This window comes from Calonectris borealis, chromosome 6 (assembly GCF_964195595.1).
Source record: "Calonectris borealis chromosome 6, bCalBor7.hap1.2, whole genome shotgun sequence".
In the NCBI taxonomy this organism is placed as follows: domain Eukaryota; kingdom Metazoa; phylum Chordata; class Aves; order Procellariiformes; family Procellariidae; genus Calonectris; species Calonectris borealis.
The window spans coordinates 14,404,652-14,470,465 of record NC_134317.1 but is presented as its reverse complement, the minus strand read 5'-3'; the positions used below and the strand labels follow the sequence as shown (position 1 = coordinate 14,470,465).

Here is a 65,814-nt window from a genome sequence, read left to right as displayed (position 1 = left end):
GATGGTATAAATTAACTAATGGGGGTCAGGTCTGTGTGCAAAGAGGAAACTTGCTAAAGGCAGATAGGGTGCACGAAGGGAAAAGGGAGTTGTACGGCTCGTAGGCAGTTGCAAGCAGCTTCCTGACACTATTTACTTGGTGAAACATTTTGTTTCCTTCAGAGCAGTGTTTGACTTTGCTTTCACCATCACCAGTGTAAGTCAAATGTCTTTATTGGTATTGGGTCTGTTTTACATTGCCCAACATTGACAGTCTGATACTGAAGTGACCGTTCCCAGTTAACCTGTAATTATCTAAATCCACGTAGTGGTATGGTCCACCCCCACCCCAACTAGACTACTGTCAAATGTATGCTTTAAATAAAAAAGATCTAGTCTGACTACCAAGAAAGACTGTGCCATTTTACTTCATGAATAGCAAAAATAGTCTGTAACAACATACGTATATGGAAAACGCTGTTGTCAATGAATAGTTGGGAATGGAACGAGCCAGTTTACTCTGTGATGCATTGATTTGTAGCCTGTTTTGCTCAAGGCCATCTTCATCTGTTCTTTTCAGCCTCATCTGATTTTGGTATTTGCCATATATACTTTGTCCAAACACAATTAGGTTTGTTGTGTGTTTGGCCCATCAGTGTTTGGAATTGTCATGATTTATAGAATCACACCCAGTGGCATGGTTCAAAGGATCGGCATTTATTACAGAAAATCCCTGCATGCTGTGAACTCACATGCTTCAACACTGCTTGAGTTCCAACTTAGTCCCACTGATCAATCATGGATTTTTGCATATCTGGAGCTTTATGTAGGAACGAGGGACATCTAGTGGCTCAAGAGAATATAGCAAATGAAGGTGTTCTGCTTAAAAAGGTACATTGCTGTGCAAGGTAGACAATTCAGTGAAAATTAGACTAAATTAAAGACTTTCTCAATGGTTGAAATGCAATTTGAATATATGAAATGACTTTAGCTAAGAGTCGAATAATCTGTAATGAATTTTATTTTTGTGTTTCTATCTTCTTGTGAAAAGGTGAGCTGACTTTGAAACGTACACAGGTTAAAATGTATTTGTTACCTATTTTCAGGAGGACATAACATCCTCTTTCATTAGGAGAAGCTGGGGTACAGGATAAACGGACAAGGAACAGGGACAAATCACACAACACAACCCTATACATTTTTTCTCCCCCCAATGAACACATTTATTTTATGCATGGTAATTCAGGATGTGATTAATTAGACCAGGTGATACCTGATAACTTACAATGACTAAGAATAACTGTGAAGAACAGTTAAATGGAGAACTTTCCTATCTCTGCAATGTGTTTCCTATTTTAATACTTAAATAATGAGTTTCTTTAACAAGTAACCCACTCTGAGTCATGTTTTCCTCTCTCTCCTTTGTTCTTATCTTAACCAATAACTACATGGCATCCCAATAGCTTTTATTACAAAAGATGAGATGTGCATTGTAGAAGCAAAAATATCTGCATTGAATTGTAAGCTGGTTTTGTATTGTGAGCCTGTGTTTGTATCAGGTTTGCCATTCTGTCTTTTTCTAGTCCATATAGAAAGTCCAGGTGGACTATGTCAGTCTATTATGCTGCTCAGACCAGGCACAGTGCTTGAATTCTCCTGAAATAACTAAAATTGAGACACCAACATCAGGCAGTCAAGGGCTGTCATCTCTGAATGTCCCTCACTCCTACCCTAACCCCACAAAACAACTAATTCAATTTATGCAGATGGAGCTGGAGTATTTTGGCTGGAGCATATGACTAAAGGAGGCAGCCTATATATAAAGAGGGAGAATTCTCTGCAAATGAGAGCAAATCATTGCCAAATATGAAGACAAATAATCTGGAGAGAGCAACAGGAGGCATTCTGTCTCACCTGAGATGCTGATAAAACCTGGAAGCCACAGGAGTGAGATCTGACTGAGAAAAGACAAACCACTTGTTAGTTTGCAAAGATGTGTAACTCAGGAGGTTTTTTTAAGGGTAAGAAGTGATGATAAAGAAAATCCTTTGCTAAACAAGTGGATTTTGTCTTCCTTTTTCCCTCTGAACAGGCTAAACTAGAAGCTTGTAGGCCTTGGTGAAACTAAGAAAACCATGAATAAGCAAGCAAAGGGTTCTCCCATTTTCACACACCAGTTCCAGGTCCATATCCTATGCTAAGGTTCAGAGAGGGATTCTCAGCCTATGTATGTGCCATTAAAATGATACAGGAACAGTTATTTAAACACTGCTCAGATTGCATGAGGAGCTTGGGACACAGAGATTGGGTCCAATGGTTCAGGCTGATGTTGTGGGGGGTTGAATTTACAGTTTATCGTTTCATCAAGGTACACTGGAAGCAGGGACTTTATTAATGTCCTACGATTAATGAGTAGTGAACATACTGAGTATATGATAGTCCCTGAATCATTAAGACTAATGAAAGTATTTCTTTAGAGAGCAGTGTTAGCAGCCTTTATTTATGTGATAGAGTTTGCAGCTTTTAAACTCCCGAAGTTTTAGGTGCACTACCAGGCACAAAGTTTTATTGCTGAGGTCCCATTTATCTCCAGATGTGTTTCAACAAGAGTTCATTGTAGAGAGAAGATGCAATGAAGAGAGCTTCCAAAGGATTTTTCTCTTTGGACGTCTTGTGAAGGCTATATTTAGGCTGTGAACACAGATGTACCAAAACTCTATTGCTGACAACATTCAAACTGCATTTACCAGTATTAGGGAAAAATGAACTGAATTTGTTTTAGCTGGCAAATAATCAAGTCTCTCCATTTCAGACACTTCTGGGAAAGAATGGCAAAGCCAAGGTACACCTGACCATATGAAGTACCCTGATGCAAGCGTGGTCAACTACTGGAATGAAGAAAAAGAAGCGGGCTGGCATTTTAACGAATGTTTATTGAATGAGAAGGTAATGACTTCTAAAATCTCTACTTACCTTTGCTACTACAAGGTTCTGGTTACCAGATTAGCACTTTACTGATTAATAGGGCAGTGCAAAATGAATCTAAAGTTACATGAGCTTTAGACTGAATAATTTCCCTTGTGAAAAGATCTTGGAAAAATTAGCAGTCCTGTACTAACACAAGATTAGGTGAAAAGAGCGTGTGTTGGGGAAAGGTTGGAGTATGCCTTGCACAGATCGTGAGCAGAAAGGGTAAATGGGAGAGCTGAGACTCAGCACCTGACATCCTTCAAGCGTAAGGTCTGTTACAATGCTGGAAATCAGCCTAGGACTCCTCTGCTCTTACTTCTGTTGATGTTGGAGTGCCAACAGCAAAAAAGCTATGACTACTCAACCCAGGCTTCCACTCCCGCTGCCCTAATGCTTTGCCCCTGGCCTTATGCAGGGATGGGTACATACTTACTAACTAGTACAGGCAGACACAAATTTCCATTGACTAATCTTCCTCTGGCAAGGTGAGTCATCATATAGTAAAGGTTGTTTCTGCTTGTTCTCTGTTGAGATTATAATCCGGTCAGAGCTCCAAAAAAGGCCAGGCCAGTAGCTTCAACACCTACGACCATAGGAAGGAAAGGGAAACTTGGAGAGATGTCTGTAGCTACAAGTTTTCTGCAGTGAAAGATCTTCCTTGGAAATCACTTTAAAAGAAGCTGCCAAGGATCCTGGTAAGAACATAGCCTTTTCTGTCCATGTTTCTCCATCTGTCAAAACAAGGCATAATCCTTCCTTACTTCACCACAGTATTGTGAGGACTCATCAGTTAATGTGTTTACATCACTAAATGTGATTTCCTATTCTAAATCACCTAGACTTTAGTTCTTAGGAACACAAACTCATCTCACCCTTCTTAAAGATCTTTTCCCTCTTTTCACACACATCCATATTCCTCCTTGCTTTCTGCTACTGCAATATGCAATTGCTGCTAGTGTTGCTCTTGGACACCTGAGAGCAATTTTAACAGTCACACTGAATTTTCCTGAGCAATTAAATAATCAGCAAAGGAAAAGAATTCTTCTCCAATTTCTGTTTTTCCTTTTTATTAGTGTTGGGAAATGATTTATACCTCATAGTCACTACTAAAATTTCTCATCACTGCTCCAACTCCTTGGTATTGTCATGAGGAACAATCTTTGTATATATTTATAAAGCATCTTTTAGTCCAGAGATCTCTGAGAGAATTAATTGTGATCGAAACTGAAGTTATCTATAAACAAACTCCAGTATAAATATCATGTATTGTCTGTTCGTACGCTTCAGGACCTGTACCTCTTTCCACAAAAAGGCAACATTCTCTGGAACAGAACAGTAGCAGACCAAAATATCTGCACTGTCTTAAATGTGAAGTGTACTATCCAACTGAAATTGCACAGGGTACCTAAGAAAGCAAAATGATCTGCAAGCTCCTGTAATCAACTTCATGCCAGAACTGGCAAGATATTTTTAGCTATGGCACACTGTTGAAGATTTATTTACGGCTGTAAGAGGTACCCAAATCTGGACGTAGTGACCATTTTAGTCATGGTCCTGCTGCCTTCTCATCATCCAAGTTATCCTCCCACACACAACCTTGCCTGACCTGTGAAACAGCCCCTTCTTTTCTTCCTCCCTGACACGATCCCTTTTACTCCTGCTCACCACTGTCCCTCCTACTGCCTTCTATAAAACTAAAATCTTGAATTTTCCTCATTTCCCGATATTATAGTTCCCTCCCACCTCTTTTCTAAGCTCCAAACTACTTCCCCAGAGAGGTTTACTACTAGATGCTCTATGTTAACGTGGGGAAACATCCCAACCTTATATATACACAGAGGAATGTGAGTTACACTTTGTATGGACTTCACAGTCAGGTGGTCAAACTCTTAAACAGGATGCCCAGTGAGACTGGAATGTCCATCCTTGGAGATATTCACACCTGGACCACGCAAGGCACTAAGCAACCTGACCTAACTTTGAAGATAGCCCTGTTTTGAGTGGGTAAAGGACAAGATGATCTCCAGTGATTCCTTCTAATTAAAATTATTTCATGATTCCATAATTCTAACTAAATCTTGAGGGAAAATAGGAAGAGGAAGCACACACAAGAATCTAAGAGAAAGATGGTCTTCTGGCAGGAACAAAAAGGAATACAACAAAACAAACCAGAGCTGTGCACAATTAGTCTGCTTTTCATCTTGCTTGCACTGAAGTAATTCAGGATGAAGTCAGATGGATGTTAAAATCAGTAGAGAACCAAGAAGAGAATCAACACCAACATGCCTGTGGTTAGTCTAGGCTTGCTTCATTTGTCTGGACTCAAGTCTTGGTTACTAATGTGTGTGTTGTCTTCAGAATATCTTCAGTCGGAATATTCCAAAGTAGCATCTGTTTTATTTCCTGCAGATTGAGATTAGGAGCACGATGCAGGCAGTACCCCCTCCTCAGAGCTTGAGCTGAACAATGACCCAGGTGCTGCAGCCAGATGTGTGCTGTGGAGTAACCCTGTGGGGGGCCGGAGAGGAGTAGGAACAGACCAGAGGTACCCCTGCGCCCTTCATTGCAAGCAGCAGTTCCAGCTCCCTCCTCCCCTGAACATTTACGAATATAGTTTGCATTCCAGTGTGTGAAGACACGAAATGTCCAAATCAAACCCGGAGCTGTGACAAGTCTATGCTGTTGTGGGACATCTTCTCAAATCCCGGTGATCACCTATATAGGTTTTGTAGTACTACTAAAAATCAAGGCAAAAGCAGAGAAACAGAAATGTAAATGTAAACTCCATCCCGGTTTTTGAGAAGGGACTTCCCAAATTCTACAAAAGTGAATGTATTAGTGATCCTAATTCACACTCCTCAACCTCACAAACAATTTATGTTTGCCCAATTTGAGATGTCACTACCCTTTACTACACAGAACGACTAAAGATGATTGATCCTTGATTCAGAAGTACAAGTAGTTAAAAAATCCCTAGAATCTTATGAAGAAAATGGCTCTGTGTTCCAGTTTATTTTACTACTACTATTGGTTTATTTAGGAGACACATCATCACTGGATAAACAAGCATTGATAATACCAGCATCTGCTTAATAAATATTATATTATAAAGTATTGTTCTTCCACTATCCTCTTAAATAGAACAAGTTCCTGAAATTGAAAGTCCAGTAACAAAGGGCACAAATAGAACAAGAAATTTGGCAGCAAAATATTTCTGCTTAAACAATAGAGCTGCAAGAGCAACACCCTGTTGTACAGCTCAGTAGAAGGGTACTGACAAATACTGAAACATAAAATGCCCAATTACTAAATTGCTTTAATATGATAAAGTTCCCCAAAATCCAAGCTATTAAACCAAAAGCCAATACAGGAGCTTGAAAATTAGAGTAAACTGCAATATATCGCTCACGGGTGGCCTTAATGCTGAATCTGGGACGAATTACATTAAAAAAATCACAGGAAATTTTCAACACAAAAAAGAAATTTGAAAGGCAAGCACAATGACTGCCATAATGGAGAATTTAGCAATTCCAAACACAACATAAAAATGCTGTGTGCTTGAAGGCTGTGCTAAATTTTCCTTTAAGAGTGTTTTACGGGATTATAGCAGAAACGAAAATATCCTGACAATTTGAGAGAAAAATGAGTGACGACTTAGACCAATTGATAAAGCTGGAAGGAACAGACAAGCTTCCAGGCATGCAGGTGCCTCTTTGGATCTGAAATAGAAACAGCAAACTTCAAAGCTAAATCCAGGTTAAGAATGATTGTGCTGAGTTAGGACATCTGCTTTGCTTCAAATGTTTATTAATTTATTTTTTAAAGGCTGTAAATGATGACCTGGGAAATAAATTTATAATAATATAGCCCTGTAAATGGATTATTATTTCTAAAGCAGGCTTGCAATTAGAAAGGGATCTAAGCAGTAAAACTTACCACAGCAAATCTGCACAAAATCACATTGACTTTCCATGAGATTTACAAGCCTGTTTGCTTACATTGCTTTAGAAAATATTAATTGGATTCCTAATTCACTTAGATGCTTCAGAAGATTTTACTTTCGCTGAAAAAGGCAATAAACAAGTCAGGGCACTGCCAAAGAGTGGATACACGTGGGTCCTTGTTGCTTACGCAAACTCAACTGCGGCTGCAGAGCTAGCTATGCTGGGGACTGGTGTATTTGCCTGAACAGACCTGGTAACAAGCTCAAAGCTTAAGATCTGACACAAGCACAGACAACAGACCACGCCAGGCAACACTAAGCAATGCTCTGAGGTGGCTCGGCTGTTATACACCTCTTAGGCTAGTCCTAGTAATGATGTAAATATTGCTTTCTAAGTTTGTCATTTGTATTTATTGAAACTTTTCACTGGAGAGGGTAGGGAAGGTGAAGCAGAGAAGTAATTTTCTGTTATTGGCCATTCATGAATTTTTAAGCTGTTACTTTTTCAATCATCTACAACAGTTTCCTTGTTTTTAGAACGAGTGCATGATATCATATCCTGAGCCCTTCCCTTTTCTTGCAGCTTTCTGAGGCACTAGGAGGAGTCCAGCTACAGTCATCGTGTGAATTGGGCTGTAATACTGTAGTGGAGCTGCTTCTGCCATCGTCCGCCTGCTTGCCTTATTCATACTCCTTAAGAAATTGCTGGTCTAGGACGAACGACCCTTTAAGCACAGTGAGTATCAGCTAAGAAAGCAAACAATCTATCTAGCTTGTAAAGTTGCATCGGAGAAAGATCACTTCTGTATGTATTTACATGTGTGTGCAGCTAGGGACACAAATACAAGCGAAAGGAGAACTCGCTGTCATTTTCCATCACTTAAGTGAGAAGAGAAAGGAGATTCCTGGCCCAGCTGGAGTGAGAAAAGGGATAGCAGCAATGCGGGAGGCTTTCAGGGTGCAGAGACTGGATTAAAGATGTGGGCTAGAGGTAGGAAAGGGCCAAGGTAGATGTACTCTGCAAGGGAGCATACCCGTTCCCTGTGGACAGACAGGAAAAAACAGCTGCTAAAATGTATACCCAAGCAGCTTGTGTGAGCACACCGCATTGTATTAACGCTGGATGACAAGCACCTCGTGTTTATTCTTAATCTTGCTTGACTTAATGAATGCAGTAGTACTAGTTAGTAATAAGCAAAATAAAAGGAGAATAAAAGAGCTAGTTTTCTGCACTAATCTCCACTCATCCTTAAAGCATACAGGCCAAGTAAACAGTGAGTCATTGATTCTTTTTAGTACTACATAACCCGTGTTGTTGTTGTTGTTACTTCTGCACTTCTCCATCTTGGTCTTTAGCTCTGAAACGCAGAGCTAAAGGCCTGCTGTTCCTGGTGGAGGGCCTAAGGTTTTGTCTAGATGTCTCTGCAATGCTAATTTAGTAGAAACTTGCTAAATATATCAGTAATATGTTTATAGTTATATTTATAGTGTATGAATAACTTAGTATGATCCAGAATTTGCAGTGTAAAAAATGTCACAATGAAAGTAAATAATCAGCTTGCATTTATATCTACCAAATGATATCATCGAAGTTATTTATTAACCTAGAAAATTGCTTTTAAAAGGATAGAAAATCTGAATTTTCCTGTGCACATTGCCCTGGTAGAGTACCAAACACCAACTTCATTCCAAAGTTGTAAAATAGTTATGACCATGTTTTACATAAAGGCCTCACTCTGTTTTGAATGGAATCAACAGAAAGCAGTAGTGACATTTTTGTGAATATTTAAGATAAGAATAACTGGCTTCAGAAAAGTGCAAATAAGTTGTGTCCTTTCCCCAAACAGTCTTTGGTGACACAGGCAACTGTACAGGAAACATAACCTTTGAGTATGTCATTGATCACAGTACTTTATCCTTTTTTTCTTTGCTCACTGTGGTTTTGATCAGCTCATTCATAGGGTCACAGCAACACATTAGTAAAAATCTTTGGGTTTTGTTGTTTGCCAAACTGCATGGTGAGGTAAACACTCTAAAAGTTGCTGGACCCTCTTCTGTTGCTGACGTAGTTAATTTTATGACAGAACAAACCTGCCATTTTCTACAACATAGTTATGATAGGAGTAGAAGGATGCTAAAGACATGCTCATGTGCTGCTCGGTCTAGCCTCAGTAGCGTCGAGATTGCTGTACTAAAGGCGACCATTAGTCCACCTATTCCGGGGTTCTGCCTCCGACAGAGACCTGTACTAGGTGCTTCTGATACGGTTGTAAGTCAGTCCAGAGTGATCAGCTGTCAAATAGGCTTCCAGGAGATTTTTTTAAATGCCTATCAGCTACTAGTTGACTTGTACTGTGCAACATGAGGATTTTTTAACTCTTTCATTTCATAAAATATCACAGTGGATATTCACATTTCCATATAAATGTTTGTTTCTTGAATTCACTAAGATCTTCGTTCCAACCATGTCGTGTGGCAATGTGTTCAGTAAAAAATGTGGGTTTTTAAAGAAACATTATTATTTCCTTTCTTCAGATTTAAATCTGCTGCCTTTCACTTCCATTAGACGTAAATTTGCTTATACATCATAGGAGAGAAAAACTCAGCTTCATCTTTTAATTGTGCACTCTACTGAAGAACAACAATGTATTTTTATTCTTAGTTATAGTTTGGTCTGTCTAGTTTGTGGCTATGCTTTTTTTCAATTTATAAATTCTTTTCAAGGCCTTCACCCACAGTTTTTCCTGTAGTTAATTATTTTGTTGTCATGCTTAAAAAATTCAAAGATGAAAGAGACATGAGTTTCCTTTTTAGAAACCACCCAGCTCTGCTCTTGTATCCTGTTTATATATGTCTTTAACAATAAATTTTCCACCACCTTACATCCAAGAAATGTTAGGTGTGCAGCAAATGTTTAATTAATTAATCTCACAAAGAACTTGTGAGGTAGGTTCCCTCATTTTACAGGTGAGGCAGAGAGTGAGACAGTTAAATTAAGTGACTTGCTTAACATCACACAGTGAGTCAGTGCTAACGCTGAAAATAGAGTTTATGTCTTCTGGTTCCTTGCCCTGTATTTTAATCATCAAACCAGACTTAACTCTGAAGTTGAATGAACTCCTTAAATGATTAAAATAATTGTTCTCAATTTCATGTTGGAGTATTATGTTTTAATCACCTAAGCAGCTGAAATACTTGCAAAAGTTTCCCTTGCTTAGGATTTTTTTAGTCTGTCTTGTTCAGATATTGCTTCAGATATCAGCTGAATATGTTTTGTTTACAGTAATCCTGAACTCTAAAAATACACTCAAGCATATCTCTGCAAAAAAAAATAAGGAACATACTTAAAACTCACAGCAATCTCTTTGCTGTTGTCATGGTTTAACCCCAGCCAGCATATATAATACACAGATATCATTCCCTTAGTCTATGAACCACCCTTGTAAGATGTCCATAAAATGTTCACAAATGTCCACAGAATGTCCACTGAGTTCATTTAGTCCATGACTTTGGGCTCCATCTGTTATGGTGGTCACTCAGGACAGAAGAGGTGGTGTGTTGCGTGGAGTTACTGGGCACCAAAGCCAGCACAGGTTGGGTCGCTGCTGCACTTGCACCGCTTCTTGTAAGGCTTGTCCTCCACTGGTTCAGGTGGTTCCTGATATAGTAATTCCTATAACATGCAACTCAAATCCTGGGTAACAATTTAAAGATATTTCTGTTGCAATCTCCACCCCTGGTTCCTTTGGACCAGACCACAGGGTTTAACATTGCAATGAACTCCTCCCCTTGCCCCTGCTCCGGCTTGGACTTATCCATAGACAGAGTCCCTTAGGGGTGTACCTGCTCCAAGTGGAGCCTTATCTATAAGCCACAGTCTCTTCAGAAGTAAACCGGCTCCAACATGGCCTTACCCATGGCTGCAGTTCCTCCAGGGGTGTACCTGCTCTGTCACGGGCTTATCCATGGCCACACGCTTTGAGGTGCTCCAGCATAACTTCATGCACAGCCAGTGATGCTTCAAGGTGTACCTGCTGCAGCATGGACTTATCCACAGCCACAGATGCTTCTAGATGTACCTACTCCAGCATTGACTTACCCTTGGGCCACAATCCCTTCAGAGGTACACCTGCTGCGGCACAGACATAACCACAGCCACAGACGCTTTGAGATGTACCTGCTCTGGTGTGGACTTATTCATGGCCACAGACACTTCAGGATGTCCTGCTCCCACATGGACTCATCCACAGGTCACAGTCCCTTCCACTCGAGTTCACACTGGAGTTCCAGCCTGTCCAGTTCAGCAGCACAGAAACAGCAGCGTTGCCCTGGCCATCTCCCAGCCCAGGTGCATGGCCATTGCTGTTATCAAAATGTTCCCAGGCACAGCACAGTAAGGTTTAAGCAGTACAGCAAGCAGCGAAAGCAAAAAGCAGCCACTAACGAGCACTAGACTCTAATATACAGTAAGGAAAGCAAGCCCCATGGCAAGCACAGGAGCCTGCCAATTAATAGCTAAACAGCAATAACAGCTATAAATTCAATCATCTAGCACATTCCAATCAAACCTGTTGTTATCTGGAACCCTTTGAGCCCCACATTGGACGCCAAAAAAGACTGTCGTGGATTAACCCCAGCCGGCAACTAAGCCACTTGCTCACTCCCCTTGCTCACTGGGATGGGGGAGAGAATCAGAAGAGTAAAAGTGAGAAAACCCATGGGTTGAAATAAAGACAGTTTAATAGGTAAAGCAAAAGCCGCGCACGCAAGCAAAGCGAAACAAGGAATTCATTCACCACTCCCATCGGCAGGCAGGTGTTCAGCATCTCCAGGAAAGCAGGGCTCCATCACGCGTAACGGTTACTTGGGAAGACAAACACCATCACCCCAAACGTCCCCCCCTTCCTCCTTCTTCCCCCAGCTTTATATGCTGAGCATGACGTCATATGGTATGGAATATCCCTTTGGTCAGTTGGGGTCAGCTGTCCCGGCTGTGTCCCCTCCCAACTCCTTGTGCGCCCCCAGCCTGCTCGCTGGACCTTGGCAGTGCAGAAAAGGCCTTGGCTCTGTGTGAGCCCTGCTCAGCGGTAACTAAAACATCCCTGTGTTATCAACGCTGTTTTCAGCACAAATCCAAAACACAGCCCCATACCAGCTACTGTGAAGAAAATTAACTCTGTCCCAGCCAAAACCAGCACAGCTGTCAATGTAGCAATGCTTTTCTTCATACTCCCAACAGCAGTTCCACTTAATAATAGCCATAGCTTTAATTAATGGAGCACAGTTATTGCCCCACAGAAAGCAAAAGATAGACTGCTGGTTACACTGTCATGACTAGATGAAAATGTAGCCTGAAGCACAAAAGAGCAATTGCATCTTGAGAAATATCTGCTTAGAAGTGCAGTTCTGAACTATATGCTATGTCATCTCTGAATAGACTGGTACATAAAGAGGTGCAATCTCTGAAAACGTGTTTAAATGAATAGTAGCTGTGTTCAGGCTAATGGTATGCTCCAGCAGTTTTATAGCTTTATTGAATACAGTCCACATATTTGTTTATGCTGATAGGACATATATAAATTTTTCCAATCTTCACTATCTTACCTGTTTGATAGTGTTCTTCAGTATAGAAAAGAATAAATGGCCCAGAAAATATATATACGTAGGCATAAGACAGAAGGAGGCTCAGGAGAGGGAATGAAGAAATAATATTACTGTGGCTTGCTCCCTATTAAACCTGGGTATAGACACAGTTGTCTGTTTACACAGCCTTATACGATGCATTGTATCATATAGTATTTTTAGTGTGTGTGAGAAAAGCAGCATAAGGCTGTGGTCAGCTCCAAGATTTTTATAAAGACTTTTATATAATGAATAGGGCATTGCTGTGTAAGCAGCCTTCCAACTTAATTGCAATTTAACAACAAAATACCTTAAAAATTCAACTGCTTCATTGCTGAATGCAAATAAAGCTCCTAGGTGGTAAAATCAGTCAGTAAGCATTGGCATGCTGTATTTGTGGAAACAATTCAAAAGTAATTTAACATGTTGTAAAGAAGAAGAGAATCACATTTTGCCTACTGAATTGGGGGCTAGACAGAAGGTTCCAGGTAACAAGCCAAGGAAAGATATTCCAAGAAGGCCATTCTGTTTCCTCTCTGGGGCCAATACTTCTAATTTACCATGTTGTTTTCCTTTTGGGTTTATCTTCTCTTTAAAGTATTAACTATGAGCATATTTTACACTCTGCCACTAGGGCTCTGTTATCAGTGATCAACTGCCCAATATTGGTCCGAGTACTGCTCCAACTTCGCTATCAGTTTCTGTTAGAGTCTAAGGTGTTTTTCTCACAGACTTCAGAAAATGGCTTGATGCTGAGCGATGAGCAGTTTGCAAGACAGCACTGTGTCTGCGCCCATCTATCAGGACTTAGAGATGCTGCCTTTCAAAGGGGTTTTTGAAAACCAGGCAGGAGTTGCCCAGTACAAAGTGGACAAAAACGACACTTCTGTGACTTTCATAGACTTTGAAACCAAACCCAAGAGAGCAGTGCAAATAATTGAAAATATTTCTGTGGCTCTTCATTCATGTCTCCTTTTATCCATAGTTCCTATTATTAACCCATCAAATGTAATGGTAATAATGTTTGAGAAGCTGAAAATTTTAATCAAACATTAGATAATATTTGTGAAAAACAGGGTTTGAAATTATAATGTGCCTAGGTGTTCTCTTCCAGATTGGGAATAGAAAGAAGACTTCATGATCTGTATGTCTGATCAAAATTAACCAAACCAGTAGAAACAAAATACATGCACATATAGTTCATGGGCAGAGAATCCTTTTCGGCAACATTCAGCTAATAGGTATGAAGAATGAGTCAGCTTGAGAAAATCAGAAATTATTTGGGATAATCTGAACGAGAATGGAGGATGCATAATACAGTATTGCATTTGAGAAGAGCTCTGACAAAATATAGGCCTTGAATTTTGGAGGTAGAGTGAGTTATACTTGCTTCATCTATTACTGAGGAGAATAGAAAACAAGCCAGCCTTTATGATTAAGTAGGCATCATGCTATTTTACATAATTAACCTCATTTAAGATCCTACTTTCAGCAAAAACCTCAATGTGTCCTGCCTACCTTCGTAATCTATTACTAGTCACTGCTCTTCAATAGGTCTATCGCAGCCTTGTTGTGTTGATTCAGCACAGAAAGAAAATGTTTTAGGAATGTCAGTTCTTCAAGCAGTGGGGATTATAGGCATGGTAACAGTACACGTTTGTGAAAGGTATAGGCTGTCTGCCTTCATTCCCCATACAACAGTGAGAGGGAAACAGAGGTACAGCCATAGTGGTACTCTGAAGAGTTAATATAATGAATATATTATTATGTAGATTTGATTCACAGAACTGAGAAAGCATTTGTGATAATATGATGCTTATACGTTAGAGCCAGAAAATTAAACAGAGAAGAAAGTGAAAAGAAATGCATAATGAGGGAGTTGGCCAGTTTAGTCCCATTATGCAAGCACAGTGAGAGGTACTAAGGTAAGGAATGCCACAAGTAACAAAAAAATCCAGTATCAGTTATCTTAAATTATATTAATTATAAAAGGTGAAGTTAGCAATGCAGGCAAAGTACGTTTTTTCCAACATTCCTTATTATGTGTTAATCGTGGCACTGTAAAGATCCAAAAATCTTGGATCATGCAACTTGCAAAATACCACTAGAATGTTTCTTGCTAGAACTAGGTACAGCGAGGCAAGTACAAGCTGAAACTGTAAATATGGGGAAGGACTTCTCTGTTCAATAAAACAAGGAGTTTCTGCTGAAACTAGTTTTGCTTGAGGAACTAATTCGTGGTTCCAAGTGTCTTTCAGTGCTGACAGCTGAAGAAGGTAGCTCTGGGCCAGATTGTAATGTTCGCTCCTTGCTCTAATGGGCGGATGTGTTTAATTAACCTTTGTTTCTGCAGAAGCAGACATTCTGGCAAGCTGCAGGAATGCTAAAGGAGGGAAATCTAAACAGCAGTGAACCTAGGCACGTTCTATATATCTAGTACTAGGTAAAGAATGTTAATGTAGACAAATACTGTTTCCTAGGAGATAGGTTTGTACAAGCAACTTCTGTAAAAGAAACTACATGGTTCCCCCTGTAGCACCATTAATTTCACAAGACCCAGCTATGGTTCCATGCCCTTGGGACTCTTGTCTCTCATGCCTGGTTAAAGACTTGGCACAATTCTTCAACCAGGGGTCACAAAAGCACGTATTCAAGGTGGAAATATTCTGCTTAGTATCTCTTCCTAAGAGCTAAACCTGACAGCCTTGCTGCCTGTTCCATGTCCAGCAGTGACTTCTCCAGATACCATAGCTTGGACAGACCCTTCCCAGAGCTTCCTGTAAAGTGCAGATCTTCAGGTTTATAACTAATTCTTCGGAAGGCATATGGCAAGTCTAATGCAACGCAGATATCCTTTGCATGAAGTTGCTGAAGGCATTGTTTTACGTTTGAAAAACTAAAGCACTGTAGATTACAATTCATACAAATACAGCAAACTCCCTGGCCACAATGTCCCTTGGCCCTAATCTTTCTAAAAAAAATCACCAACTTTGCATGAGTGTTTTGAAAGCATGCAAATTAGAGCTTATCTTCTCTGACCTTCATCAGCTCCACTGCCACAATAACAGCATTGTTTCCTATCTCCTCCCCTTAGTAAGCAGCACCCTCCATTCCTCCCACTTCCCTTCCGGCCCAAACCTTTCCATCTGAGAGACTTTTTAAAGCTCTGCTTTGTCATCTAGTTTTGCTGCTACTGTGATCTAAATATCAACCTCCTTCAGCACTGGTTGTCTCAGTCTCAGTCAGCCAAGACCCTGTTTTTACTCAAAAGGTGCCTTTTAAACTTGAGTGATGGACATTCCTTCTACTCTCATAGTCTTACAAACAAAATGTATTCCCAACTCACAGAAACATTTAGGTTACAGCATTTTTCTTACTAAAACTACACTGTAGCAACACAGTATCAATCACAATCATAAACAGTATTTTTCCCACCTCAGGACTGTGATGCAGAACTCTTCCCTTCATAATACTGTACAACCATCTCCACATTGCCACAGTATGTGGGAACTAGAGTTAAGGCTGCAGTTAAGTTACTAAATTCCTAATCCCATGCTTTGTCCACTGGGTTTCTGTTCCAGAATGGAGAGTAACCAAGGAAATGAGGTAACCAAGGAAAAATAAAACTGGCTATAGTTTCAGGATTATAAATTAAATGTAATTCTTCAGCTTGTTCATACTGGTCTCTGATTCTAGTAAGGACTGGTGACTCTAAAAGGCATAAGCTGTGTGTTAAGTTCTTGGGTGATGACAATTTCCTTTATAATGTTCCCCAGTGTCTGAGATTATAGAGACAGGATTGTGTAGGCCTGCTACGAGCAGAGAGTGTCCTATTGCAAAGAGAAGGTTTGCACAAGGACTGAGAATAGAATAAGAGTCTATGTCCAGATATAGACGGTGATTTCCAAAAGCTCTTAGCATTGGCCAAACTCACAGTGCAGTCAGTGGACGTAGTCAGACTGACACAGATTACTTTTGAAAATTCTTCACCAGCATGGTTCAACATGCAGCCCACTGGACAGATCTGATCTGCAGGATCTTCTGAACTACTTTTTCTATGGAAATTCCAAGGAGCAAGCTGTGGCCTCATCCCAAAGAGAAGGAACGGAGGGAGGATGCTTCTTGCCCATGCTTCTGAGAGGTGGACGAGAACAGCACCCTGATACAGATGAGTTGTTGCTGTGCTTCTGTCTGAATGAGCTGCTATCGATTGTCAATGGCCTGTACTTAAACTGGGATCTGACTCATGCAGCCTCTGGGGCTTGACTATCCTATTAGTACACTTAATGTTGCTGTAGGTATCACTCACTGAGAAGGAATGTATGACAATACATTTCTTTATATTTGTATTCTTTGTATTGTATATGTGTCTCTCTTCTTTGGCCATCTGCATGTGATGCATGACTCAATTTCCCTGCACAACTGCAGGAATTATGATTTTCTTGTAATTATGGAAATAATTTTGGTAAGTGTGAATTCTGTATGCATACAAGGATACAGGATCTATGGGTTAATCTTGCAGGCTTTTATTCAAGTGAATACATTCAGCAGGTTCTGGGTTCTATCTTCCTCCAGTACAGGAAGCATAGTGCTGATGGGGACTGAAAAGAAGTTGCTATCCTCGGAGTCGATAGCAAGGCTTTTTTGCTAGTGCTAACAGGCACCATTCTGAGCTAATACGAAGATTAAAAGCCAATGGAAATAATTACAATATCAGCTTAATTTCAACATAATCTAAGTATGAATTACCAAAACTGAGCACTCACACTTAAATACAAGTTGAAACAATTACTTTAGCTTCAGGGGGACTCTTTAAGTAATTGAGATGGATATAAATCTCAGCTGAAAATTCTGCTTGAGGAAAAGTGCTACTGGATGTGTCCATAGCTTGGTTTCAGCACATGCAGCCAGTTACAGTACGGGGAAAGCTACATGAACTTTCAGTCAAGGGGTACCTCTCCTGATTTTGATAGATGGCAGTTAATTACATTTTTCCTCTTTGGAAGAAATATACATGTCTTTCTTTTGTTAGCATGTCTGATAATGGCAGGGGATTTTTCTGAGGGTAGTCTTGGAACAAAACTGCAGCTCCAGGCACTCTGTAAGAAGCCAAATACAAGGGAAGGGTGGAGTGAAGTTGCTATTTGATAATAGGAATAGTCTACAAGAAAGTTTCCTTATCTCCTTCAGTACTTGTTTTTCAAAAAGTAACTGTGATGAAAAGGCAGGAGCTATTCTTCTCTGCTGTAAATTCTTTTCTGATAAGTCTTTTGGAAGAAATCACGATGCTATCTTCATTCAAATCCTTCCTGAGATGCATTTCTTCCATAAAGTGTTTCTATGCTAATCCACTAGGCGTTGCTATTTACATCTTTAAAAGAAACAAAATACTTAACCTGGACTGATTGTAGATTATGAATTACTAAGTGCATGCATGTCCCATAGAAAACCGTAGTCCATGGAAAGAATCTATTGCCTCCTGGCAGTAGTTCTTTATATTGTGTTTTTATTTCCTATTGTTGATTGTAATCTCTACAGGGAAGGGGCGTTTGTCTTTATGCACCTTTAAGGCATCATGTATGTCTGTAACTTTATGCAAATTAGTGAAGATCAAGAAGGAAACAAGAAGTAATTTTACAATACAAATTAGCTTTGCCTTGAATAGCAGTCAAATTCTACTCTGTCATCCCAATGTAAATCCAAGTTTGGTGCTGAAGTCACTGGAACAGAATGTGGTCATAGCTCTTGATACAAAGACGACTGAAGGGGAGAGGCGGCCAGTAATGCTGCATCTAATAGATTCATTCCCATTATCTTAGACTATGCAAACATTAAATAACCCTAGTTTTCTCTTCAGGACATGCTGACCCTATGCTGCCTTGTGCTATAGGCTGCTAATATAACTCAGAAACGCACATCTGCTATTTAACAATGTATAAAACAGCGGTTCCAAAACCAGGCACTATCATAACTGGTGAGGTCACAACAGTTTCAAACAAGGTCACAAGCTACATGAAATTCAATTTGATCACATATTTATGCTAGTATTTGGGGCTGCATTAAATTCTTGCTCTACAATAACAATTTTTTGCAGTGAAAAATTTGGGGAACTGCTGTGTTTTACTCTGTGAAAGTCTGGGTGGGGAGACTATTTCCTCTGAGTCATCTGTGGGAAAAGTCCATTATTGCAGGGGTGAAACATGCGAACATGACAGCTAGAATTGAAAAAATCCCTACAACTGTGAACATATTCAAATCTGTTGATACAGCATATTTCAAGCCCAAAGGTGTCAACACCATTGCTTTCCAAAATTGTAATTAATCTGTATGTCCAAAATATTAAGTTGCCATAATAATTATAACGAAGTCAATTATAGATCAGTCCTTCATAACCAAAATACACTCACCACTAGGTGAAACATGGCAGTTACTTATGCATGATATACAACAGATGAGAAGAAAGAAGTAAGATTATTACATCCATCAGAAATGACTGGACCCCCTTTTTTTAGCAGTGTATGCACATCTGTGCTGTAATCTGGCAAGGAAGCCCTGCCAGTAAAGGCACGGGATGTTGTAGAGGCAGCAAGCTGGGAGCCGGGAAGGAAGGCAGTATTTCCTGATACTCATTGGCAAGCTCAGAGGAAGAAGAGCATCCTGCCTAGTCATGCTAAATCAGCTAGAGAGTCCCTATTAACACAGCAAATCCCTTACCCATCCTTGTTTAAGCAGAAGGATATTCAGATTTGGTTAGGAAAGAGAAGCCATGATTTTGTGCATAGGTGTGCAAAGCACCCATTGAACTTCACTCTCCTGTACTGTGACTTCCTAATTTGCTCAAGGGAGCTGTAAAATTAAGAACCTGAGGACTTACCTGTCTTTGTTTTGTCTCCCTTTATCAAGCACACTTGGTCAGCTTTCACCTTTTTATGCTATGCCTCAACTTAAATATTTATGCCATGTCCCATTAAAATTCTCAGCTGAGAACTTTCATCCTTTCAGCTGCACAACTACTGCATACCATTTGTTAATTTGTGAATTTCAAATATATTTAGCGTGACTAAATAGCAGAGTTTGAAAAACAATGGCTTGTCTTTATACACAGACCTGCCATCTCCCCTAAGCCAAGGCAATTCGATTCTGACCTGGAAAGGGACATCAGAGTTCAGTCTCTCGTGCCCTAGTAGTCCTTCGCTTCTTGTCTAGAAGTTGCCAGTTCCACAGGCAGTTTTTGTAATATTAATATTTTCAAGAACCAACCAGTGTTAACCACAAATAGCAGCTTAAATGACAGATTTAAAGCTGTCATCGTCATGGGGTGACTCCACACACAAGTTATTATCAGCAACATTAAATTGCAAAAACACTTGTAAAACCTTTGTTAAATAATATAAATTGAAATTGGTATATGCTCAAACCAATGTAAATAACAAGTCACACAGACCAGAGTACATAAAAATAAACAGAAAAAAAACCAACAAAAACCTTAGAAAGGAAAAACCTACAGGGAAGAATGTTGATGTTAGGAGAAATTCTCAGGCTATGTTTCATTACTATTACTGTTACCGTTTATCAAGGACTTTCAAGCCAGTTCTGATACTTCTCCCCTTTGTGTTTATAACTCCGACTGTTACATTCTTAACTCTCATGTTCTTAGCTAAACTTTCCCTCTTAAAACTTAGTCCACATTATTTCTGGTCAGATTTGAATCAGCAAAGCAGAACATTTCCTGTCCTTGGGGGGATGAATCTACACTGGATCTTAGGAGCCTGTGTCAGCACTAACAGGATGCAGACCAGGAAGCCACACGTTTTATTAACAGGAAGTAGAACAGGAGAGGCAAAGTTTTGGCAGAATTAGAATGAGATGTTTGTACATGGAACAGAATAAGAACTAAAACATTTTTTATATAACTAAAATAAGGTTGCCAGCAAACTAGTTTGTTAGATTTGGAAATCATCAGGAGTTTATGAGAAAAAGCTTAAGCTCAAAACCTAGGATTTGAATGAAAGTTCTAGCTGCCTAACTAACTGGAGCCGTGTCTCTGGCATGCTGAAAAAGGCTCCGTCAGTGAATCGAGAGTACCAATGAGTTATGTCCTGGAGCAACAAGCCATTGACACTCTACTGACAAATGAATAGTCGAAAGTTTGGAATCTTACAAAAATGGAGCTAGAATTAATAGTGATCAATAAGAATAAAAATCGACTCAAATTTTCATGCTGGGACACAAAGCATGCTTCTCAGGGAGCTAACAATGCACATGGACCAAAATACAAATAGGAAGTAGTGGTGTGGATCTAAAATAAGACCAGGAGTAGCCACAAGTGTGGTGCCATCTCATGTATTGTAGCTCTGTCCGTGGTCAGCACTTCTTAATCTGGACTAGCATGTTGTCATACCTCTTCTAGCAGCAACTCAAGAGCCTCCCCACGATCCGAACCTGTGACAGAGCAAGCTTGGTTGTTAGAAATTTGCTAGATGAAGTAGGAATGTGCATCAAAAAAAGCTGCCAGACATTTTATTGGTCAGCTTTACAGGCTGGTCTTCCTGTTAATTATGTCTTTCTACTGAATGAAGTCTCTAACAGGTGAGCATGGTCTTCCCTTAGCTGGCTGGAAAAACATAAAAAACCTTATTTCTTCCATAGCCAAAAGGAACATATATTTAGCTTGAGGGAGATGGAAACCATCTTTTTTGAGAAATAAATTCCACAGCCCTTTTCGTTGCTGACTTATGACCTTGAGATCTGTAAAATCATGCAGTATCCTCCTTTATAACAGCTGCAGATTTGTTACAGCTAACGTGGTAAGGGGAGCAGCCCATTTATTATAAGCTTTTAAAAGGGAGGAGATGAAAGTTGCTGGTGAAACTGATGCTGTAGGTGTAGCAACCAAGGACAAAGCATGGCAATCACACCTACTTGTTTTTACACTTGAGGCTTTTGGGAACTGACAGGAAAGATTACTTTTGATTTACACCTATTTCTGAGAAGCAAGACCTGATAATTGTCAGGTAGTTCATGTGTGTCATGCAACAGCTATGTCAAAAGCCAACAGTTAAACTACAAGGCAGAATGAACTTGTGTGTGGAGTCACCTCATGAGGACAGCTTTAAACCAAGCTGGAAAATTCTGGGGTTGAGACAGTGTTTCCCATAGCCGTTGAATAAATCTAATTTTCTTTTAACTAGAATAAACTCACGTATCTGAGGTCTCTTAAGGCCCTCTGGAATCGTATTACAATGATTCCTATCTTTTAATGCAGATGATCAATTCTTCTAACACAGGTAAGAGTCCTAGGTGAACCTTTTCCTTCCATTTGCAAAATAGTGTCTCATCAGAGGTTTTGAATTTCTTTCATCCTCCAGTCTTTACCTGCTTCTACTTTTTAACTGCATTGTTTGCATGACAAGAACTAAGAAACATAACTTCCATGAAGATACATAGAACCTTAATGACAGAAAAGCTAGCTATGGCTTAGCATACTGAAAAATTTTGTAAGAATCACAGCTCTCTCTGGGCAAGGAATTCTAGAAAGAATTGTAAAGATGAGCTCAGTTTTAGCCAATTATTAAAGATGAGCCCCGAAGTTTGAGGAAATTTGAACTCTACAGGCAGAGTAGTGCTGCAACTCTTTCTGCCATGATTCAGACTGTATTTAGAAATGGCAGCTTAGACCTATCTCCGTTAATATCATACAACAAAGTAAGAAAGTACAAATCAGCTAAGTGGAAAAGGAATTGAGTTTTACCATCTTTTCCTGAATTGAAAGCTTCCCAAATTATCCCCAGAAAACCCTTGAAGAAGTTTTAGAAAAGCCACAAGGAAACTGTTGCTGAACCTTCAGTGCTGAGAAGTCAAAGGAGCCCAGCTGATCCAAACAAAGGATTCTTTACATGCTAATCAAAAGAGAGATTCAGCAGGTGGCCACATTGCTTAGGCTCTGTGAAAAGAAACTGAAAAGGCAGAACTACATCAAGCTGAATCTAGCATGAACGTGACATGACTATTGCATTTTGCATTTGACATAATGGGTATCTTCAGCCACAGTGGCCAAATCCATAGCATTTTTGCTTTCCAAAGAGCATGAAGTACTGCCTTTCCTTGGAAGGAAGTGGCAGCTGCCACAAGACTATAATAATATCTCAGGCTTGCTCTATTTAAAGATCTTTTCTAAATTTACAAGGAAATAACTTGTTGGGTTAAAGCATTTGTCAAGAAAAGATAAATTGTTAAACATTTTGGATCTTCCATTTACTTTGCCCATTCCCAGCTATGTACCTGCTTCTTAGCTGTCCCAAGTGTCTTGCATCCTAAATTAATTATAACTGTTAAATGCAAGAGCTAAGATCACAAACATTATCATCTACCACTCTCTTAAGACCTTTGGCAAAAGGACGTGCAGCCTCTGGGGAAAGTAGCATCTTAAGCCACTACAGTAAGATTCAGTAACAGTCTCAGATCCCTTCTCTGAATGTAATCTATGCAAGCCAACAAGTTCAGTGGGAAGCTGATGGGAAATGACTTAGGAGGGGGGTATCTTGTAACTCCTGCCCTTCTCCATAAATTGAAAGAGGGAAGGAAGGAGAGAGTAGCAGTCTTTTCTTTCAAATCACAGGAAGAAGATGCATTTTTTATATGCAAGGTCTTAAGGGATATAGCATCTACCTAGCATGTGGTAAACCAGAGATCAACTTCCTCCTCTTCTGAGGTGATTTGAGCCCATATTTAGTAGGAAAATGCCCCAAATGGCAAGCCAAAGACTATCGTATGCTAGGCAAGGGGTGTATTTAGTCCTTGTTGAAGCTGATCCATTTTGCATGGAATACTATTCACTAAACAAGAGACAGTACAAGCAAGAGTGATCTATCTTATCTAATGGTTACAGCACACACTGAACAGTCCTTGCTCTCATAAAGATGTCACAATTTATATTGACTACACTGGTGGCATCGGTGCCTTTACAGTTCTGGCTTCCATGGGCAGGCTTATATTATCTGCTTGGCATCGTCCATCTATTTCTGTGAACCAGGCACAGTATAAATGACCAATGCTAGTTTTTAACCTTATCAATTAATTTACAGTGACCCACTTAAGAGTTTAAGCTTGAGGTTTGCAGACTGAAGTCTTCTATTGATCTGCAGAAAGGAAAAACATTATTTTTTCCCTTATACTGTGTATATGCAGATACCACTTGTTATCTGCAGAAACCAGTTCTCGAAGGGAGTTTACTTCCTTTTTCTGTTCAGCCCAAATAATGATGATAACGTGCTTCAATATGAAGTTGATTTTTACACTATACAAACTGTCCTGAGACCAACAATTAATTTGGCATGCACCACCAAACACCTCACTTATGGCAACTTACTAAAAGTTTCCAGAATAGTCTCCCTAACTAATCAGTTTTCATCCCTTCTCTCATTCCAATAATGTAATTGTTAATGTCCAAGGCTAAGAACAAAGAGAAAATAATCAAGTGACACTGAAAACAGCATGAAAAAAATCACCATAAAATCCAGTGCTTAGAGACAGCAAAGTCTCAGATGGTGCTGTTTAGAATCAGACCACTAGCTTCTGGGCTAATTCTCCATTTTCTGTTTTGAATGATTCCACATTAATTTTGATGCCTTGTGCACTGCTTCCAGAGAACTGAAAGATTGTACTATGGGCCACCTTCTCCATTGTCTGACCATTTCTGTAGTGATTTAAATCTGTATCGATTGCCATTTAGCCTTTTGCAGATGTTTTCACAGATAGTAATCAGTATGGAAGAAAAAAGGTAGGGAAAAAGCAAGCCTTGCATGTAACGACCTGGTTGTAATTCTGTTTAAAATGTTAGAGAACTTGCATAGAAAAAGGAAAACCTTAAAAAAAGACAAGGGTTATAAGGGGAATAAATATAGTTACGTGAGCCAGATCAAACCAATTCATTTTCTGCTACTGAAAGACGGATCAGAAAAATGAAGCTAAAGGTCTGTTGCTGCCCTTCAAGAAATCCAGCTTGAGGATGAAATTCATGCCTGAATGCAGAGAAGCAATTTTGAAAAGTTAAAATTTGATTTATTGTTCTCTGAAAGGTTGTGTAAAGCTTCTTTCTAAAGATCTCAAAGTTACACAAAGGTAGGTTGTATGATTAAGGGCAATCATAGTTCTGAAAGACTCTTAGAAGATATAGACACAGCTCGGGCTTATTTCTTATTTACTGTAAATTTTATTTTTTCATTCTGACTACATGGAACTTCTTAAATTAATTTGTTCAACATTTGCATTACAGACACACAGCAGTAGTACAGGTGCAGATCTGCAATATATGATATATACAGATTCTGTTCTCATCTATGACAATGTCCAATCAAGTAAACAAGATTTGAGAAAGCCAAGATATAACACTGTTCAATAAATTGTAGTTGATAAAAAAATGTCCAAAAAAGCCATTCTTTGGCCATCCTGCTCTAGGGCAGAAAATCTATAACACAGCTTGCAAGGTCTTAAAACATGGCCCTGTAATGAAAGGGCAAAGACAAGACCGAATTAAAGCAAATGTTCACTGCTGTCCAGCAAACAATTTCTTTTATGCCACAAATATCAGATGAATTTAGGATTTTGGTCATTTATTTTGAGGAAATTAGCTTAGGCGGAAGGGTGGGTGGATTTGCTTGTGAGTACATAATGCAGTTCTCTCTGCTGTAAATCAGTGTAGCTCCAATGAAATTTGGGAAAAAGCAGCATTTCTGACCCTTAAACATGATTTCAGTTGTGTCTAATCACAATGGCTTCAACTTTTAAATTAAAAATATATATGTACACACATATATATGCATATATATATATATACTGAAAGGTTCTTTTCTCCTTATATTGCACCTTTGCTTGCTCACATTATCCACAGTATCAGAAGTCTCAACTCAGAACTTGCTGGCTCTTGGAAATTATTTCATTTTTTTCTTAATGCGGTGCTTCTGTTTTATTTTTATGGCTTTCCAGAACTAAATCATAATGCAATCACAAAACTTGGGTATTGAAGAGAAGCTTGGGCTGTGGGTTTGCAGTATCTGATGGAGGCCCATACTTACACTTTCGCCAAGGTACATTACTTCTGCAGACTGAGGACCCCACAAACCAGTACATCTCCTCCCAAGCTTTTTCAAAGGAATATGAAGCTTAATGTAAATGGCATCAGAAGATAAAAGATATTTATTTTTTATTTACAATTTATTCAATTTATTTATTGATGAGTTAACATATTGAATATTAATTAATCTATTAATATGTTGAATAGTAAATTGCTACTACTGACATAATTAGCTTCTAGCAAATAGTCTTTTCTAAAAAGTTAATCTCTAACTCTTTTGACAGATACTAAGTATGTGCTACTTTTCACTGGAAAGATAAAAGACAATACAGAAGCCAGAATGTTATGGGATACAGTGCATACTTATTTTGAAATTACTTTTCTTAATCCTCTGATATCAAGCATATTGTACTCTCATCGATTTAACATGAAAAAGAAAGGAGAGGCTGTTTGTAGACTTAGATTATCAACCACAAGTAACCTGTCTTTTCTAGAGAAGAATGCTGTGTAAACTAACATTTGAACATTCAGCTCAATAGTGAAAATTTCTCAAATGCAGCAATATTATCACGACTGTACTATGTTCTTAGCAAGCTCTATAATTGAGAATAAAGTAATGTCATAACAATACGATACTTACATTAGCATATTCATAGACACACAAACTTCTTCATAAACTTCACTGGTGGAACAAGTTCCTACAGGTTTCCTGCAATACCCACTTTACCCACTTTTTTGAGGCTTTCACTCCTGGGTTGAAATACAGCAACTAATGAACAATGAAGTGTTATACTGTGTAAGTTTAGGGAGTAAAGAATTTGTAGCAAAGTGCAGCTGAAGAGGAATTTTGGTAGAAAAAATTTGTAGCCACTTGTTTGACCAACCAAACCACTTCATACAGAACTTGGATTTCCAGAAGAGATTTTCCATTCAAGTTCACATTCAGACCTTCTTTAATTTTACATTTACCAGCATGATAGTGTAAAGTTATGTTGTAGGTGCAAGAAAAGTCTGATTTTTTAGCCACTGAGTCATATCAGAGTTAGTTCTAGAAGGTGTGCCATTGATCAGTAGGTAAAGTACTATCATAACAATAACTAACTTTATTACAAAATTCAGGTCCCAAGATCCCTCTTATAAATTGTGAGATGCTTGGGAAAAAAAAATTCTGTTGCCACTTAAACGGTAAAAGGGCATCAAAGCTCCCAAATATTTGCAACAGATGTTGCAATTAAACATTCAAAAGAGAAAACTGCATTGATAACAATGAAGATAGCAGACTAAATATGAAGAGCTTTTATGGTGTAAGAATATGTTTGCATAAAAAAATGCTCTGTTTTAATTTGCAGAAGGACATTTTAACCTCATTCTAAGTTACCTCAACTTAATTAGAGACTGCAAACAGAAGCAGATACTTAAAAATTATATAATTTTAATTGACAAATCTTCTTTCTGAAGTATTGATCCCACCCTGCTAGAATGCTGGTTGCTATCAAAGCCAGTAATTTTCATTGTTAATTTAATACATTTGTCAATAATTTCATCTGGAAAATCTGATTAAAAAATAAGGGACACAAGATTTGTTAACATGAAATTTTTTAAAGCATGCTCAAGTCACTCTCCAACAGCAGCTATTAAATAAGGTAGCACTCAGTTCAACTCAGTGAGCTAAATTCTCGATAATGTTAGCTGCCTTATTATTCTGGAAAAATGCCCTGCATTATCTATTTCTGGAATAATTCCAGTTTTTATGCAACTGGCTTTGGTGTGATAATGATAATCACATTCAACTTTATCTGTAAGACACTGAAGTATGCTTTCTACCATACATATAACTGGTAAAGCTTTAGTTAATGTATCTGCTTCAGCAGTGCACGTCAGGAAACGTGGGCCAGCTGGAGGGAGTCCAAAGAAGAAAGAGAGTGACTGGCATTAGGAAACATGACCTATAAAAAACAACTGAAAAAACAGGTGTTATTTGAAGGAAGAAAAGAATTCTGAGGAGTGAAAAAATAATGATTTTTGAATATTCAGCGGATTGATCCAAAAAGGAAAAAAAATCTGATTGCTATGTCCAGTATGCAATAATTAATATGCTTAAACTGCAGTAAGTGACATTTAAGGTAAATATTGTTGATTTTTTTTTTGTGATAAAGTAATACGATATTTTAAATAAACTGCTATGATGATACCGCAATCTTAATTGCATTAAAAAAAACACATGCCAAAAATTATATATGTATAACTGATCTTGCCTTTGGGCCATAGAATAAGACTACCTGACCTCTTATGATTCCCTCTAGACCTTTTATTTTCTTTTAATTCTTGCTTATCAAGATATTTACAATAAACTTAGCTCCTTCTGTAAAGGCTCCAAGATCAGGCCTTAAATCTGTCATGCTGTTGATAATCATGACAATCAGAAGTGTAACACTTGTGCAACTGGAATGTGAAATCCCTTACCTCACAAAATGTCAGTGAGAATCTCCTTAAAAATGACCTTGTGATATGATCCTGACAAATCCCAGCTGTATCTGAAACGGAAAGGTGATTTGATAGTGAACTTTATTTTAGTGTGGTGACTTCCTGCTGTCAGTAACAAAAATAAAGTGCATGATATAGTCAAAACGACATAAACTCCTACAAGGCCAAAACCACAGTCATACTTCATTCACTATTGTTTGTTTCTGATATATTTTAGTTTACTGCTTTATGGTTTTTGAATGCTGAAATTAATAAATCATGGCAAGGTCAGCTTCATTCTCTTAAGTATACAAATAATCTGTATAATGTAGGTCTTGTTAGACTATCCATGCCCAAAGAGAAAATCATCTTCGACGAAATTATTTTTATTTTAGAACAAACTCCGTTTGAGTGCACACCATGTACATGTACCTCTTCTGACAAGTTATCTGAGCTTAGATTAACTCTGGCAGCTGAACTCTGCATGTACAAAAAATGTTGTACTTTGAGAACAAAAGGGACATCACAGAATTCTAGATAATCCAATAGTTTTTTTTCTGTTCTCCCGTTTTACACTAGCATTCATTTTGATTGAAAAATGGTTTAAAAAGTAGGATAAAAAAATACAGTGGCTTTGGATTGAATAAATTAACAAAAACTTACGGGTCTGGTTTCCTTCACTGAACCATTGCTTTGTGCTGCACAGGTGCTACAAGGGACTGGCTGTGTGTAACTAAGAATTCCTTCAGAGAGGGACAAAACCTCCCTGCTGCTTTAACCTGTTCTTATGCTACTGGCTCAGCCTCGGTGCCAGAGATGTGGCAGGACCACTTCTTTTTCCACTGACCCCTGACTTCTTTGTGGTTATTACCAGCAACAGTTCCTGTCTCAGTCTCCTGTAAACTGAGGCTGGGGTAAAAGTTGTGAATCAGGTACCTGTCCTGCAGCTGTCCCTCTTCAGCATTCATCTGTCAGCAGAGAAGAGAACCTGCCTCTTATTTCTGTTATTGCCAGAGACTGCAAAGGACATCACTAAATCTGCAAACACTGACTTCCTAGGTAGCACTACTCCCTTGCAATTCAAGATCCTCCCTCCAAGTTCCCCATCCGTTTATATACCTTTCTTTTTACCCCTGAGACTACTACTACATGCTCCCTGCAGGAACAGGGAATTCCTTTTGTCCATAATTTGCAGCCTGCTAGGCCTTATAATTCCTCAAATACATTTTTCCTAACTGGCTCTCTACCTTGTTCCTCCTGTAGTCACTTGTATAAAAAAAAAAAAAAGGGCCAGAGATGCTATGAAACACTGTCAAAGGAGAACTGGGTATGCAGATGGCGGTTTTACACCAACACTGTACAGACATAAATGACAAACATCGAGGCCAAGGCAACTGCCAGTCCCATCTAGCATGAATTTATCAGAAAGGAGGGAGATAAAAATAGTAGCCTCTCTCCCCTCAGCAGTGGTGGATATGGTAATCCTTGGGATCTGATCAATAGATCGCATAAAGTTCACACAGCTCCCCTCTTCCCTGCAGCACTCAGGCTATGTTTGGGGGTCTACCACCCATCTTACTAGGAATGGATCTACTACCATCTTTTCCATTTAATTCCTTATATATATTTCCTTGATTTTCTTTGTCAATTTACTTCCACAATTAAAAAAAAGATTTTTTAAAAAAATCAAATAGGGCTATATATCTGGATTTTACATCTTTCCCATTACTAGTTTCTAGAACTAATTTCACCTAATTCTTGTTTCAGCCAACCATCTTTCTAGAATACATTTCTACTTATAAAATAGAACTGCTCAGAAGGGAAGTATGAGTCCTAATCTTTGCAAAGAAAAAATATTTGCTGCTCAGTCATTCCACCACACCTACTGTTGTTCATGACTCTAGCAGTGACACGGAGTGCCCTGTTACATTCTTAGTGGGCTAGAAACTAAATGCATGCATCAAAAATGCTGTCTCTATCTCTAAGAATTTGCAGCTTAAAACATATTATGGCATGATAAAGTAACAGCTGGAGATAATTTTTCCCATCTCTACTGAAATCTTACTTGTTTAGAAAGTGAACATTTATTGTCTGCACTTAGAATCAAAACTGCAATATAAATGACAATGAAAAGGAATTTTCTCCCCTAAATTGTTCTATAGAATTTTTCTTCCTAAAGTACTGAAGCAAAAATATATCTGTAACACCTATGGTAACCATGGAGATTATACCAGGCAACATGCATAATGATTCAAAATGTGGCATCAGACATGTTCTTTGTAATGACTGGATTACTACAAAGAAGTAGGTTTCCCCTAAACAATTTGCAGAAGCAGGATAGATGTGGTTAATTTCTCAACCCTCTTTTTTGCAAGGGGGAAGGGGAAGTGTCAGCACTGTGGTATGGGCAGCAGACTAATACCGTGTTAGGTTTGAAAAGACCCAGCTTCCCAGGTTCTTCTTAGTTTCATCTCATAGATACGATTTGCTGAAAATATTTATCTTCTGTGAATAGCCACATCAGAGCAACTGGTCCCACCACATTGCCTGCAGGACATGAAAGATGGCCATGGAGACATATAGTTACAGAATAAATAGGAAACAGTTCTAATTAATTTTTACTTGGTTTTTTTTTTTTTTAGGACTACATACAAATGCACAAAATCTATCTTAAAAACAATTCATGCATAATCCTAGAAACACCAAGATTTGGGTAATTTAAGTGTTAGCTATAAAACAACATTCCTTCACATTTGGCAATATTTCCTTCTCTGCTTATTCCTTCTCTGCATGGATAGCATCAAATAGTAAATAGCTCTCAGTCTGCCAGCTTCTAATGCAGGATGAATATTGATGCTGTTCTTAATCTGATACAATCTATAATGCAGAGGGGAAGAATTGGGACCTTTCCGAATAAACAAATCCAAAAAGAGAAAGTCACTTTTCCACCTAAAGTGTTAACTAAAATCTGGTGTTTTGAAGTTGTTTGGGTTAGGAGGAGAAACTGATGATGATGCAAGGATGATGTCAATCCTGTTTAATTACAAAGTAGAAAACTTGGTTTCCTTCAAGATGGGAGAAATTCAGAAGATATTTCCTTTTTATGCAGTCCTGAAGTACTCTGCTATTTCTCAGAGCCACGCACCTACTTTTTTCTGCCTCTGTAACTTCTTTTTTCCAATTCCTGGCATTTTTTGCCAAACCTGAAATTACAGATTATAGTAAATCTCTTTCCAGTTCCTCCTCCTCCATTTTATTTTGTTTTGGCAATAGGCCATTGTTTCACCTATCACTTTTATAGAGCTGGATTGCTTTTTTTTTGCTTTTTTTTTTCTTTCCATTTACTTTAAGTGAGAGGTCTTTTTTATGCTCTTCAATTTCAAAATACAATTTCACCCAGCCACCAATAGATAGTGGTAGAAGGTAATTAATTCTTTCCCTTTCTCTCTGTAGGAGGCTACAAAGAGGCCCAATGTGAAAGCAGGAGTTAACTATTTAAGCTGTTACTTCTGTCCCAGAGGATCTGAACCCCAGAGATCAATGGTAATAACGACTTCCATCGTTTCCCAAAGTGGGTGTTATCATTCAAGCGCTGTTTTTCTAGAGGGAAGAATTTTACCCAACATAATCACTCTAACTTCGGTGTGTGGAATTTGAACAGGTCAACATTTAAATCTAGAAAAATTAACCACATTAAAGCAGAGAGGAAAGGTATGTTTTCCTTTGTAACTGGCAAGACAGCTATGTCTGACTGTGTGACTGGTAACATTAGAATTGGCCAGAGAGAATTTGGATTTGGGAACTGATAAAGATTTGAAGAAAGAATTGCAGTAAATACAGCAATAGCCATTTTTTTTTTTCCTGAGCAGTTAAAACTGCTGTGTGCTGCACACATACACGACAGTATTGCAGTGCAATCATTTAATAAAACACTCAGCACCCTCAACACTTAGAAGAAGGGACACTTCCATTCCTTTGCCTTCTGATCTCAGAATTAATTTCTGCAGCCATCAGTAGAATCTGCACTAAAATATGTGATGTGTTTGAGACAGAGCCCTTCCTAACTTCTTCTGGGTCAAAACAGAGCCTGTAGGTTTATGGGCTCGGCCTCCCAGGGGGGCTCTCCACTGGACTCTGGGAGGCACCGACGTTACGGCCGCGCCCCACAGGCCCCTCTCCCTCACAGACAGAAGCGGCAGTGGGGTGGGCAGCCCCTTCCCGCTGCTCTTTGGCTGCTCCCGTTAACAGGGCTGGACGCGGCGCGAACACGGCCAAACTCCACCTCAGCAGCCCGAACACACCCCCGCGCGCCCCGCCGGCAACCGGTGCGCCCGCGGCGCGCACCCACCCTGAGGCAGAGCCCCCGCGCCCTTCCGCCTCAGCGCCAACGGCCGCTCCCCCGCCTCGCCCCGCCCCCCTCCGCCTGCCAAGCCGATTGGCCCGTGAGCGCCACGTGACCGACGGGCGGGCGGAGGAGGCGGTGCCGGGGCGGGCGCGCGCTCGCGGGGAGCCGGGCCCGGCGGGAGCGGCGCCGACGAGGGCGGAAGTGCGCGGCGGGGGCGCGCGGGCGGCGGCACCCCAATGAGAGCGCGGCGGGCGGCGGCGGCGGCGGTTAAAGCGGAGCCGGGCGCCAGGCTGGAGCCGCAGCGCGGAGTCGGGTCTTAGCCCCCAGGTGAGAGGGAGGTGCGTGTGCGTTCGCGTGTGTGCGCGCGCGCCTCGGAGCGACCCCGGGCCTGCCCCTTTGGGGTTGCGGGTAACTCGGCTGTCCCGGCCCCGCTCCCTCGTAAGGGGAGGCGGGAGCCGTCGTGTCCCAGTCGCGGCCTGAGCGGGCCCGGGCCCGCCGGCCGGGGGATGTGGCTGAGTCCCCTCGTTCCCGTCCCCCTCCTTCCTGTGGAGAGGGAGGGGAGGGATCACCCGGGGGTGCGGGGCAGCTCCCTTCCTCCCGGGTGCGTGTGACGAGGAGAGCCCAGCGGCTCCTCCTTCCCCGGGACGCGGCTCCTCGGCCGTCGGAAAGCTTTGGGGGTGAGGGGGAGGTGGGGGGAGCAGTGCCTGGCGTGTAGCCTGTGTCCCTGGGCCTGCGTGGGAGCCGGGGGGGGGGGGTGGTGGTGTGAGGCTCCGCGGCGCTGGAGCCCCTCTCTCGTGGGTTTGGCTACTTCTACTGCGTCCCGGTGGCCTTGGGGCTGAGGTGGAGTCACCGGAGCTGGGTGGTTGCTGTGACTTGTATCTACAAGTGGGGCTCGGGGGAGGGAAAGGGCGAGGAGAAGCTGGCCTTGAGTGTTAGTTTCTCTGGCGAATTCCTTCTGCGCGGGCTTCTCTGCCTTCCCTTGGCTGCCCTGGGGCACCTGATAACGTTTCATCTGTGCGAGGTAAACGGAGGGTTTGAGACGCTATGGGTCCCAGCTGAACCAGAAGTTTCTGAGGGATCTTGTTTTATCTGGCCAGGTTCTCTCTGTGCTGCTATCTATTCTCCCTCTAGCCTTACTGGTGTAGATCTTGGAGGAGGAGAAAGGTGGTGCCTGAGTGTGACCTTACCTGGAGAAGGGCAGGGAGAGCAGTTGTGGGACAAAGCAGGCCACTCGTGCTTCCCAGACAGCTGGTGGACGCCTAACTTGGTTTTTCTGCTGGAGTCCTGTTGAATCAATTCTGATCCTGGAACAGGAGACTTAGTCTTGACTACCCTGGGTATTTTCATGGGGGAAAGGGAGTGGGGAGACTGTACCTGCACTAGGACCAGCCTTGCCTTTTTCAAAGTTTAAGATTGCAGTCTAGGTAGCTTTTTGCTTGTTGGACTGTCCAAACGTTACTTCTCTAGTTCTTAGATCCTTGTTTCTCTTGTGAGGGGGAGGAAAGTGCCTGTCTGTTCAAGGGCATCTTCAGAGCCATGATTTTCAGGAAAAGCTGTCTTTTTTTAGATGCCTTAAAGTTCCCCCCTCCCCAGGCTGAAGTTATCAAAGCTGAGAGAAGGAACTAACGACTGGGAACTGGACCTGTGGTTCTTGCAAGTGATTTGCTTGAAGGCTGAAAATAACTTTATTGTAGAGAATTTAATAGCAACAGCTCAATCTTACTTGGCAATGGCATCTTTACAGTTTATTCACTTATAGCAGACTTGTTAAAATAGTTTTATTTACTGCTTTAATCACTTCAGTCCCCTGTACACTGAACTTAAGTTTTTTGGTTATGATCAGATGATACCAACTTACCATGGTAAAAGTTTTTGCATTTACTTCCTGTATTAAATATTTTTATTTAAGGAACAGAAAAGCTTTCAGACTACTCCTGTAAATAAGTTTCCTATATTAGATTTTTAGTAGTAAATTTTTTGTTGTACACCTCTTTTGGAGTAGACCAAATTGATTCTGTTTTGCATGCCTAGAGAAAAGTGAAGCTGACCTATTTTCACTGGTGTTATGTATATGCTGCAGAGGAATGTCTAGTTTAAAGATTTAGCTGGAATGCTTTACAAAAACTCTTAACTGAAAGCTTAATTTGACCAGACAATACTCTTTCTTGGTCACCATTTAAAACTCTCAAACTTGTCTCTAATTGTCAGTGCAGTGGTACTGGATATCTGGATAGAAGAGCAGTTGAGACACCTTGATCAAATCAAGGCAGTAGTGATGGGACACTGTCTAGACAACTCAGATGTGTACACTGAAATCCTGAATGATAGATAGATTCTGCAATCTAATGCCTCTTTCAGGCTTTAAGTTTTTTCAACTGCAACTGATTAAGCACCAACTGTTACTTGACCAAATGCTGGATAAAATGGCTTGCTCCACTGGGAAATGTTGGGGTCCAGGTTTCACAAGCAACAGAACTGAGCAGAAGTGGCCAAGTGATGTAGTAGAACGAGCCCTAACATCATGATTTGGGAATCTGGTTTGTAGTTTGTTCTTGTCCTGTTGCTTTGTAAACTTAAAGTGCAAGTATCCACTGCATGGAAAATGAACAGAGTTTAACTTGATAATTTCTTATTAACTAGATCCAAACTCCATGTGACTGACTACTGATTAAGTGAACTGCTTTCTATTACACAGTGAATTCATCTGAATTAATGGCCTCTCTTAGCCAGAGGTACTGAAGGAGCGTGTTTCTTATGACAGCTGTGCAGGCAGTAAGCACTCATGGGAATGCAAGTATGTAGTGGTATCAAGACAAACAAACAGTGCCTAAGGTCAGTAGGTGTCTTGTGCCTGGAGCAAACAACTCAGGATGGGAGTAGTGGTCTGGGAGTTTGAGTGAAAGGCAGTGGCTGGGGAGGCCACAGAAGTAGATAAACGTGGGTCTTGTGTGTTTGCTGCTTTTCATACCCTATGTGCCTGACTTCAGGTAACTTTTGCATGATTGACTTATGAAAGGTTAGATAGCAACTGTATTCTCAAACTCTTCCTGTCTTGACTTGGAAGGCCTATCCTGCTGATAAAAAAACCCTTCAGTTCTTTAGGTGTTCTCTCTTCATCCACCTCCACCCCCATGTCTCTGGTAACTATTCTGCACCACCGTCAAGCAGCGGTGATAAGGTTCCATTGCTTGTTACCTGCTATTGCATGGAGCGGCAAGGTCAGCAAATAATCTCGGCTGTTTCACTCTCCTAGTGGTAATAATCGATTTTGTTGCTTTTGTTCTATGATACAATTGATACAATTGATACTTGGCTCTTGATAAGAGGCTACGGAGGAGATATTTTAAAAGTACTTGTTAATAGCGGCCAAAGAGCAAACATTTTGTTGATGGCTCCTTTTAGCCCATTAAACAGGACTAAGCAATGTTCATCCATGCCTGCCCCAGAAATATCAAGTTGTCTTGTCATTTAAGCAAGATAAGTCTGTATAACTCATGCTTTGTGTCTTCATGTTCTTCCAAATACTCCTTTAATAGTAATAGAGGATCTGTTTTGTCTCTTGTGCTTGAGATGTGCAAATGTGTTTTTCAAGACCTGTCAAAATGAGAGTCATGAAGTCATGTTACGTGAGAATGTTATTTAGGCTGCTGTGTAAGTATCTACTTGAATCTTTATGGTGACAAAGTGCTTGCTTAGAGCAGTCACTTTCAACTGTTTTATATGGGATCTTGAGCCCATAGCCTTCCTAATGCTTGCTGAAGTGGTTGAGAAAGGAGCAAATAATGGTTGATTACAGGAATAAGAGACTTGATGGAAATGTGGTCCTGACTAGGAATCTTTGCAGGATCATATGTCAAAGACTGAAAAATCGGTCCTGGGATTATAAGCATTTGTTAAAGACTTACTTCTGTCAACGGTTACTTTATGAATTAGTGTTGCTGTCAATTGATGTGATTAATATGAAATATTTCAGGCCACTAAAAGTGCAATGAAACTGGAGTTTTTAATATGTTCTTTTTAAATTTGGAATGTAGCAGAACTAATCTGAAGTCAAAGTGTAGAACTGGAAAGCTGAGAACATGCTGAGTTAAGCAGGTCTGTGATTTCTCTGGTTTCTAGCTCTTTCTGTATGTATCTCTACCTGTAGTGAAGAAGATCATTCTTCAGAAGAGTACTGGAGACGTAGATGTAGACGCAACTTTGGGCATGGTTTTGTTCATGTAGATGGCCATGTTAAAGAACACTTCCAATTTAGATGTAATATTGATGACATTTTTTTCACAAATTAAAATCACAGGTTAATTAGCTTAAATCACAGGTTTAAAAAAAAAATCCCACCTTACAGATAAGATTATTATAGAATACTGCATTACAGGATTATACTCAAAACGTAACAAAGCACTTTAAAAGTTCAGAAGCTACCTGAACTCTGGACTCCATGTTGCTGAACACTGAAGTGGCTTTTTTTTTTAAAGGAGTTGGTTTGTAAGGTTAGTGCTACCCTGCTCAGCACTAACTGGTGTCTTGGGCACCACTCTAAAGCAGACATTTAACAAGTGAGGTGTTTTTTAGATCAATTTGCATGCCAGTTGCCTCAGCTTTCCAGAAAAGAGGTGGTTTTGCTAATTTGGGGAAGCTACTCCCTGATTAGAATGAACTAATTCTAAAGTATGTAGTGATCTCTGATACAGCCTTTCCACTAAACTGCTGCTGTGGTAAGAAACTCCTCCCCATGATGGTACTGTTCTGCTATTTAGTGTTCTTGGCTTACTGTGAGATCCCGTTTTGGTAGGTAAGGAATTCTCATTAGTGTAGTCACCAAGAATTCTCATTCACTGACTCTTATGGCAGCCTTCTGCTTTTATCTACCATATCATAAAATAGACTAGCCAAGCAATTTAAGGAAATAGTCTTTCAAAAGACAGGAATGTGTGCTTGAAACTGGTGCTATTTCTCATTCTACTTTCTAATTTTCAAAACGCATTTTAGGAAGCAATTTAATTTTTAAACAATTCTGCAAGCTCACTTACTTTTAAGTATGTCTCATAAGGCAAACTAAAATCAAAGTAGGCTTTATGGGTTCAATCTGTTCTGAAGCTATAATGGAAGGAAACTAATTCAAAAAATTATTAGACATAAGTAGGCTGACTGGTGGTGATAGTATATAACTTTATCTTCATTTGATTTGTAAAACAGGGATCAAGCAGTGGTCTTGTCCAACTCCCTTTCCTTAAGTATTCACAACTGTCTTCTAATAGCTATCATCTGATGAGCATGCCTCCTATTATACTCTTGTAAATAAATATTAGTTAAGGTTTCTAATTAAGTGTTAGTCATGAAGGACTTGCTGTAAGTTTTTTAGCTCTGCTGTACTACTTGTGCAAGTTGTCAAATAGGCTTTCCACTTCCAAAGGCTCCCCCCAAATAAGATTTGTAGGAACTCTATTGCTGGGGTACAGACTTGAATTGTAGAGTTGCTGAGGCTGGAAGACACTTCTGGAGACTGTCTCGTCCAGCCCTCCTGCTGACTGTGCTAATCCTGACCTATAAACTGGCTCATCATCCATCCCTAGGTAGAACTTCATGCATTCCTGCTTTTCTCATGGGAAGGGCAACTCTCCTGCCTTGCCTTCCTGGCCTGTCTGTCCTAAAGAGCCTGTAGCCATCCACTGCAGCACTCTAACCATGAGAGCTATCGCAGCTCATCTCTGGGATCCCAGTGAGGTTATGGTCCCTACAGCTACACGCAGACTCACAGTGTCTCCTGTTTGTTCCCCCGTGCCACATGTGTTAGTGTACAGAAGCACCCTGTTGTGCTGATTTCCCAGGAGGGGCATGAGAGCTATGAGATGAGCTGGCTGTGTATCAGAATAGTAGGTTTTTTATTCTGGTAATGTGCTCTGTGGAGAGAGGAAATGTATAGTTTATATTCTGCATTGATTCTGTATTTTCATGTAACCTGTCACTTGCTAGGTCATAAAGGGAAGTGTCCTGAACTAAAAGTGTCGTAATTTTTCTGTGTTGAAGTCAAGTGGTTCTGAGTTAAGTCTGCCACCCAAGACCAGAGTTATCAACAAGCATGTTATATCGTGCCACTCTTCCTTCTACAGTGCTCTGGAGGCTCTGTGGTTGAAGAGCAGGTGTTTGGTTGTAAATGCTTTTGTAGTGGTAGGCAGAGCATTCTCTATGAGGGAGACCAAGGGTAGCACTTCTCCCCACAACTTTTTAGTTTTATTAACTTTACACTTAAAGTAGGGATACTGAAATTGCGTGTGACCCCTGTACTGGTGTAATAATCCAGTTTCTATGTAAAGACAGAAATACTGCTTTTGGCTTTGAGATAAAGTATGTGAATACAGTAGACTGGAAAACTACATGCCTTTTTGTTATTTAAAACTTCTGTTCTTAGTCCAGTAGCTTCTTGTATGTGCTGAATACCTTGGTGTGGTATTCATGCTTCCTGATTGGGGAAACTGGAGTGAAGAAATCTGTTTAAAGCTGACTTAACACAGCAGCTGAATTATGGATAACTAGTAATTATCTGAAGTGCTAAATGTCACTATTGTTGCTTTGTGTGATGCAAATGTATTGATTGAAAGATGGGGAAAAGGTTCAGTGCTTGGCACTTGTGTGGTGTGCCTGACTGAGGGAGCTTAGTGACTCATTGTATACATCTGTGAACCCTTCAGTTAAGTGCTTAAAATAGTGGAAGTACTTTCAGAGGCTACAGGGAGATGATTCCCTGGTGCCCTTGGGGAGGTGGGACTCCATGGTTAAGAGTAAGCTCAGAGTAGGGGTTTATTACTTGCCTACCTCCATCAAATGTGAGCACAACAGTGGCTTACATTTCCCCAAATGGGGATGTGAACATTAGATGCATCTTCAGATTAGGAGCAAGGAGTGTAATTGTATGGGCAGAGACAGTTGCTTCTGCTGCTAGTACCTAAGCCAAACTAAATAGTGTTGGGGCTTCTAACTTGCTCCAGGCATCCAGTTCACTGGGAAAACTGAAGAGAGCATGATCTAAGCGAGATCCGTCTTCTGGGGGAGCAGTGCTAGCAGCCCATGGCCTGTCTGTCTGCAGTGTCTTGTGTTGTATTTGCAAGACCAATGGGCTAGCTCTGACAGCTCAAGGATCAGGGGGATGAGGGGAGGAAACTTGACTGGACTCTCTTTCTTAAAAGCTGAAGAATTAAATCCTGCAACCCTGTAGCATGCTTATGGCTGAATTGGTATTTGTTGGAATTTGCCAGATCAGTGTTAGTGGCAACTTCCTTGTGGATTATACAGCTGCAGGTTATCCACTGAAGTAAGAACTGAAACCATGTTGTAACCTCATATTGATATATTTTGGATTTGAATCTTAGGTTATTTTGTGTGCCACTTAAGACATTGCATAAGCTGAGATATTTGACTTGTCTGTATTTGTTGTACTCCCAGAGGTCTGATTAAAAATTTGTATTAGATTAACCATCTGAAGCATGTCATTATCTCTTAGCAGTGGTTTGGTGGACTTGGTGAATGCTGTGTATTGAAGACAAGCATGGTCCTGCATGGATGAGCTTTCAAAGAAAGCAGAGTTGAAATATGCTTTGCAAGTCAATGGGAGTGAGGCTGTTGTACAACTCTGTTGCCTGACTGTCATTTTTCTGGTAGGAGCCTAACTGACTAGTGTGAGAAATGGTGTTATAATTCACCCTAAGTAATTAGGCAACTAGACAATTACCACCACAGTGACAAACTCTTAGCATAGTAATACTGATTAATGGTCTTAACTCACTCCTTGTGCTTGTAGAAGATTTCTATCAGGTATCCTAACAAGAACTTGCTAGGATAAGAACAGTGTAGTAGATCCTTCTCTTCTATAGTCTGTCTGCAGTGTGTCTTCTGGGCATTAATACTAGGCCTGGAGGCTTTCTAAAAGTACTTGGAGAAGTCTGGCTGGGTATCTCCCTACAGAAGAAGTGTTTTTAGCTGTAATGGCACTAGTGTCTTATGACTTTCACTTCAGGTAACACTATCTTGGTGAAATAAAGAGTATATGCTGCATGGTGCTACATGCAACCTGCTAGTTGCTCAGCACTAGGTAATACGGAGAATGGGATGGTGGTTTCTTATGTTTTCCCCTGTAAAACGCCACATAACTATGATGCTTCTGTGTGCTGTCTGTCTGTGAAACAGTGAGGCAATTTAAAGTATTAATAACTGTATTGCATTGACCTGTAACTGCTTTTATCTAAATACTAAACCTTTTGTGTTAAGAGTTCAGGGGGACTGTGATGGACTAGGAGCTTCCCTGAGGGACCTCATTTCTCAGGAGAAACTTCACTTGTCAGGCTAGTGCTGCATGCCCCCACAGGGGCTATGTAATGCTTGTGAGCCTGATGCACCTGCTGTCTCTTCTGGTAAAGAGAAGTGACCCTGCTAGTTAGGGAAGGGAAGCAGCATGTTTTGTGCTTATCTAATTCATCACTGTTGACATGGGACAGATACCTGTGCGACAGGATGCTACAATAACATGGCAGAGCTGGTGGGTTGCACCCAATGAAGCAAGCAGGATGTAAGGCTACTGTTAGAATCTAAAAGGACAGGTATAACATTAAAACAGCAATTCTGCCGTGATGTTAATATCAAAGGTGCACACCATCTGTAGAAAACAATGTCATAAGTCTTTAAAGACCAGAACAGGTAAGAAACCTACTAAACATGGCCCCAGTTGCTGCACAGCTTCTGTAGACTTAAAAGGACACTTTTACTTTGATTAGTTCAGAGTGCAAAAGTGAATGAAGTAGCCCAGCTCTAAAAGGCAGAGTATTCTATAAACAGAGCTTTAAATTGTTTTACAAAGGTTCTCAAGTGTGGTAGCCTCCAGTTGAGGTTTAACCTGGCAGGCAGCTAAACACCACACAGCTGCTCGCTCACTCCCTGCCTCCCCCCCCCCCCCCCCCCAAGTGGGATGGGGGAGAGAATCGGGGAGGGGGGGAAAGTAAAATTCATGGATTGAGATAAAGACAGTTTAATAGAACAGAAAAGGAAGGGAAAATGATAATTATGTTGGAATATACAAAATGACTGATGTACAATGCAATTGCTCACTACCTGCTGACCGATGCCCAGCCAGTCCCCAAGCAGCAATTGCTACTTCCTGGAGCATGCCTCCTAGTTTATATACTGAGCATGACATCATATGGTATGGAATACCCCATTGGTCAGTTGGGTTAACTGTCCTTGCTATGTCCCCTCCCAGCTTCCCTGGCAGAGCATGGGAAGCTGAAAAGTCCTTGACTATGTAAACACTACTTAGAAACAACTAAAACATCAGTGTGTTATCAACATTATTCTTGTACTAAATCCAAAACAGAGCACTCTTCCAGCTACTAGGAAGAAAATTAACTCTATCCCAGCCGAAACCAGGTCACCTCTTAATCCTCAAAGATACCTGTTGTGCAAGTTCCTTAGTGCTTTGAAAGGATGACTGTTCTCCTTGGCAAGGTTGTGGGGACCAAACTGCTCGGGTACTTATCAGGAGGGGTGATTCTAGATATCTCTGCCTTGTTGGTGTTGTCTTTTCCTCATGTGTTTTTCAGTGTCACTGGAGCTGATGCTGCATCCAGGATAGAAATTCAAACTTCCAAATAGTGATGATCTCCTGAAGGCACAGAGGCACAGTATCATGTTAGGTCTCTCGGTGCCTTGGTAGTCATGAGTTGCATTTTCTGACATTGTAGCAGCATGAATACAAACTGAGTTGACTTGTTGACACAGATTTTTATGGTACTCGCCCTGGAAAGTTGATGCATGCTGGAGTATTGGCAGTTTTCCCAGCATTACATTGTCTCTGTTTTTTCTGATCCCCATTAGGATCTATAAGAAATCCTGTAGGGGAAGCTGCCAGTTTATCTCCTTCCTCCATGAGGAAGTCTGGGTAGAGATGACTCACCTAATGACTGTAAGGGTACAGCACTCTGTAGAGTATTTTCATGCATCATATCCTAGGGGAGTTCACCTTGTGAATAGTATGGTTCAGTAGATAAAGTGGAACAGCAGTGGAGATAACCATTAGCCTTCTGTTCTTGCAGGTATTTCCAATGCTTTGTATGCATTCAGTATACATGAATTTAGTACAAACATACTTGGATTAGTGTCATCTGTCCACTTAGAACCACTGACATAGTGACTAGCGGATTGCAGCTGTACAAATTACTGCATTACTGCACAACGAAGTAGCTGCATTTCCACTTACTGGGCTCAGTTTTGAGATAAGCTGTGTGTTTTCTTTAAGCAGGAATCAACTTGGTATCATAGCATAGTCTTAGCTTGGTAGTAAATTGGAAAGGCTTTTGTGTAACTCTGTCCTCTTATTCTAATAGTCTGTTTAATGCTGCCTTCCATGATTCTTCCCTTTGTTGGTTGAATGGTCTTTGTATTTATAAAGACTAAAGGGAAGAAAACAGGCACTGCTTTATTGGGCTGGGAAATGGAGATATCTACCTAAACACTCTGTGCCTCTGACAAAAATAGAATAATTGTAATGAAATGGGCATTTTATACAGATCTGTGTAAAGATGACCCAAGACCAAAATGAAGCATCAGAAATAAAGCTTGCATTCTAGTGTCTGTGTTTAAGCTCTAATTAAGATGACTTGCAAGTCTTTATGGACTGCATGTGACTGCAGTATTGCAGAACAGTACTGTGTTGGGATGCCTACACGCAATGATAATCTCTTGATACAGTTGTTACCTGGCTGTTAAGAGTATTAACTTTATATCATGACCTTTGCAACCTTATTTAGTCAAACATAGATAGAAGTGTTTTTTTTTTTTGGGTGCTGCAGTGCCTTAAAAGTACTATTTAAGGCCAGTCCTTTCTCTTCTTTACTTAGCTACTGATCAGAAACAAATTACTTGGCTATTTTTCTTCCACTCTAAGGGAATTCTTAAAAAAAACCCAGATATTTAAGTCCCTTATGAACAGGGGTATATATGCATTTGCCTGTATTTCTATTCAGCATAAGATGTGACTTTAAAGGATTGCTTTAAACTGCTACTCTTTTAATGCTCAAACTGACCAGACTGAGTCCTTCCTGTGACTAAATCTTTGAAGGTTGTGTTCAAATAGGCAACCTTTCTGCAGACTTGGATAGGGTTTAGTTCCAGTTTTCCTTGGGCATCAAGTTTATACTAAACAAGGTTATTACCTTAAAATTACTGCTAACATGTAAGATATTATCTATCTGTAATGGACAATCTAGAATGGTCCTCTACTGAATGATGTGAGAGGGCATATATTTAAGAATTTTTACCTAGCAAGTAAATGTCTGCTGTCAGATTTGCTTTCTAAGCTATAATGATGCATCTCTCTGAAAACTAATAAGCAAAGTTAGGCTGTGCTTGGCAGGGATGGTAGGGGGGGCAATGTTCTGAGTATATACAGGTATTTCATAGTTAAAATAGATCACTATTCTGGTGACCTAGGTCTGAAGATAGCTAGACTTGGACAACCCCACCTTTTAAGGCTATAATCCGTTGCAAAGAACAGTGTGCTAGACTTTGTAGGTTGATAGGGTAATGATCTGTTAAAGTAGCAATGCATCTGGGATTCTCCTGTTCTTGATGATCTTATTCTATATAACTGCATGTTTCAGAAAAATACTGGAAGTCTCTGTATAGTAAGTCCACTCTTCTAAAGATCACTTGATCTTAGTGAACAATTTTAACCTAAGAAGAGAGCTGAAGATGACTTTGCATGCAAATGTGTGGAAGAGTGAAAAGTAAGATATGGTATGAAGACTTAGGATCACTAGTAGGAACTCTTAATCTTAACTGTCTGGCATCCAGTGACTGCATGTCTGATGCTACTGGTAGTGTTAGAATATTGTAGTGTGACTTCTGGGTCCCAGTGTGGAATGCTTGCTTCCTTGTGCATGCATGCAGGGAAGATTCCTGATCACAAGTAAATTAAAAATACTGGTTTTATACTGCATATGGTATGCTCCAGATAAGCAAGTCTTAAGGACTCACTTGCAGTACAAGTTCATCATACAGGCATCATACAGTCTTCTGGAAGCTAACACTCCAATCAGATTAATTTGATGAAATACAATTCCTGAATTAACTGTTCCTCAACCTGTGCTTATCCTTTCCCCAGCCTTGTAGGAGTTAGGGAATAATTATAGAATAGTTTGGGTTGGGAGGGACCTCTAAAGGTCATTTAGGCCCACCACCCTGTTGCGGGCAGGGACATCTTCAACTAATCAGGTTGCTCAGAGCCCCATCCAACCTGACCTTGAATGTTTCTGGGGATGGGGCGTCTACCACCTCTCTGGGCAACCTGCTCCAGTGTTTCACCACCTTTCTTCCTTATATGTAGTCTAAATCTACCATCTTTTAGTTTAAAACCATTCCTCCTTGTCCTGTTGCAACAGCCCCTGCTAAAAAGTCTGTCCCCACCTTTCTTATAAGCCCCCTTTAAGTTCTGAAAGGCTGCAATAAGGTCTTCCTGAAGCCTTCTCTTCTCCAAACTGAACAACCCCAACTCCCTCAGCCTTTCTTCATAGGAGAGGCGTTCCATCCCCCGATCATTTTTGTGGACCTGCTCCAACAGGTCCATGTCTGTCTTGTGCTGAGGGTTCCAGAGCTGGACACAGTACTGCAGGTGGGGTCTCACCAGAGCAGAGTAGAGGGGCAGAATCACCTCCCTTGACCTGCTGGCCACGCTGCTTTTGATGCAGCCCAGGATACAGTTAACCTTCTGTGCCGTGAGCGCACGTTGCTGGCTCATGTCCAGCTTTTTATCCACCAGTACCCCCAAGTCCTTCTCAGCAGGGCTGCTCTCAATCCCTTCATCCCCCAGCCTGTATTGATACCGGGGCTTGCCCCAACCCAGGTGCAGGACCCTGCACTTGGCCTTGTTGAACCTCATGAGGTTCACACAGGCCCACTACTGGAGCTTGTCCAGGTCCCTGTGGATGGCATCCTGTCCCTCAGGTGTGTCAACCGCACCACTCAGCTTGGTGTCATCTGCCGTGTATGTCAATCGTGTATGTCTGCCTTTAGGTTCTGGTTTAACCTTAAACTGCTGCAACATTGTGAACTTACTTGTCTCGGGCTTACTTCTCGTGCCTGTTAACTAGCGGAGGATGTATAGCTGCTGCTAGAGAGTAGCTGTGACAGCTAATGTCTTTAAATGTAGATACAATTCTGGTTTTTGGGTGGGATTAGTAACTGGTTCTAATTGATTTGACACTAGTGTAATGTAAGCTTGTAACTTTCAGTGTATCAAGTAAATAATACATTCATTCTGCAGGTCTTCCTGTAACATTTAGGGATATGTCTGTTGCCACTTCTCCCAACAAGCATCCAGTCTATAAAGAGTATACCCTTCATGCATACAGAGTGAGGTAGTTGGTAGTTCCTTGCCCTAAATTCTTACTTTTCCTCCTGATGTTATAAAGTATTAAGTTTTCCAAATGCATTTCTAGTTTCCTGTCCAGTGCCCTTATCTTTGCAACTGCAGGTCTACTAATAGATCTTGCACAGAGAGAGAAAATGCCTGATTACCAAAACCAAATCTCAGGCTTGGGTTTCACTCTAGGGCTCAGCCCGGACACTGCAGCAGGGTGTTGGCTGCACCAGCACACATGTCTAAGGAGCATAGTGTGAACAGGATCAGGGAACTTCCCTGTTTCTGCAGCAATATCAGTAACCTTTTGGCTGCTGTAGTTCTACCTTCTTTGGCCTCAGTTGTACAAACTGTTTTCCTTCCCTCACATCAGCCCTGGCTCTGAGGCATGTGGCCTTGCTGATCTGACAGGCAGACCCAGTCAGCCATGCTGAGGAGGAGATGGGCTTGAACAGCCAGGGGCAAGGGGGAGGGGACTGAGGGAGAGAGGATGGTGATAGCAGCATTGGGTGATACAAATGAGGGCTGTGAAACTGCTGCCCCAACCTGCTCTGCAAGACATCTCAAGCTGAATTAATTCTCTGATCTGATTAAGCATGCCTCAGAAAAACCTTTAGCCACAACTGAGAAGGTAGAAACACCCAGCAGTACATGGGGAAGGATACAAGGATATCCCAAGGCGGAATTTCTGCCAAACACATCATAATTTCTGTTTAGCTTGAAAACCAATAACTGGAGACATGCCAAGAGGTAAGATATTAGCGCAGCAGAAGAAGATAGAGTAGCGTTTTTATTTTTAGCCTGCATATCCTAAAATTTTCAATTGCATTAAATATGCCCCTTAATCTCAAATGAACTGCTTTTTTTTGATAGTTGAATTACCAGGTGGAGCATTTACAGTCCATTGAAAACTAATGGAATTTCAGTACTTAAATATTTTCTGGAGAACCTCAGAACAGCTGAGGAGCTCTTACAGTTCATAGCTCAGTGAGATTGTTAATTAGTTTTGTGATCCAGGGAATTTCTGTGACTGCATTCTTGTGGGCATATCGCAGAACCAAACAGCTCAAAGCCTCCAATTCATGTTCTGATAAATGAGGATCGCAAAAATACTGTTGCAAAACCTTGTCCTTTCTATGCTTGCTTTTGATGACATCATATTTAAGTCTTTAATAGGTTGAATACCCAGATTTTCCTTTAAAAGTAGGTATCTGAAGGGTTTAACAAAGCTCCTCTGTCAAGCTATTGGGCTAAGGGTTTCTAGAATCCTGTTTTAAAATCCAAAGAATGGCTGCTTTCAGTGGCAGGATAGCAATGAAAAGAAATGTCCAAAGATATCAGCTGCACAGTGAGAGAACAAGAGCTGATCTCAGCAGTTTTGCGCTTAAAGCTTTATTTTGGTTTTAAATCTCAAACTGAATTGGAAGAACTAGAAGCAATTCCAATTAAAGCCTTTGGAAGGGTCTAGAATTTTTTTTATTATAGTAACAGAATATTTACTGGAAAACAGACTTAGTGAAGTTTCTCATGGTTTTTTTCTTTCTATATATTTGCATGGGCTGTAGCAAAATGGTTTCCTTTCTTGTGAAGTGACAAGTGCTCTTTCCTTTCTCTAAGTGACTGTAGAACTGTGGAGTCTTAATACAAGTGAAGTAAAAAGGGATGTAGAAGTGCAGTCTGGTTTGAAATACCTGTAGTTATTCAGTAATAGTCTCTGAATCTTGGCATTAGGTAAGCTAATCCTGTTTGTTAACAATGTTCTGAACAGTTTAACTGTCTAGGCTGAAGAGAGGGTGGAGAAACTAGCAAACTGATGCTTAAGTTGGAGTTTATGAAGCTGTTTATAAACAAATGCCTTGAAGTGCTCAGTTTCAAGGGACCAGCCAAGAATGACACAACATTGTGCAGGTTTCCCTACAGTAGGAGGTGTTAGTTTAACCTGGAGAAATTATAATCTATACAGGTAAGACGAAGGAAGGCTGAAATGGTTGGTGAGCTTAGGGTTACATTTCTTATATTGAGGGTGGCATGATTTGATTAGTCATGTGGCCAAGTACAGATCTTCAGAAGTCTAAATCAAAACAGCTTTTTAGTAACCACTATGGTTTGATTTGTAGATCTTGCTGTGCTTCATGTGGCCAAGCTGTCTGTTGGTGTAACCCTCATTTCTTGGTCTGAAGAGCATTAATAGTTGGATTTGATGATCTTAAAGGTCTTTTCCAACCTAAACGATTCTACGGTCTTTCACTACCACCACAAAGATCCTATTGTACATATGGCTTTGTGTAACCTGTTCTGAAAAAAGATCCAGAGTTACCAAGTCAATGGCTTAATCCTTATTTTTTTTTTAAGCAGATGAAGCAGGTAATTACTTCTAATTTCTGAAAGATGAATGACTGCCTGAAAAAGTTTATGCTCTGGCCTGGGCTGTCTCTAGCACTTTATTCTGAAGCAGGATGAACTGTAACCAGAAGAAACCCCCTCCAAAAAAAACCCATTTTTTTGCAGTTTATGACACCACACAAAGTTCAACATGGTGTCATTAAACCTGAGGGTAGAATGACATATTGAAATTAAATGGATTGACTGACTGCCATTGATTGGATCACTTCCCTTCCTGTCAGAGGAGGGTAGGACTTGTTTGGGTACAGTTTGCTTCCCAGCAAGTAAAGAACAATATGGGAGAGGAGGGAATATTTATCACAGAATTAGGTGACTTGTCTGGACACTTATTCAGAGCGGGCTCTTCAGCAGATGTATTAAGACTTTTGGCCTTAAGTTTACATTCCCTTAAATGGAAGGGAATTGAATAATGTTTTAAAAGCAACTGCAGTCATCACAGGTTTTTCTAGACACTGCTACTTTTTTTGAGGTGGTTGAATTTCCCAAGACTTGGTTTTCTGTAAGGAACAGATGAGTTAATCTCAGTGTCTTGACTGCCTCAAGGATTCTTAATGTACAGAATGGGATGAAAATTCATCCTTGCCTACTCACAGATGACTGAGAAGAGAGCTTCTATTTGTGTTAATTGATTTTTATTTTTTTAATCTCAAGGAACTGTTAGATGTGAGCTTTGAAACCATAGTGTGTAAACTGTTTCTTGGGCTGCAGAAGTGGAAATGCAAGTAAACAGTTAGCTCTAATTACTTCTCTTGTTGTTTTATTAGAGTATTCCTATTAAAATCTCACTATGCCCCTTTCTGAACCAGTGATTTGCTATTAGCCTGTTTGTTGTTGTGGTTTAACCCCAGCCAGCAAATAAACCCCACGCAGCTGCTTGCTCACCCTCCCCCCTCCCCCCCCCCCCCCGGTGGGATGGGGGAGAGAATCGGGAGGGCACAAGTAGGAAAACTCCTGAGTTGAGATAAAAACAGTTTAATAATTGAAATAAAATGAAGTAGAACAGTAATACTAACAATGAGAACAACAACAATAACAGAATATACAAAGCAGGCGATGCACAATGCAACTGCTCACTGATTGTGTGTCACGAACAGGGGGCGAGCCCCCCCCCGCCCCCACCTGTTTTTTATACTGAGCATGATGTCACATGGTATAGAATACCCCATTGGCCAGCTGGGTCCACCACCCTGGCTGTGCTCCCGCCTGCCCCAGCTTGCCCTGCATGTGGCAGGGCGTGGGAGTCTTCCCGGTGCAAGCACCACCCAGCAACACCCAAAGCATCAATGGGCCATCAACGCTCCTCTCATACCAAACCCAAAACACAGCACACCCCCCAGCTACTGGGAAGAAAGTTAACTCTGTCCCCGTCGGAACCAGGGCATTTGTAAACACTGGTACTTCTGCACTGATACTGCCTGTGTCAATCCTGTGCCACGCTGCTTCAGCCTTGCCTTGTTCTGTATTGCCTGGCTATTCTGGACTGGAGCGGGCCGTGCTCCCTCTGTTGCCACCAAAGAAGAGATGCCATGCGTGATGCTTCTGAGATTTCACTGAGGGCATACAATGTAGGGGTTGTGTTGTGAGCGGATTCCAGCATTCAGAGGGTTCATGTAGCGTTGATATTCTAAAAGATTCAAGTGGTGCTTGTAACAGCTCTGCAGGGAAAGTCAAGTACCTTGGCCATTAAGAGCTGGGCTAGCTGTAGATGCAATCAAACTGTAAATTTGTATGCTATTAGATGGGTTTTATTTAGTATTATACTTTGGTTACAAGGCAGGTAATACTGGGTATGAAGGCTGACCTTGCAGTTTCTGCTGACCAGTGTTGAGGTGGGATGGAGGAGGAAGGATTTAAATATTCTCTCCACTTACCTCTATGATGAGCTTGTACTGAACAAAGGTGGTCAGTATTTTACCTAGAAGGCAGCTATTCCTTTAATATGACCAGGTAAAGATGTGGTATCTGTATTGACAGGAGGGAGAAGGTTGCTATCTTCTCTTTTGGCTGTTAGTAAATAATCTTTTTATTGCAGTTGCATAGCACAGTGGACTTAGGGCAGCTTAATAGGCAGCAGCACTAAGTTTGTGTTACCAGAAAAATGTTTAACTTGAAAGCTTTGTGTTATCTAACACAGCGGTTACAACAACCTTAGGATGCTTGTTAAAAGAATACTCAAAAGTTAAAATCAGTCACAATAACACTGAAAAGTTGCTGAGGGTCACTTGGCTTCTCCAGAAAGCAGCTTATCTACTACTGTCAAAGCCATACTACTCTTGAATTAGGACAAAATAAACTTCTCTACAACTTATTAAGAGCAAGCTGTGTTATTATTGGAACATTTAAAGTCCCCAAACTATCTCATCGTGTAGTCAATCTGTAGCTCTTATGCCTTGGGTATCTATGTCCCAGCAAGCTGAATTCTGTAGAACATGTGGACCATAAGCAAAGAAAGCCTTTCAGCAACAACTTCTGGAGTTCAGATGCTACTTGCTGTGTTTTCTCCCAGTTTTTCCACGCTCTCCTTGCAGGGAGCTCTGTTCTCTTCCACTCTTGCCTCTCTGGTGACTAAGAAGAGGATTGCAAGCTTTTTAGTTCTGGTTTGGAATCTCTGGGGTAATGGCTGAATTCACTGTCCCCAACATAAATGTTTTTGTGGTGTAGAGGGAGAATCTCTGAAAAGTAGGAGTTATCACATCCCATTTCTGTACTAAGTGTTCTGGATGAGGGAGCTGATGTATAATATAGAAGATTACGAGGGGAAAATACCTGTCTTCACTTACCAGTGTTTATCCCAGAATGAATGCTTAAAGATAATTAATTTGCATTAGTGTACCAAATGTGTGTAGCAAACAGGTGTGAGTAAAATACTCTACATGGAAAAATACTACTGCTCGATGTTTGAAAGTGCTGTCCTGAGGGCACTTCTTGATTGTTGGCATGTTTGTTCTTGTATGCAGTAGTCAATGAGAACTTAGTTTGACTTTCTGCTTTTCAGAACATCCAGTCATGACAAAGGGGAAAAATCTTCACAATCACTGTAGTCCAGGGCAGGTTGCCCAGACTGGTCATGCAATTATCAACCTCAAAATGCAGGGCACATAAACCGGATTGCTTGGAGCAAACTGCTTTGAGAGAGGTTTGAACCGGACAACATCCAAAGATCCTTTCTAGGCTAAATAATCCTATGGTGTGTTTGTAGTTTGACAATCCCTTAGTCCGTAGTTAATTTTGTTTAGGGCAGCTAGTTATTCTGAAGGTTTTCCCAATATAGTGCTCTGTAACTTCTACTGTAGACCTTATATTTCCATCCAGTAGAACTTGATGCTGTGGTGTGGCAGTTCCAGTATCTTTCTGGAGTAATCATGTCCAGGCAAATTTGAGACTCCTGGTAGGCCTGTTGCTTCTGGAATAATGGGCGCTGCTGTACATCAAGGCTGTTATAGCCACTTTCCATAGCAGTGTTTCCTGAATGGTCTGCTGTTCTCCTTACAGCACTCTGCCAGGATATGAACAGCTGGGGCCCTTAGTTGTCCTGCCGTGAGGACACAAGTGTCGCTATCCTTGCATCTCCCTTCAGCCATCATGTGTCTGGAGTACACATCTGTTTTTTTTCTGTGTGGGAATCCTGACTGGTGACACATCTCTTTGTATCGGTTACTTCTGCTTTTGTCCCCAATATGCTGCTCTGAGAGCTGTGTTAATCAGTGTTGCAGCTGATGCTTGTGTTTCTGTCTCAACTACTGTGTCCAGCTACTCTTAAAAGAGCAGTATTATTTTTAAGAGGTCTCCAGCAATTAATTACTCAGTTTGCATGACACAAACAAAGGCTTGTTAATTAGTACTTGTTTATTGAAGCTCACTCTTTTATGGCTTTGCAACATCAGGAGAAGAATAGGAACTGAGAATTTCTTGCAGTAAAGCAGGATTTTGGGTTGGTTTTTTTTTTTCCAAAAGCAAATTAGATTTGCAGCATCAAAAGGCAGGAAGAGTATAAAATAAATGCTAATGCCGTGTCATAGACTTTCTGCTGGAAGGTTTTGCAACTTGTTCCTGCCGGAATTTACTGTGTAGCTCTGCTTTTTTCTTGGCCTATGTAGAGAGGAGATTAAAAGTCATCTTTCTAAGCAGATCTAAGGTATAGCTGTGCTTCCAGATTGAAACTCAGCTGCATCAACATTAAAGACATATTTTAGAAAAGTGTAAAGTCTTATAACAAGAACAATAAAACCCACTTAATTTCATGTTGTTTGAGAAAGTGGGTTTTTTCTTTGGAAACTGCTTTAGATAGCAGTCATGTAGGATGGATTTACAAAGAAGAACAGCTTGTTCAGCTAGTAGCTTCTTTGAGAAGCCTTTGGCACTGTTATTAATGGTACTGTTGTCACAAATAGAACGTATTTGTTCTAATACCTCATTCCTACTCATACTTTAGACATCAGTGACACGGTTTGCTTGCCAGTGCATTGAAATAGCCCATTCTTTAGGCTTGCTGGGCAGGGTTTTAATGTGGTCTTTCAGTGCTAGTGAGATGCTTTACTTACATGATACCATGATGTCACCAATGTCATGGATGGTGACTGTGTTTCTTCTGTCTGCAGATCTGATTGGTTGCCTGGCACTTCGTCTGTGGCAAGCAGGACAATGGCTGCCAGCAAGAGCAAGAACCAGAGTTCCTTGGCCCTCCATAAAGTAATTATGGTTGGCAGTGGAGGTGTGGGCAAATCTGCACTCACTCTTCAATTTATGTATGATGAGGTAAGTAGTTTTTTGGTTCAGCTTCTCTAAAGCACCAAAGGGTACAGCTTACTAAATTTTTTTAGTGGGACAGGGGAACTAAATGTAAGTAGCAAAAGACCTGATGACCTGACTGGCAGGAGAAGAATGTAGGAATCTGGAAAGATGTGCCTTCTGGGAACGTCTTTGGCTAAGGGTGACAAAATTAAAGCTTATTAGTGAAAGAACAGTCTTCAGAAGACATGCAGAATGTGAATGTGCTTGTCTGAGTGTACAGAGGCTGTTACCAGTTGGCATTGAACTTCAATTTTGTTGCAGTTTCTTTTTAGGCCAGTTAAGGTTGAAGTCAGAAGTAAGCATTCTAGCTCATTCTGAGCTGGATGGTGAAGTAGGCATGTTCATAGCATGAATTCTTCCATACTGGTATACAGGAAGCTAGATCAGACAATCCAGACCAGTATGTGAAGGAATACATGATACTGTAGTTCAGAAGTTAGTATTTATCTATAGGCTGTCCATACATGCTACAGTGATGTGAATATCTGAACAGGTGGCATAGGCGTTAGTGCAGGCCCGTCAGCTTAATCAGATTCATGGCACAGCCTTTTGTTGTACTTTGAGGCTGAGAGAAAGGAGGTGGAAAAGTAAGGATCTTACGTAGGACGTGTGCTGTCAGCACAGAACTGCAAGTTGAACTGGCAGTGGCTTTGTGGGTCTGATCAATATTGAATGAACTAAAGCATGTGCCTGTGTAATTATGGAGCAGGTTTTCATGTTTAACAGCTGGATGCTGTCATCTACACCTGTTGAAGCTTCAGATAGCTGTACCTGAAGTTCACTCAAATGCTTTTTCTGATGTGGGAGGTCTAGATAATGCCACCAGGTTGCTGGTAGTTTATACTGTCTTTGTCCCTTAAATTGTGCTGAAATTGCTGAAGAATGTTTCATGTAGCAAGACTGTTTCTCTTGACTAGGCAGATTGGCTCTTTGATGTATTAAGTGCTTATAATTTGCTTTTTATAGCAAAACTAAAGAGTGGTGGAACTTAGTAGCTGACTGAATTATGACAAGGTTTTCGGGAATTTAAATGTCACTAAGTGAAAGAGAATGGATATGTACAAATACTGAGACAATTTGACAGTAATTCTAAACACTAATCCCTGCCTTATCTTCAGTTTGTAGAAGACTATGAACCTACCAAGGCTGACAGCTACAGAAAGAAAGTAGTTCTGGATGGTGAAGAAGTTCAGATAGACATTCTGGACACAGCAGGACAGGAGGATTATGCTGCTATCAGAGATAACTATTTCCGCAGTGGGGAAGGGTTTCTTCTAGTCTTCTCAATAACAGAGCATGAATCCTTTACAGCAACAGCAGAGTTTCGGTAAGTAGTTTCTCTCCCAGGCAGGGGGAAATACCTGGTTCCTATGTTGCTCTGACAACTTTTTGTAGGATAAAGGGCTATAGCTTTTTTGTCCATTACCATTTGGTCAATAAAATGGCAACCCAACCATTTTGCTCTCATAACGGGTAAGTTAAACCACGGTATCCAGCCTCTGGCTCTAGTTGTCTTCATGCCTTCAACTTATGAGTACATTACGCCAGCAGCAACTTCAGGCAAGTAAGATTCTTGGACTCCTAAAACATGCGTATTCAAGCCAATTTTCAATCTTTGTGGATGTGAAGTTTAATTATCTTAGAGCAGTTCTTCTGGAATTAAGTCTGCCTTTTGGCCAGGTTTCAGACACTGTATTGCTTACTGCTAGAAGCAGGTGCTCTAAGGAAGGGAAGGATTAGCCTCCACTCTCAGGTATGGATTGGTGCCAAACAAGGGTTGGCAGCCAAGCAGTACTATTGTAGGCAAATGTATTCCTAGAAAGACGCACAGTAGTAGTAAGTGCTTCCATTTTTGTTCTTGAGATTAGCAGTTCTAATGTAAAAATCAGCATCAGACTGAGCACAGAAACTGCTTGTGTAGTGTAAAAAAAAAAAAAAAAAAAAAAACAAACCAAAAAACAAAACAAACCACCAAGGGGTTTAACCCATTGCTCTGGTCTCAGAACTCATGTAGCCAGGTTCTTCAGGGCAAGTGCTCTAACTCGTATTTGATAATAGCTGTTGTCTCAGTGTAGAAGGTAATCCAGAGATTCCCTAGGACAGCTGTACAACTTGAAGTAAAACTTGCTAAAACCTAGGGAAACTGTTAGAAGTTCCTTATGTTTGCCAGAATAAAAGCTTTTTATCAGTCTGGCTTATGTTCACTTTGCTTCATTGGTACGAGGTTAACAGATACTAATTGGTAATGCAAGTGCTAGTACTAAGATAGACACCTATTTCTAGTGTTTTCTTAAAGCTGTGGCAAACTCCCCTTGTACTCTAGGACTTTGGTCGAGGTTCTTAATGTATTATACTGTTCCAAGAGTAGTAGGAGACTGCACAATCTTCTAAGAGGTGTAAAAAATATTGTTCCTTTGTCACATGATACTTGTCTGACTTTGCTAGACTTCAGAAGGTTGACAGTCATGGGGCACATGGGCGGAGCTGTTCTGCTCAGTTCGCTCTAACTGGAGCACTTAGAGGAGCTAAACAGCTGAACTGTTGTAGGACTGCAAAACTGAGTACTCAGGCTGTTCCTAGTATAAGATGGAGGAAAAAGTCAGATACCATTCAAAAAACAGGAGGAAAATGAGGCACTTGGAAGTACCCAGCCTGGGTTTTGGCTTGTGTGCTTAAGTGAAATATAAGGTTAAACCCAAGACTTAAGGCTTTGGATGAAAAGGAGTAGGAGTGTTTATCTTGGCAGTTTGGGTTTTTCTGTCAGACTTCTGTAACTAGCTTAACTGTGTGTTGGTTCAAGATTCCAGCACAACAAGACAATGAAAAAGCAATGCTACCCTTAAAGATGAGCAAGAAGGACCTAAAAGGTTTGAGATGGAGAATCTCCTACTTTTCAATAAGTCAGAAGTGAACAAATAGTGAAATTAATTAAATGTAGTATTTAGTTAGGCTGACATGTAAGAACCAGCTCCTTGGAAAACTCTTCCCCAGGAGGGAGGGGGGAATGGGTAGTATGAGTCACCAGCATCACGGGATAAACTACAGATTGCTATTATTGATCCTGTAACTTCCAGAATTCTTAAACTATGAAAAATTTGAATACTGAATGAACTATGGGCTTATCTTTAAACCCTAGCTCTCCTGCTGATGCTATGCATTCAGTGTTTGCTTTAAGTGCCTCTGTAATCTGAAAATGTGTGAAGGTACAGTTGAATGCAACAGCAGAATGTCTGCTTCAGTGTTAACACTATTTTAGATTTTCATGTACTCTACATACATTCAGTTATTTTGTGGATGGAAGTGCAAGCATCTGAAGTAACATGGTAACTCAGTGGGTTGAGAGGTTGTAGCACCATGGTCATGCGTAGTTTGGCTCTTGTTCATAACAAAATGAAGCAATCTAAAAATAATTGTAGACTGGTACAGTTCTTCCAGAGTCCTAGATGGACAGCAGCATGTGTCAGTCTGCTTTCAATCCATGTTTTACTCCAATAATAGCACAGACTTTGGAACTGACCTGCAGCATCCATCGCTCTGTCTCCTTTCCCAGATACTGATAGGTCCTTTTAGAATGACAAAGGATAGCTAAGTTAATGCTGATGGTCCAAATGTTCTCTGGAGTCTTTGAAGGAGGAAGGTGGCTAGCATTTTAGTTCAGCAGTATTTAGTAACTCTCTTCTTTGTGTAGAATTTAGTAGCCATTAATAATGATCTCTGCCACCTACTTATGCTGTTCCCAACCTACTGCCTTGCCAAAGCCTTGATGTTGCCCAGACCTATATTGAGGTGGGATGTAGATTGGAAATTGAAGGTGGTGACTGAATGTCAAGGTGAAACATGGCAAATGTGGCACTTTTACTTTTTTCCTTATTCAGATGTGAACTCCTTGTTGTGAGTTGCTCTTCTGCCATACAGTTCTTCTTTATTAGAGCCTGGATAGTAAACTTACTAACTAAATGGTAAAACTGCCTTCCTGGAAGAGTGAGGTTTTTATTAGTGTAAAGCCCATAGCATTAGTATGTTAAACTTGGAATAATTTTAAAGTATGTGTTCAACTGTTGGGAAATGTACTGTTAAGTACTGTTGTAAACACTAGTAATGTGCAGACCACTTGATCCACTCCTGATAAGGGTGGGTTTTTTTTGCTATTACTAACACAGATATTTTTATTTTGAATACCTGATGCATTAGGGAACAGATCCTGCGTGTGAAGGCTGAAGAGGATAAAATCCCTTTACTGGTAGTGGGAAACAAATCTGACTTGGAAGAGCGCAGACAAGTGCCTGTAGAAGAGGCTAGAAGTAAGGCAGAGGAGTGGGGCGTGCAGTACGTAGAAACCTCTGCCAAAACTAGAGCAAATGTAGATAAGGTAAGACAAATGACATCTGCTCAATTAGATTGTTACTACTTGTTTGGTAGCTGAGTGACTAATTCTTGACTCTTAATGGGACAAACCCACAGTTGGGCTTCTGAAAGCCTAGGTTATCAAAAATAAATGAACTTACTGGAATCTGTACGCTTACGCAAATACCTAGCTTAGAGGAGTCAGAGACTCGGTACAAGTTAATGCTATTGTCTTGTTTTAACTGTTTGTACATGAATAGTTTTCCATAGTACATTGGGTGAACGGATTTAAGGATTCCCTGAAGTATGTTATTTTGCTTATAGGCTGTGTGCTGCTGTTATAACAGCAATAAATAGCAAGCTATAGACACTTATAAATTGATCCTCCTTCCCTACAAAGCTACATATGGTGTGGCTGATGTTAAAGATTTCATTTTTGTTTTCTGCCAAGACTACTTTGACTTCTGAGAAGAACTCTTCTTGCTGCGTCCCTGTCCCATTTCGACTTGTCCATGCTGGTCTAGGACAGTCATTCTCAGCATGTTTCTGCTGCTGGCTTCTTGCATCAACAGTGGTGGTGGTATTATTCTGGAAGGGTGGGTTATTCTGGAAGAGAGATGAGTTATGACTATGGAGTGTTTGCCCAGTAGGGAAAAATCAGTTTCAAGCCCTCCCTTCATTCTGCGTGTAGTGGGGGTTTCTTGAAGAAGAGGGTGCCTTTTTACTTCACCAATCCACAGAAGGTGGTCTGAAATTACTGTTGGGCCCTCTAAGGACTCCAAAGGTGTGGCTTGGTAATTTGCATTTGTTTAAAGATTACAAATTGTAAGCAGTTCTTTCTTTAGAAGAAGAACACTTGTAGCTAGTTGTACTCCAAGTTCTTGTAAACACCTTTCTGTTCTTCTAGACTGTATTAGTTTACTAATGAAAATGCTGTTGGTGCGTAAGTTACCTAGTAGGAACTTTATTTTTCTCATTATTGGTTAAAACAGTGTAATGAAACTCGAGACCTTTTGGTTATAAAGGACATAATTTACATCATTTAAATTTGGTAAAGAAACATTCTGACTTGTGGACTGTTACTAGAAAGTCAGACTGTCAGATGTATAAACTGGGAGATGTAGTAAAACATGAATACCTTGCTTTTGCCTATGAGCTGTCTCATGTGACTAGCAAATGCCTAGTCTGTTTTGTACTTAGACTAGCTTTTTGATCAGTTGGGATTAATAGCAATGTAGCTGTGTCTGGAGCGTACTAACATGGTGTTCTAGGTCTTCTCTAGCTAGCTCATGTGACATACTGGTTATCCTCTATATAAGCACTGTTCTGTGTATGTTAAGACAAGTTATCAGCCATTGTGGTGGTTGTGTGTTGACACTGTAGCAGAATAAAAAAAACTAACCTTAAGGGGTTTTTGAATGATAAACTATTCTATTTCTGATCAGCAGTGTGGTCCTGTTTCCAAGTATCAAAGACCTGTGGAGTTTCCCATTTAAAAAAAAAAAAGCCTAACTCTACAGAGTGACACTAAGCTCTTGTTCTGTAATCCTAAAAAATCATTTTTCCGGATAGTTCTCAACAGTAAAAACAGCTGTTGCATCTTAAGTGGTATATACCTAGACATCAGATGTACAGGGCAGGGGTGAAATCAGCTAGTATTTTGGAGAAAACATCAGAGTAATGACTTACTCTGAATCTTTCTTATAACATAGTCTGAGAATTTTCTGCACCTGACACTGTCACTTGAATGCTGCAGCTTTTTAATTATAAAATAGGCAGAATACTATCCAGCAGAGAGTGTTCCTGTAACTACATGGAAAGGACTGGACTAAATGCTTTTTATAGTTAACAAGAGTGATTTGCCTGGAAATGTTTGCTAGGCACAGACAAATGTTCTCATGAACTCTGAATGCTACTTTTGTGCAAGATTGATATTCAATAAAAAGCTCTTAAAACAGGGCTGTTGAATGATTTGGTAGCCAGGTAAGATTGTCCTATTTCTTGCCACTGCTTGACATGCTACATAATTCTGATGTTGAGTTTGTCATTGGGATCTATGTCTAGACTCACTTCTGCTGTATTAGGTACAGTGTGGTGCTACATCTTTATTTGCTGCTGAATACAGTTTTTATCTGCTTTCTGGTGGCAGATCTTGTTTAATCTTTCTTTATTTTTCCCTCCTAGGTATTCTTTGATTTAATGAGAGAAATCAGAGCAAAGAAAATGTCGGAAAACAAAGATAAGAATGGCAAGAAAAGTGGCAAGAACAAGAAAAGCTTTAAAGAAAGATGTTGCTTACTGTGATGCTTGGGAACTGTAAATATCTATCTACAGGTGGCATGGATAAGATACCACTAAGGATATAGGGCTGGATTCATGAAAGGAAGTCTGTATTGACTCCCTTATCTTTTGCTTTGCATATCACACCTTCAAAATGTGAAAACAGAACTTTGAAACCATTTCTGGTATCCAACAAAACCTATGCCTACTTAAACTGAAATGGGCTCCGTCTTCCCAGTGTCTTTCAAAACTAGAAGCAGTTTCAGAACTACAATCCTTCTGCTTGGTTATACAAAGTATTTTCATATTAACTTCCTAGTTTACTCTAATGTCTCTCTGAATATGTTTCTCTTGAACCTCTACTGGCCTTAACAAGCATAGCTGTTCAGGTTCAAACATCTTTTCTACTGTTGCTGCCTTCCTTGATGTTGCAGACTGCAGAAAAGCTAGATGACATCTGGTAAAGGGTTTGAGTCTCCATCTTCTGTTAGTTGTCACTGATATTTCTTACACTGAAATCTGCTGGCTTCCTCCCCACACTCCATGTCAGAAATAACAACTGACACTTGAGAGTCAACTCAAAACAAACTTTCTTCCATTTTCTGTTTAGTCAATACAGCATTCATGAATCAAGCCTATGGACTCAATTCAGACTTATTTAGGCAATGCAAAAATTGATATTTAAATACTGGCTAGATGCATTCCCCACTGGTCTGTCTTCTCATCCTTAAATTGGTGGTATGGGGTGAGAAAATGACTGTAAGCCTTTCTTCAAAAGGAGTAATATTATCATCATCTCCTTGAAATGCTGCCCTGGGTTACTTCCATGTATTGTGGCTAGACTCAATTACACTCGCTCTACATCATCATCCTTCTCACCCTGGTACTGGAATAGTGAAAATCGAAGTGTTGATTTCATCGGTTTTGTTTATATTGGAACACTTGTGATCATGTTGGAAAAGTGGGAACATCTGCATCTGTCTCTTGTCTTGCTGAAGATGAAAACTTTGAGTAAGGATGGGTCACATCACACAATCATGACTTTGAATAGGTGAGGCATACATGCTACCTCTCAATGATTAGCTGGCTAGTGAGTTGTATGGTGTCAAAAAGCAAATGAAGTTAAGCAGTTGCCATGTCTGTTACTCACTGTTAATTTTATGTACTGTTTCTGATGCACAGCAACCTAGCACATGGAGCTGCATGTTGAGTTTTGCTGTCAGTTATGCCATGGTGGTCACATATTGATCAACAAAAACCAGCCTAGAAATGGAAGAAAAGTCGGTACTTTGCAGCTGACTGAACTGAGCTTTCTGATGCAGTTTAAATTTAGTGCAGTTGCCAAAAAATACTTCTGTCACTGTTGTGGAAAGTAACTGTCTCTTCTGATTGTGGAGTCTCTTAATGAATTATGGCTATCTCTGTTTTGAAGGAGTAGAGAGACTTAAAGTAGAGACTGTATCTTGCTTGTTAACCAGATGCGTAAAACACACTTACTTGGTGAAAGGAATATGCTATGTGACTGTTCAGTGAAGCACACTGCAGCACTAAATTAACAAACACTGTTTCTTTTTGAGGTGAAGGAGTAGCGAATAATGTTCAGTACTCAGTATTGTAATTTGAGGTTGAAAAACATTTTTTAACATGTACTAGATTGCTCTTGTGCATTCCACTTCTGAACTTTGAAAAAAGTAAGATGTGTTAGATGTTAGAACCTCTGTTGGTCTGAGGTTTCACAGGGACTTATCGCAAACTCATTGTCTTCCGTAACTAGTTCAACTTGTCAGGCAACTCATTGGATTGGGGAAACTGTACTAAATAAAAGGTGCTGTAATCTTCATTCTTGTCAAGATAAATTCCTTCTTTTGTTAATGTTGTTATGTATGCGGACAAAGAATGGTTAACCAATTCTGGAAATATTCATCTTTGAACAGTGTAATTAATTGGTGTTACAAAGGCAACTTGACAATACAGTTTTGAAGGAGAGGCTGGGAGGGGACACTTGGAGCTGTAACACTTTGCTAACAGTTTCCTCTTGAGCTTCCATGGATGAAGTCCATTTTTGAGCGCACATTATGCATACAGCAAATGATTGTGTGCTTCTGGAGGAAGGCAACTCACTTAGGTTTGGTTTTAGTTGAGACCTAAAGGTTAAGTCCTTAATTAACCTAAAGGATAAATAACAGTTGAGTTCACATTACAAGCTTATCTAGGTCAAGCCTCTCTGAGGCGGATTGTGAAATGTGTCTAACAAAACTGAATAAGCTTTCCTTGCTATATGAATAATGAACTCAGCAAAGCTCACAATGAGCAGCTCAGCTGTATTGGCTCAAGAGACTTGCATGCTTTGACCTTTGATCTCTTTAGTGTTAAAGTACCTGACAGTATTTGATAGGACAGATGAATTTCTACTCAGAACAGTGAGTCTGCTGCTGGTGTTCTTACAGTCCATGTGCTGTTCTCACTCAGGTTATATATATTTTTTTTCCAACTGATAAAGCTCCACCTTTATCAGTGAGGTGGACTTACTTGGAAGAAGGTGCTTGCTGTTTCATGGCTTGATACTGCATCTCTTCAGTGTTCTGTGCTTGTTACCTTTTCCAGAAAAACTAGGTGTGGAGACTAAATACAGCGGCTTTTCAGTACTCCTCTTCTGTACTTGTGGCAAACTTCAGTTTAACTTTCCAGTTACAGCTGAAAACATGATAGCCAAGGTAACTGCCTTGTTTACTTCATAACAGTGGGCAACAAGCATTCTGACTTATACCAGGAAGGCAATAAAACTGCTCCCCAGACTGGAATCCAGTTACCTCTGCCTCATGGTGGAAGTGCCTGAACGCATGCCCTTCTAACTAGGGGCAATACAATTTGAGGGTCCTTGAATGACTTCCAGGTGTGCTTCACTGGACATCAATGGACATCAACATCAGGTGGGTTGACTAGAGTGAACAAAAAATGGCACAGAGAAATGCTTCCTTTGGACTTGAGGGTTTCCTATGAGCAGAGTAAAGGGAGCTTTGGCTTCTATCTAAATGAGTACTTGCAGATCAGGCACATCAAACAAGGAGGACTTTGGCAAGAGGGGGGGGTGTCTGGCTGCCTGCTAGCTATGCTGTGTAGCTGAAGGCTGAAGTGAAGCTGATACATTCTAGCAGCCTTTGCATGTTAGGTAATTAAAGACCAAGACTTCTCTTCATCAATATAATGTGCTCTTAAATCTTCCTGGAGCATGGCTGAAGGAAAGTAACTGGATATTTGAAGCTGGAGGTCATGCAAGACTTGACTATGCACTTGCACTTAAGCATTCAAATATTATTCATGCATAATGGCTTAACATAGTTAGGGAGCTGTTTCCTGCAGTATGCAATCTTCCATATGTGGCTTAGCTGTGGGTGTTCAAGTGCTCCAGTCTTCCTTCTGGTTTGAGAAAACATGTATGAGACAAGCCCCCATTATAACGGGGGCTAAGTCTTTATGTGAAAATCCACTTCAAAAAGCGGGTTAAACTCCAGGAGTGCAAAGGCAGACTTGACTCCTCATTTTTTAGAGGAGCATTTCTCCAGGTGAGAGTACAGATGCAGCATGAAGCACATCTTCAATGACTTGTGCTGTATGTGTTCTATACAGACTAATAATGCCTTTACTGCAATTTTTAGGTGAATACTTGGCTCGATGAAGAGAAAGATGTATGCGTATATTTACTGAGCATTAAACTTCAGTAAGATGTTAGTAGCCATCTGAAGTTCCTAGTTGAATCCTATCTGGCAAATATAATGCTTAAGAATATTTTAGGTCTAAAGCACAAATCTACAATCTGGAATGTAGTAAGAGGTGGGGGGGAAATGCATCTAACTAAATGCTCACCAAGATCTTTTTTTTTTTTTTAAAGCGTTAACCCAGTACTTGGGGCTGACAGGTCTATCAAATCTTGCTCAAAAAGAGGATACTGTTTATTAATTCAACTCAGAGCTTATGTAGAAAGAAGCTTTCTTTAATTGCTATAAGCATATGTTGCAATGTTCACCTCTTGTTGACTTTATAGTTGAGAGAAGGAGGGAAGAGGAACAAAAAAGCTATGATTTTCACTGTATTCTCCACACTTCATGGGAATGGCAGGTGTTCCTCCTGGGAGGGGAGGGTGTTATCTCTAACACCAAGTAAGAGGTTTAGCATAGAGGAAGTGATTGTGATTGCAAGATTTAATAAAACTGCCTCTAAACTATGTATGCTATACTATACAATGTAAATTCTTATTTTTTTTTCTTACATAGCTTCAGAGCTTTGTCTCTAACTTGCACAAACATTTTTAATGTCTGTAAAACTGGTCACTTTTCATTATCATGCTAATACAACTGATTTGTATTACTATTGATAATAAAAAGAAAAACAGGCATAATATTTGTTTGTTATTGATTTTTACAGCATTCTAAAAGCATGCCTAATCCCCAAATTCTTGAACCAGGCAACTGCTGACTTTCGATGTCTGGAACTGACCTTTGTATCAAATCTGTAATATGATTATGTTACAGACTGTGGGAAGGGAAGGGAGGAGGAGGTTACTGAGGACCCCATCATCAGTTTTCCTGAAATGGTCTGCATTTGTTTCAGGACTGTAGTTTGATTAATTCATAGTTAATTTTCTACAACCTAATTGGATCAGACAGCTTGTATCAACTGTGTAAATGATGGAGCTGCTTTCCTCTTTCCTCAGTCAGTCTTGTGGCTCAAATAACAGAATAATCAACATTGTGTTGAAATATTGATCCTTAGTCTGCCGAGTGTACCAGAGCCCACTCTCTGTGTTGGTTTGCGATGAACATGCCTCTGAGGCAGGATGGCTTGGGACAGGCTCACTGCACTGTTACGCCACTTAATTTGGAGTAGCATAGAAATGGTACTCACAGTAAACCTTGGGTGCGGGCAACTTACTGCCGCTGCCATACAAGTTGGAAGTGGAACATCCCCTAGCTGCTGACTTCTGGCCAAGGATTACAGCAATTTACATAATCTTGTTTACATGGTGCTTGCCTGGTGTTTGCCCTGTGTTTCAGATTGCCGTGGCGGTTTACGTAGCTCTCCTTTCCAGTGAAGTAATTTTTTAAATATTCCGCAGCAGAGAAAGGGTAGCATGAAAAGTGTTGTGTAGCAGGCAGGAGAGGGTTCTGAGCACAGCTGTATTACATAGCTGTACCCAAAGCCCAGAATGGCACCTTTTTCTTCAAATATTCTCTGGATGCTTGTGAGGAACAGACCTTCCTTAAGTTGCAGAAGGATGAAACTGGAGAATGATTGCACGTACATAGCTTGGCTTCTGCCTTCACAGTTGCCTGTGTCTTGCCCCCACCAGAACACTTAACTAGCGTGGTTTCTTCTGCCCGCTAAAGGCTCTGCGTGTTCCTGGGGTGGTACCGGCACCTCTTCCTGAGAACTGTTGGCTCCATCTTGTGGCTTTACGAGTTACAAGCTCTACCATGGAGAGGGGCTGTTTAACATGCTCAGACGAGCGTATAGGTAGCTGCTATTAATCTGCTACCTGAATTAATGTAGAAATCCACACTAACTAGATTCTTCTAGTCTCGTTGCTCTGCCGTATGATTCTCCCATGCAGTAGGAGACCTTGTTCTAAATTAAAACTTTCCTTTTACATGCAAATGCTAATGTTAATTCTTGCCTAAACATTCTACTGTGCAGCAGAACACCCAATTTCTCATGAGGATGGTGGCTTTACGATTTCTATGGCATTAAACCAGTTTGCATTGCAAGTGTAAGTTTGTTCTGCTCAGTGAGCACTGATTTGCATGCCAGAAAGAATACTTATTGTTCCATGGGACTGTGCAGTGCTTCACAAAACATTTTGTTTCTAAGGGTGACTGAAGATGCTGTATTTTCTTTGCAATATAAAGCCTTAATTGGGGGGAATATCCTATTTCAAAATCTTTTTTTTCCCCACTGTCCCTCAGTCTCTCCTCCCCCCAAACTACAAACTACTTAGTGTCTATTGTGGGAATACAAGGGAAATACCAGCAAATGGCCCCTTAAGCCTTGTAACTCCAGAGGGGTTGGAGGTAAAATGCAGAGGTGAGACTGGGGCCATATGCTCTGCAGTTGCCTTCCTGATAAAGTTGATTAATCTCCAGAGTTTACAGTAAGTTCCCTTCAATGGGCTTTGTTACTTGGCTTTGAGGCAGAATCATGTTTTT

General features: G+C 40.4%; 1 protein-coding gene across 5 annotated transcripts; it reads left to right on the top strand.

Moving 5' to 3' along the window:
• The first annotated feature begins 7,517 nt into the window (after positions 1-7,517).
• On the top strand, positions 7,518-64,010 carry RALB (RAS like proto-oncogene B). 5 transcript variants are annotated; one of them, XM_075152896.1, is made up of 5 exons: positions 7,518-7,628; positions 52,798-52,954; positions 54,109-54,317; positions 57,182-57,359; positions 59,519-64,010. In XM_075152896.1, the coding sequence occupies exons 2-5, from the start codon at positions 52,841-52,843 to the stop codon at positions 59,636-59,638; spliced, it is 621 nt and encodes a 206-aa protein (XP_075008997.1). In that variant the 5' UTR covers positions 7,518-7,628; positions 52,798-52,840; the 3' UTR covers positions 59,639-64,010. The 5 variants fall into 5 exon arrangements, with proteins under 5 accessions (XP_075008997.1, XP_075008998.1, XP_075008995.1 ...); XM_075152897.1 differs by lacking the exon at positions 7,518-7,628 and adding an exon at positions 31,287-31,592; XM_075152894.1 differs by lacking the exon at positions 7,518-7,628 and adding an exon at positions 32,588-32,721.
• Positions 64,011-65,814: the final 1,804 nt, after the last annotated feature.

Bases quoted from the DNA above. Each gene is read 5' to 3' on its own strand.
- RALB (XM_075152896.1), top strand. From the start codon at position 52,841: ATGGCTGCCAGCAAGAGCAAGAACCAGAGTTCCTTGGCCCTCCATAAA. The intron at 52,955-54,108 runs GTAAGTAGTTTT...CCTTATCTTCAG, and splicing joins TTCAATTTATGTATGATGAG to TTTGTAGAAGACTATGAACC. The intron at 54,318-57,181 runs GTAAGTAGTTTC...CTGATGCATTAG, and splicing joins ACAGCAACAGCAGAGTTTCG to GGAACAGATCCTGCGTGTGA.